The sequence below is a fragment of the Thalassophryne amazonica genome, chromosome 4 (assembly GCF_902500255.1).
Source record: "Thalassophryne amazonica chromosome 4, fThaAma1.1, whole genome shotgun sequence".
Taxonomy (NCBI): domain Eukaryota; kingdom Metazoa; phylum Chordata; class Actinopteri; order Batrachoidiformes; family Batrachoididae; genus Thalassophryne; species Thalassophryne amazonica.
In genome coordinates, this window is record NC_047106.1 from 118,877,327 (window position 1) to 118,949,415 (window position 72,089).

The window sequence follows — 72,089 nt, forward strand, 5'->3', positions numbered from 1 at the left end:
ATCCAAATATTTATCTTTTCAGTAACTGCACACCAGGAAAGGATAAATTTCAAACTGTTATTTAATTTTAGTCTAAAATACTAAAAAAAAATTACATATTGTATCACCTACACTCGCCTACACTTTAAATCATTCTAAAGTCACTTTCAAGCAGAAACGAGGCGATAATCGGTTATTCACTGCTGACGCTCCGAAATGACGCATGTGCAATGAAGACAGGGGGATCGATCAGACAGGTGGACTGATTAGAGAGGGGGACTGGCTGTATTTGTCTTGCATGGATCACACAGGTGCTTGCCTTTGCTCCACCTCTTTAAACCTTTACCCGGATATAGGCCAAGCTATTTTTAGCCACAGCATGCCTGAAGGGATTAAGCAGTAGACCAAAGAAGACGTGAATATTCTGTTAAATGCACAATAAAAAATATTTTAAATATTACATTACGAAGCCCAGTGATCTAAGCTAGCAGTACACCAAATTTGGTGTAGATCAAAACTGTAGATTTCTATCAGCATCACAAATGCACATACAGTTGTATGCAAAGGTTTGGGCACCCCTGATCATTTTCATGATTTCCCTTTATAAATCATTGACTGTCTGGATCAGAAATTGCAGTTAAATATATCATATAGCAGATGAACACACTGATATTTGAGCAGTGAAATGAAGTTTCTAGTATTTACAGAAAGTGTGCAATAATTATTTAAACAAAATTGGCACATTGCACACTTTCTGTAAAGCCTATAAACTTAATTTCACTTCTCAAATATCACTGTGTTTGTCTGCTATATGATATATTAAACTGAAATTGCTGATCCAAACAACCGATGATTTATAAAGGAAAATCATGGAAATCATTAGGGGTACCCAAACTTTTATATACTACCATTCAACCGAATGGGAAAGTGTGTCCAAAACGTTTGAGTGGTACTGTATATAAGATCAGTGCATGTCTTTAGAGAAACATAATACAAACATTTTGAAAATATTGCAAACTTAACCCTTCAATCAAATGTTACAATCTTTAAGGACATATTATAACCTGTCTTACAGTTCCACAATACACACTCTTACTCCCCCCCCCCCCCCCCCCCCAGTTATTTTTAATCCCCAGTTTCTGATTTTGATATATTTTCTTGATTTTAGATGGACCAATAAAGGAAAAGGCATGACACTGCAGCACATCATGACCAAACCCCGGAGACAAAGTTTACGTGGTGCCAGTTCTGTGTTTTGTACCAACACTTCCTCCACTGTTTCTATCACAGAAGAGTTTTTCTTAGATGCTGCAGAATATGGCGACATTCTTCAAGTGCAGCAGTTGCTTGAGGAAGTACCGGATCTTAACATCAACTGTGTGAACTACATCGACCAGAATGCACTGCAGCTGGCTGTGGCCAACGAGCATTTGGAGGTGACTGAGCTCCTACTTAAGAATAGGGAACTTGCTAGAATAGGAGATGCTTTGCTGTTAGCCATCAGTAAAGGTTATATCAGCATAGTGGAGTCCATATTGAGCCATCCTGCCTTTGCAGATGGCCAGCGGCTGACTAACAGCCTGAGTCAGACAGAGACGCATGATGACTTCTTTGCCTGTGATGAAGATGGTACACGTTTCTCTCATGACATCACTCCAATTATTCTTGCTTCCCAGTGCAACCAGTATGAAATAGTGCACATACTCTTAATAAAGGGGGCCCATATAGAACAACCCCATGACTACTTCTGCCAGTGCAGGTCCTGTAGCGAGCAGCGGGGGCCTGATTGTTTTAGCCATTCACAGTCACGCATCAATGCATATAAAGGATTGGCCAGTCCAGCTTACCTCTGCCTGTCCAATGAGGATCCTGTGATGGCAGCTCTGGAGCTGAGCAATGAGCTTGCACTTCTGGCCAACATCGAAAAGGAGTTTAAGGTATTACTTTAAGGTATTATTTTGTTATTATTTTTGTTTTCATGAAATGCATAATGCATATGTCAAAGTAGAGTCTGCGATTTGGTAGAATTGGAGATTCTACTAGTAGAATCTCCAATTCTACCAAATCGCAGACTCTACTTTGACATATACATCTGCAGTAAAATTAATCTATACCAGATAAATATGCTGCATATCTGTGTTGTATTGTTCATATTCTAACCAATAGGTGTAGGTGCGTAGACTAACTATCAGAAAAATGGGCCTTGGTGACATCCCTTGAGTAAATTATTTGAGTCAGTGGAGGAATATCACAGATATCAGATATCATATAATATCAGAGAAAATCAAAAATGTTTGAAATGTGCCAGTCTCCCAGTGGCCAAATCAAAAGGTTTCAGATGCTGAGTCTGACCTTAGATCTGGAGGGATTCAGACACAGTGTCCTTAGAAGTCATACCACATAACATTGTGACAAACAGCGATGCCAGTAACACGTTACTCTAATCTGACATCTTTTTTCAGGAACAAGTAATATAACACATTAATATTACGGCAAGTGGTGTGGAAGAACAAGACAGTCAGAGCTTTTCTGCACTCTGCCACAAGGAGGTGTTGTTTTGCAACCCCATCAACATGGGAAATGGTAGAAAGCATCAACGTAATACACTTTTTACTTATGTGACAACAGAAAACTTAACTAAACTTGACTAACCCAATTGGACTATTAAACACACTAAATCAATAACTCCAACCACACTATTAAACTAACATGAAACGCAATAACAGCGCTTAAAAACTCCCAAACCCCATACTCCCATGATGCACTGCAGCATTGCAGTTCACAAATTTAGTGACCGGCCCAGCGATGGCTACAGTATTTACCAACTAATAATCAGATTAAAGTTACTTCTCGGAGTCACTGTGCGTGACTATTATTTTTGTATTTTTATATAGTATAAAGCAGGGTTGTCCGACCAGCCCAGTCCCATGTTTGCAGATAAATCTTTCTTGCCTGTTAATCTGGTCATGCTTTTTGCATACATACACAATATCCATTCTTCCTGCTCAGATGGCGGACCAGGGGCGAATCCACATGGAAAGGGGGCATGGGGGGGGGGCTGCAGCTCCTACAACATCCCTAGATTAAAAGTCCATTTTTGAAGACATTTTTTCATGCTACTACTACTTATAATAATGATAATAATAATAATTTCAACAACTAAAATGTTTAGAAAGAATTTAATTGTTACATTTATAAACAATGTAGATTATAATTTATACGTTTTATGGTTACAGTGCTGTCAACAGTTAAATATGAGGTCTTTATTTTATGTTTTTTTTATAAAACAAGTATTTATGTATTTCATGATTTACAAAAACTTTTTTTTTTCAGGACATACACTTACACTACTGTTAAAAATGCAGTTCCAATAAAGTGAGTATTTATGTTGACTGGTGGCAGCGCAGGTGTTATTGGCAGCTACTGAAAGTAACTAATAAAGTAACTAATAATCTAACTTAGTTACATTTAAAATTGAGTAATCAGTAAAGTAACTAAGTTACTTTTTCAAGGAGTAATCAGCATTTGGATTACTTTCTCAAAGTAACTGTGGCAACACTGGTGACAAATGTGGACATCGCCATCTCTAAATGTACAGCATCCAATATAAATAATATTCTTTGAGAGGCCATTCAATCTTGTGGCACAAAACATCAACTTCTCTTTGTGTCAAAGCCAGAATCTCTAAGCCATACATCATAATTGGTCTCAGTATTGACTTTCCCTTTCACTCTTGTTACTCTATTACAAATCACTACTTCTGTTATTTCCATCCACCCGCCTGTGCTCTCTTCTTCACCTCTCCAAACCACTCCTTATTTGTAAACGTTGGCCCCAAGAATTCACTGACATGACGTTCAGACACACCATTCACCCTGCTCTCATTATGCCCATGTACTCCACATTGACTGCTTTTCATTCCCTTTCTCTCCAGTACACATCACCGCACCCTGCTTCTTACCTTCACTGCAGACCACAATGTTATTTTTGAATAACATAGTCTATGGAGAATCCTTTCTGATCTCATTCATAAACCTGATCAACAAAAAGTGTCCAAAGGCATGAACATTCAAACCAAATAAACATGGGGTGCTGGGAAAAATTAGTCAAACAATCAAAAATAGAAAGTGTCCTCAGACCGCTTTCTGCTCAGAAAAAGCTATTTTATTAATGAACCAAGTGATATTTTGAGGAACTGAAGAAGAGCTATGGATCAAAATGTCCACAGTTGAGTGGGTTTTGTGCATTGACTATGTGTGTTAACTTCGATCACAGAGAAACTGGGGAGAGCTGATATTTCCGTTGAAGAATTTGGATGGTAGTCCCTCCTTTATTATCCCGTCCAACTTGTATAATGCACAGCAACCACCAGCAGCAAAACAGCCCCAGACGTGATGTACCACCACGATGTTTGAGACTTGGTACAGTGTTCTTAGGTTTGATTGAAAGCCTCATCTTTACTTCTCCAAGCATACTGTTGTCACTATGGCAAATACGCTCAACCTTTGTATCGTCTGGCATACATTCTTACTCAGCCCCTCTCAGTCCATGACAAAGTAAAACTCACTTCACTGTGGAAGTGACACTGGTGTTCCAGCAGTTCCAGTTCAGGCCGGCCTGAGCCTCAGTGGTTCCGGGTTGTTCTTGAAGCATCCTAACAATTTCCTCTCATTGATGGTGACAGTTGGGTGTACTTCCAATCCATACCTTGATAAGGGCCCTTCACACCTATTGCGATTACATACAACTCAGGGTGACTAAACAGCTCGTATGATTGACGAACCACGAAAATCGTGCCGAGGGGCAGGCGTGCCCAGTCCCGGTGTTGATGGTTCGTGCATGCGATGGGTCTTTCGAGTAGGAAAACCGTGTGAGCAGCTTGCACCAATCACACCGCTGATGTGGAGAACAATAAAATATAAAACCAACAAATATCACTGGGTGATAAAATAACACATAAAAGGGGACGCAATGCAGAACCCCCGCGGTTAAATAACCCTGGTTAAAAAAAAGAAATGTCACTCACGGGATTCGAATCACTAAGCTCTAATTAACAGACAGAAACTTGACCACTGCGCATACCATCACTGGCCTGTAATCAATGCGGAAAAATGCCCTGAAATCAACAAAGACATGGAGGAAGTGCGCTGTGTCCAGCCACTGCAGCCCGTAGCAAAGGTGAGAGATGTTTTATATATTTCCATGTGGGGAGAGCAGACAGAGACATGCGCATCACGGAGGAATGTTGTAAGTTCACATCCTTCCAAACTCAGAACGTGTTCTCAAGCTGGGACATCCAGGAGCAGAGATCTTTACAGCCGTGGCTGTGACGCGGACACACCCCCTCTGTTGTTCAGTGCCAGACCCAACATGTCACTCTGTGTTATATGGTCATTCATTTTCGTTATTTGTCATGTAACTGCAGCTGTAGGTATTGTAATTATTTATATAACTGTTCTGGCAGTGGTTTCTGTGTCTGTCATCCAGCTGTCAGTGTGCTGTGATCAGCTGACAGGCCCCTCCCCGTGCTGTGTGCAATCAGACCTGGTTGTCCGGCCCCATGTGATCATATCTGTACATACATATAAGTATTTTATGGTTATAGTGTGCGCCACCCCCCAGTACGCCAGATGTGTTGTGGGAGTGGAGGGCGGGGGCGACACACGCACATGTGTGAGACACATGCACCACATGTACGTGGCTTTTTGCAGCTTCACACCCGTGGGGGCACTTAGACAAATTTCACATCCAGCTTGACAGTGAGTATCTGCAGACTGTTTTCGTGATGACAGTGCGAATGACCACACATTTTATAAGTGCCATGGGAGCGGTATTAGATGTTTGTGCATGTCAGCTGGAATTTGGCCAACACCTGCCGCGAGAGGGTTCAATGGGCTTGCACAGCGCACACTGTCTTTCAGCCGCTGGCATGCACAAATAGTTGTTGCAACAGGTGTACAAGGCATTGGAAACAGCTATGAAATTATATGTTTTACATATGATTCCTGCTTCATGCACACTTTTGCGTGCAATTCAACCAAATTCGCATGATGTGTGAGGGGGTCCTAAAGTGGTGACACATCTGCCAAACTTGTACTTAACGCACAATTGTTAGAACTAATGATTGTGGAATCTGCACTTGCTTAGAAATGGCTCCAAGAGACCGATTGTGCTTTAGTATTGCTTGAGTATTCACATCCTTTTTATGCTGGCAAAGACAAACTACCAGTTGTAGTCAATCAGGATCACTAACAATGACTAAATAGCCCTTGGCCTTGTCACATTAAAAGACACTGTAGAATCTAATTTTCACTAATCAAAAGGTTTCAATGAATGTATGTATATATTTGAGCCTGTACAGCTGTGCTCAACAGTTTACATACCCTGGCAGAACTTTAGATTTTTTGTGGGTGGGGGGGCATTTTTTTGAGAATATGAATGATTACACAAAACTTTTTCACTGACAACAGGAATTACCCAAATGACTCTCATCAAAAGTTTACATACTCCAGTTCTTCCAGTTCATTCTTGATGAATGCTCAAAGAACACCTGTTTGGAACATTCCACGGGTGAACAGGTTAATTAGAAACAGATGAGTGTCATGATTGGGTATAAAAGGAGCATCCCCAAAAGGCTCAGCCGTTCACAAGCAAAGATGGGGCGAGGATCACCGCTTTGTGAACAACTGCATGAAAAAATAGTCCAACATTTTAAGAACAATGTTTCTCAATGTTCAATTGCAAGGAATTTAGGGACTCCATCATCTACAGTCCATAATATAATCAGAAGATTTAGAGAATATGGAGAACTTTCTACACGTAAGCGGCAAGGCCAAAAACCAACAATGAATGCCTGTGACCTTCGATCCCTTAGGCAGCACTGCATTAAAAACCGACATCATTGTATAAAGGATCTTACCGCGTGGGCTCAGGAACAGTTCAGAAAACCATTGTCAGTTAACACAATTTGTCGCTACAACTACAAGTGCAAGTTAAAACTCTACCATGCAAAGCAACAGCCATACATCAACAACATCCAGAAACGCCGTCGCCTTCTCTGGGCCCGAGCTCATTTGAAATGGACAGACACAAAGTGGAAAAGTGTGCTGTGGTCTGATGAGTCCACATTTCAAGTTGTTTTTGGAAATCATGGACGTTGTATCCTCCGGACAAAGAGGACAAAGACCATCCAGATTGTTCCAGCGCAAAGTTCAAAAGCCAGCATCTGTGATGGTATGGGGGTGTCTTAGTGCCCATGGCATGGACAACTTACACATCTATGATGGCACCATCAATGCTGAAAGGTACATGTAGGTTTTGGAGCAACACATGCTGCCATCCGAGCAACATCTTTTTTCAGGGATGTCCTGGTTATTTCAGCAAGACAATGCCAAGCCACATTCTGAATATGTACAGCAGCGTGGCTTCCATTAGTAAAAGAGTGCAGGTACTAGACTGGCCTGCCTGCAGTCCAGACCTGTCACCCATTGAAAATGTGTGGCGCATTATGAAGCACAAAATACGGCAACGGAGCCCCCCGGCTGTTGAACAACTCGAGTCGTACATCAAGCAAGAATGGGAAAGAATTCCATCTACAAAGCTTCAGCAATTAGTGTCCTCAGTTCCCAAATGCTTATTGAGTGTTGTTAGAAGGAGAGGTGATGTAACACAGTGGTAAACATGCCACTCTCATTGGAATTGGGGTTGTATTACCCTTAGCAACATGGTGAGATCAGTAAATGTAGACCTGACCGTTGACCCATTATGTGAAAGAAGGTCTCAACTCCCAAGCATCATGTAATTATTCTTAATGTATTTCATACAGTGAGATCAAGACAAGCCCAACTCCAGGAGTTGGGCCATTGTTGCAGATACACCTCATACACCTGTTGCTACAACTATTTGCGTACACCAGCGGCTGAAAGACAGAATGTCGCTGTGCAAGCCCATCGAACCCTCTCGCGACAGGTGTTGGCCAAATTCCAGGTGACGCACACGAACATCTAACACCACTCACATGGCACTTAAAAAATTTGTGGCCAGTCGTACTATTAACATGACAACAGTCAGCAGACAATCACTGTCGAGGTGGATGTTAAATTTGTTTATGTTCCCCATGAGTGTGGCTTTGCAAACAGAGACAGTGACATGGTGTGTGTGCTGAACTACCAGGAGGTGTGGTCACCAACAGAAGTGGCTGTGGAGATCTGTCATTCTGGACATCCCAGCTGGACAACACATACTGTGTTTGGACAGACATGAACTGACAACTGCCCACTGTGACTCGCGTGTCTGCTTCCTGTCCTTACGTGGACATAAACAGTGATGCCGGTAACGCGTTAATCTAACCACTTTTTTCAGTAACAAGTAATCTAACACGTTAATCTTTCCAAATCAGTAATCAGATTAAAGATACTTCTCCAAGTCACTATGCATTACTATTATTTTTGCATTGTGGGTCGATAGCAGCATTAATCTTAGTCCGTGGGCAGGGGGTCGGGGTTCGACTAAACTGCCCACTTTAAGCGAGCTGTGAGCTTTTCATCCGCACTTTTCTGCAGCAGCTACAACTCGTCCTCACCTCTTAAAGCGTGGTGACAACAGCATACCTGCACTGAGTTTTACAAATACATTTTTCTGCTTTGTTCCTCCTTTATTTAGAATTCTGAGCTGAGCCGCTCCGTATCTGCACGCTAAAAACAGCTGATCCTCCGCGATGCGTCAACAACTAACACTATTTTCCACTCAAATGCACCTAAACTCTCTTTCTGAGTACCACATGATGTGAAAACGCAATAAAACTTTCTTACCTGTAAATCTGGTCATGTTTTTTGCATAAATAAATGTTATCCATTCTTTGTGCTCAAACGCCAAAGCAGGGGCGAGTCCAGATGGATTGGGGGTGTGGGGCAAGGATGTGCCCCCCCCCCCCCCCCCCCCACACACACACACAACACCCCTAGATTAACGGTCCAGTTTTGAAGCCTTTTTTTTTTTACTACAACTACTAATACTACTTATAATAATAATAATAATTTCGACAAGTAAAATATTTAGAGAGAATTTAAATGTTAGAAAAATGTGAGAAAGAATTTAATAGTTACATTTATAAACAATGTAGGTTAGAAATCAGAAGTTTTACTGTTACAGTGCTGTCAATAGTTAAATATGAGGTCAAGAAGGAGGTCTTTATTTTACTTTTTATAAAACAAGTATTTGTTTTCATTGAAGTCAAGAAAGGGTGACTATACAGTGAGTTTTGGCAAAACAAGTATCACTGTCATGTTGAGGTGGCAGAGGGTTGTTGTCGACAGCTGGGGAAAGTAACTAAAAAAGTAACTAGTAATCTAAGTTACTTTTACAATTGAGTAATCAGTAAATTAACTAAGTTACTTTTTCAAGGAGTAATCAGTAATTGGATTATTTTTTTCAAAGTAACTGTGGCAACACTGGACATAAATAAAAACATATATCGCTGTGGCGAGGGGCTGCAGTGAGCGAGCATTGGCAGGCTGCCCCCAGGTTGAAACGGACCGTCAGATCATAACACGCAGCGGGTGATCTGACTGTCACATCACCCATGTGAGCTCTGTTCCACATGATGCGATGTCAGTCCCGTGGCGTGCTGACCACAAGACACGTGTGCCATGCAGGACACGTGCGCAGGGTGGCTGGACACACCCGACCAGCAGATGTGGACATGAGAAGAGCGACGTGCTTACCATTCATGTCATTTCATGACTGTACATCTGTCCATGGATCATCTACAGAGGAACAGAGGGATCATATTTGTATTGTCCGCTTGATAAGAGGGATTCAATGAAATGCAATATTTTTATATGGTGTGTGGTTTTATTTATTTTAAATACGTCCATGTCCATCCTGATATCAGGCATTTTCCTGCACTTTTCACAGGACAGCGATCGTAGCTCAGTGGTAAAGTTTCTGGCTGGCAATCAGAGCTTTTGGAAAATGTGGGTTAGAATCCTGTGGGTGACATGTATTTTTTATTTTTTTATTTTCAAAGCAGCTGCGTGATGTGGTTACACATTGCACTGCTGCTCGCACTGTGTTCTCACATGTACGAAACCGGTGCAACAAGTATTTTTTATTTTTTTTCTTCACAGCAGCTGCACTATGTGTAACCACATCACACAGCTGCTCACACTGTGTTCCCACATGCACAAACTGTCGCAGTGGCATCGTGCAATGCCCTGCCCGTCAGCGCAATGTTTCATGGTTCGCTCATGTGAGCTATCCCGACGGGAGTCGTCCTGAGTTGTACATATTCGCACTATGTGTGAAGGGGCCCTTAGGAATAACATTGAGTTTAGTATTAATATGTCTTCAGAAGTTACAAGTAGTTTCCACCTTTTAAAGCCTAATATCAGGACCATTACTTTTCCACAACAGTCTCTCTACACTGAGCTGCTTGGTGTCAAGGCAGCTAAATTTTGAGATGTTCAGAAACTTTCCTAGAGGCACAGGCTTTCCTTAATAAGTTAGTGATCACTGATATCCGAGGTGTAGACAATGAGTCAGAATTTGTGTCCACATCATTACTTCATTTCATGTCAAATTTGAAATGAAGTTTTCTTCCAGGGAAAATAGGAACTTATCCCCCATGATGAGATGAGATGCAAGTATGCAGATGCAAATTACAGCCAAAAGTGGTCATATATAGTGTTCCTTTCATATTAGATTTGAAATAAAAATAATTCTGAATAAACAAGACATGATTTGTCCTTTTTATGTAAAGTTTGAACTATTTAATTCAACAAAGTCCCAACTCCATTGTCTTTATTTGGTCACCCACCTAAACTGAAGTGTCATTTGCCACCACATTTTGTGATTTATTGCCTTTAGTGGGGTACTATAGGTGTCAAAGGCATGATGCTAAGACCATAACATTACCTTGAAAAAAATAATAAAAACTTGCACCTGTTAAAAAATGTTTCATGGACTTGGTCCCTGATTGAATTCACCGATTAACTTGTTTTCATGACATAATTGATTACCACTAAAAGTTATTACTGATGAGCAATTCTCATTGGAGATGTTGTGGATGTCTATTTTTTCTCTTTTTTCTCTTTTTTTTATCAAGAATGACTACAAGAAATTGTCCATGCAGTGTAAAGACTTTGTAGTGGAACTCCTGGATTTGTGTCGGAACACAGAAGAGGTGGAAGCTATCATTAAGGGTGACACTGAATTATTTAGAAATTCTGAAACCTTCAGCAGACAAAACCTTCTGAGGTTAAAGCTTGCAATAAAATATGAAGTGAAAAAGGTAAGCTGAGAGAACAGAAAACATACATTTTTAAGCAATGTGACTGTTGCCATTGTTCTCATGATGACTTTTCTGGTCCTTTTCTCTCCCTCTCTGTCTCTCTCTCTCACTCACACACACACACACACACATACACGCATTCATGTTTCACTGGAGCAGTTTGTGGCTCATCCAAACTGCCAGCAACAGCTCCTCTCCATCTGGTACGAGAACTTGTCTGGGCTACGGCAGCAAACCGCAGCAGTTAAAATCTTCCTTGTGCTTGGTGTAGCTGCTGGGCTGCCTGTGTTGGCCCTTATGTATTGGATAGCACCGTCAAGTAAGGTAAATTACCAAATAATCCATACATGGTTTTCACTTCCCGTATTATTGTGTATGTCTTACCATGGCAAGGACCAGGTAGCTGAGTAGGATAAGGACTTGGGCAACCAATATCTAGACCTGGGTTCAATACCCAGTTACATTACCTGTCTGTGTCCTTAGTCTGTGTTGTCCCAGTACACCCAGCTGTAAATGGGTACTGGCCTTGGCTTGGAAAGAAACTTGTTTCAGACTGAAGTCCTAGCCAGAAGGAGTCATAGATTCATTTGTTTCGTGTTGTGAAATCTGGTGATAAACACTGGCACCAACAGGCCTTTATGCAGTACCTTGCAAAGGTATTCACCCCTTGGGTCTTTACACATTTTAATTTGTTTATGCCATTTCAAACACAAAAAGTAATTCAGGCCTCTCTATATTAAAATTTCTAAAATTATTCTTATGGCCGAGCCGTGGAAATCCAAATTTGGATCCAAACAATGCAGGAAGCTGAGAAAGAGTAAAAGGAGTAACAATTTATTACAATAATGAATACAGGTATAAATGGAATTATGAAATAAAAGGAGGTCACTGGACTCAGAAGGCACAGGCTGGAACAGGTCTGGAACTGGAACCAGGTGGCTGCCCATGGAGCTGACTGGCAGCAGACAACGTCTGGGAACAAGAAACAGAGAGGTTACTGTTTCTGATAAACTCACAGAAATAGACATAGTCTGGCAGCTACAAGAGCCAGGTACCGCTAGGGACAACAGAGTTTCTGGCGAATGTGAAGTGGATGAACCAGGGTATATATACAGGTGGCGATGATTGTGCATACGTGTGGACATCAGCTCCATGGGGCGGTGCCTGCAAGAAACAGAAAGGTAGGGGGAGCAACACACCAAGGCAGCACAACAGTTGTCCTTCTTAAACACAAACTGAAAGCAAATCTCTGCATCTCGATATAAATTACCGTATTTTCCGGACTATAAGTCGCACCGGAGTATAAGCCACACCAGCCACTTTATCCATTGTAAAGAAAAATAAACCATAAATAAGTTGCACCGGAGTATAAGTCGCATGGACATACAGGTATGTTAACAAAGTTCAGATGATAATATTGTGACGGCTACCGTTTTCGGATGCATATTTCACCAGTCGCAACTTGTAATCTGCAGAGTATGATTTTCTTTTTGGTGGCATTTTTTTCGGGCCTTCTCCGTTGTCTTGTTAAGTTATCAGTAATGCTGAAATTTTTTATTTTTCTATGGTAGTCAGAAGTCGCAGGAACAGTCACACAAGCCTTGAGTGCCCTCTCGTGAGCTGCATTTTACCTACGGATATGTTTGTATTTTGTGGACCACATTGCGAGCCGAATCATAACCCGCACCATCACTGAACGGTTCTTTTCTAACATATTACCCGTTGTGGACCATAGTACACACCAGGTGTCAGGTGCCGATGTTCATGCAGCACCTACCTGCGCAGCTCATGACCTCCCCGTGGTGTTGATGCCAGCTCCTTCTAAGTGCAAACCCAAATCCTCCGCCGTCGCTCACCCAATGCTCCCATGCAGCTCTCAGCGTCAACTTAAACACTCTGCTCACGGGTTGAAGCTGTTTTGTTAGCCCTCCCGGAATAACAGCAAGCACCGTTTTTGTCTGCTTCACACGCTGTTTCACAATCATTGTCTGGGTGAGGTGAGGAATACATGTCCAGTGTTCTGCTTTCTGATTGGTTATCGTGACCAGCGTGACCTATAGGTCGGCCGCCATACTACAGTGCCCATGATGCATTGCATTTCCATTTCCGGTGGCCATTTTAAAACATAGAGCGACTCTGTCACGTAAAATTGTTTTATTGCGGTAAATTAATTGAGAATCTACCGTTGTATTTTTCATTTATAAGTTGCTCTGGAGTATAGTTCACGCCCCCGGCCAAAACATGTAAAAAAGTGTGACTTATAGTCTGAAAAATACGGTAAATAAAAATATCAAAGCCAAGCGGATGGGTTGCATAAGTAATGGCAACCTTTGGTATAACACATGTAAATCAGTTTTATTGCCACACTCAAAAAACTGATGCATTGTGAGTTCAGCAGTGCATCACCAGCCTGTTGCAGGGCATAATAATATTAAGTCCCTTTGACATCTTCCTTGTTTCAGTTGGGGCCACCACAGCAGATTCAAGGTGGATCTGCATGTTGAGGTTTAAGACCAGATGTCCTTCGCAACTCCACATTACATGAAGAAAGAGCAGGAGTGGCCTGGAACTGGGAACCTTTCGTACTGGACACAAGCAAACTTCACCACTTGTCCACCACCCCAATAATAATAATAATAAATGTATTTTTAACAACTCAAACAACTACTTCTTCTTTGTCTTTCGGCTGTTCCCGTTAGGGGTCGCCACAGCAGATCAATCGTTTCCATCTCACCCTGTCCTCTGTATCTTCCTCCTCTTCTTCGTCGTCTTCGCCCAAGATAAATTAATAAATAACACAAAAGAGGCAGCTCAGTGACTTAGTGATTAGCACTGCTACCCCGCACTTAGAAGGTTCCCAGGTTCACGTCCGACCTGGTTCATTCTACATGGCAAATGTGTGTTCTCCTCATGTTTCATAGGTTCCGTCCAGGTGCTCCGGCTTCCTCCCATGTCCAGAGACATGCAGGCTATCTGGATTGGTGACTCTAAATTGACAGTCGCTGTGAAAGAGTTTGTCTGTCTGTATTTGTCAGTCCTGCAATAGACTGGTGGCCTGTCCAGGGTACAGCACATCTTGCATAATGACCGCTGGGATATGCTCCAACCTCAATGTGACCTTCCACTGGAATAAGCAGGTGCAGATAATAGATGGATGGAAAACATTGAGGCAAAGATTGTATTGAAGGAGGTGTTTTTTTAAAACATGGTGGAGTTGGTAAACTGTTAAACATATGCATTGGATTGATTTTAATGTGTTTGCAATGTGCTCTGTGCAAGTGCAGTATCTAGGAAAGTACAAGGCATGATTGATAAGTTTTGAGCCTTATCCAGAAAAAGCAGGGTGTGGTTCTCCATCTTTTGCATTCTTAGTGGCCAACATTTCACAGTTTTAACTCACTGGGTGCAATGTTGAGAAACGCTGGTTTCTCAGAATGCAAACGATGGAGAATCATGTCCTACTTTTTCTGGGTCAGGCTCAATACTTTTCAGTTGCCTCTAGTATCATACTGGTACTTAGTATCTGTAGGTACTCAATATTAAATGACTGATGATTGGGTTCAGGAGCAGAAAAAACTTGATTGGGACATTGATTACAACTGAGTCCTGCAATGTTTCATTCTCTGGCTTGCCACAATGCTGCTGTTAGACTGCTGTACAGGAGAAGAAATTCTGAATATGGAGTCATGACGTCTCTGGACAGAGTATTTGGCAACGTCAATATCAATATCTTGCAGGCGAACAAAGGTCCAGGTCTGTACGGTCCTGGTGCTGCCTGTCTTGCGGTATCGTTGTGAGACTTGAACCACAACCAGTGACTGAAGGAGATGACTAGATGTCTTTGGTACACAACTAGGTCTCTTAGGAGGAGTCTTTAGTACTTTGTATCGTACAAGCAGTTACTAAGAGAGACTAGGATGAGGAGTGTTACTTGCATTGTGAGGGAGCGTCAATTTTGACATTTTGGCCATGCGGCTTGTTTCTCTTTCCATGATCCAGCACACAGGTGCCTGAGTGTTGTGGAACCCATTGGCTGGAGAAGGCCAAGTGGATACCAACATTTCAAATGGCTGCGGCAGACAGATGATTATTTTAGACATCTGGGAAATTGTCTGGTTGTCTGCCTGGGTGGTTGCCACAACCCAAAAAGGTTCTGTGGTGATGTTGATGTAGTGAAGCGCCACACCAGCACATGCTCCCAGACTTGACTAGACTTCTTCCTAGTGCAGCTTTAAATAATGTTGAATTTTTTTTCATGTGCCACTCTCATCTATTACAGATGGGGAAACTTATGCGTGGCCCATTTCTGAAGTTTGTGGCCCATGCAGCGTCTTTCATGCTGTTTCTTTCCCTGTTGGTCCTTAACGCCGCCGACCGGTTCACAGGAACATCACTGCTGCCCAATATGACCATCCACGATCATCCCTCACAGCTGTTCAGAATGAAGACAACCCCCTTCACCTGCATGGAGATTGTCATCATATCCTGGGTCATAGGTAATGAGCGCACACCCACTGTCCCTCCCACTCTTTTTATAATGAGAAAACCTGCTCCCACTCAGTAAGGTGACAGAATGTTTGGAATTTTGTCTCTGCTCACCACCATAATGAAGTTCAAATGAAGCTAAAATAATGGTTTGGTTTTTGGTAAGGGGCAGTAAATTACATAAAGAGCCGGGGGAAATTACAAACGTGTGTGACGCATGTGACACAGTGCAACACCCTGTAACAAAAGAGTGCCACCCAGTGAACGCAGCCAAGTCAAATAGTGCCCTAAATGTGATATTTTTGTTAAATGCCTTGAATTAAAGCTAACCGTCTGCACTACATGTACACCTGTTTCAATTCAACTATATTGTGGTGCTCATTTAGAGTCAAAATCACAAAAATTATGGTTTCACACACTGCTGTTGTCATATCATTGTGCCATGTGTGTTTACAACATTCCAAACTTAGAATGCTCCCACAAGTGGAGTAATAAATCACACCTCTAATTATTCTCTAAACATAAATCAAATCAAATCAAATCAATTTTATTTATATAGCGCCAAATCACAACAAACAGTCGCCCCAAGGTGCTTTATATTGTAAGGCAAAAGCCATACAATAATTATAGAAAAACCCCAACGGTCAAAACAACCCAATATGAGCAAGCACTTGGCGACAGTGGGAAGGAAAACTCCCTTTTAACAGGAAGAAACCTCCAGCAGAACCAGGCTCAGGGAGGGGCAGTCTTCTGCTGGGACTGGTTGGGGCTGAGGGGAGAGAACCAGGAAAAAGACATGCTGTGGAAGACAGCAGAGATCAATCACTAATGATTAAATGCAGAATGGTGCATACAGAGCAAAAAGAGGTGAATAAAAAGAAACACTGGGTGCATCATGGGAAACCCCCAGGCAGTCTAAGTCTATAGCAGCATAACTAAGGGATGGTTCAGGGTCACCTGATCCAGCCCTAACTATAAGCTTTTTCAAAAAGGAAAGTTTTAAGCTTAATCTTAAAAGTAGAGAGGGTGTCTGTCTCCCTAATCCGAATTGGGAGCTGGTTCCACAGGAGAGGAGCCTGAAAGCTGAAGGCTCTGCCTCCCATTCTACTCTTACAAACCCTAGGAACTACAAGTAAGCCTGCAGTCTGAGAGCGAAGTGCTCTATTGGGGTGATATGGTACTATGAGGTTCCTAAGATAAGATGGGACCTGATTATTCAAAACCTTATAAGTAAGAAGAAGAATTTTAAATTCTATTCTGGAATTAACAGGGAGCCAATGAAGAGAAGCCAATATGGGTGAAATATGCTCTCTCCTTCTAGTCCCTGTCAGTACTCTAGCTGCAGCATTTTGAATTAACTGAAGGCTTTTCAGGGAACTTTTAGGAAAACCTGATAATAATGAATTACAATAGTCCAGCCTAGAAGAAATAAATGCATGAATTAGCGTTTCAGCATCACTCTGAGACAAGACCTTTCTAATTTTAGAGATATTGCGCAAATGCAAAAAATCTGTCCTACATATTTGCTTAATATGCGCATTGAAGGACATATCCTGATCAAAAATGACTCCAAGATTTCTCACAGTATTACTAGAGGTCAGGGTAATGCCATCCAGAGAAAGGATCTGGTTAGACACCATGTTTCTAAGATTTGTGGGGCCAAGTACAATAACTTCAGTTTTATCTGAATTTAAAAGCAGGAAATTAGAGGTCATTCATGTCTTTATGTTTGAAAGACATTCCTGCAGTTTAACTAATTGGTGTGTGTCCTCTGGCTTCATGGATAGATAAAGATGGGTATCATCTGCGTAACAATGAAAATTTAAGCAATACTTTCTAATAATACTGCCTAAGGGAAGCATGTATAAAGTGAATAAAATCAGTCCTAGCACAGAACCTTGTGGAACTCCATAATTAACCTTAGTCCGTGAAGAAGACTCCCCATTTACATGAACAAATTGTAATCTATTAGATAAATATGATTCAAACCACTGCAGCGCAGTGCCTTTACTACCTATGGCATGCTCTCATCTTTGTAATAAAATTTTATGGTCAACAGTATCAAAAGCTGCACTGAGGTCTGACAGGACAAGCACAGAGATGAGTCCACTTAGTCCAGGAAAAATAAGGTTTGACCTCAAACAAATTGCAAAATAATTTATTTTTTCACCAATACTTCAGAAGGACCATAGAAACAACATACTAAAAATCCTCTAAAATCCAAGTGGTGGAAGAGTGTCAAATTTAAGATTTTAAAAAATTGCCACCAAATTACAATATAAGCCAAATATCACTTTTTAAAACTATGAATGGTAGTTATTTTGGTGTGTATAATTATGTTTTCATGTATGGGGTATCCATTAATAATAACTAAAATCCATCCAGGGTGGCAGCCATCTTTTATTTTTAAAATGGCCACTCATAAAGCTAAAAGTGGCTATTATTTTGTAAACGTGTGTAGAATCATGTGCGGGATACATACAGAAATGATCTTGGTGTCTAGGTCATAGGTTTTCTGGTATGATGTGTTAACTTGTGACCATAATTATATTTGCATGTCTGTTGTATAAAGCTTGTATGTATGCTTGCGCTCTGCCATCTGAAAATGTACAGTATATCCTTGATGGAGGTGCTCTGCTGCACAGACTTGCCTGGCAGCATGACAATACTTATAACAAAATGTGTCAACAGTACTGCAGGTATGTGGCCCGGCACTATGGAAAACCTATGATTGTGTTTGATGGCTATCAAGATGGTCCAAGCACAAAGGACACAGCACACAGAAGACGAGCAGGAGCCAATTCTGGAGCAACTGTGCATATCTCAGGTTCCATGGTCTTCAATGGGAAGAAAGACATCTTCCTCAGCAACAAGGTTAACAAGCACCGCTTCATTTCCCTGCTCTGGGATCATTTTGAGCAAAGTGCATGCTGCACAGACCAGGCCAGGGGAGATGCAGATTTGCTGATCGCCAAAACAGCAATAGCAGAAGCAGAAAGTAAGCTAACACCATTATGTCTTGTTGGGGATGACACAGACTTGTTGGTGTTGCTCTGCTACCACATCAAAGTCACAACAACTAACCTGTACTTCAGACCAGAACCCAAACACGGAGGAAAACATCCACCACGATGTTGGAATATTGCAGTCCTCAAGAGAGCTGTGGGCCCACAGATTTGCAAGAGCATCCTATTTGCACATGCCTTCCTTGGTTGTGACACGACATCTGCTGTCTATGGCCTGGGAAAAGGATCATCAGTGAAGCAGATTTCAGACAATGCACTTCTCAAAGCTCAGGCTGAAGTCTTCAACAATCCAGAGAGCACAAGAGAGGAGGTCATAACTGCTGGAGAGACTGCTCTAGTCTGCTTGTACAAGGGTACTACAGGAGAGTCGCTGGACAAACTTCGATTCAAGAACTTTCACGAAAAGGTTGTTGTTAGCAAAGCATTTGTAGACCCCCAGGTGCTTCCACCTACATCAGCAGCTGCCCAGTTTCATAGCCTGAGGACATTTTGCCAAGTACAAGAGTGGTTGGGCAATAGAATGAAACTAGAAGAGTGGGGTTGGGAAGTGAGGAATGGACAATGCATGTCTGTTCTCTCAGACAGAGAAGTTGCCCCATCTGAGCTACTTGAAATGGTGAGGTGCAATTGTTCAACAGACTGTTCTACAAGGTGTGCCTGCAGGAAACAGGATATGGAATGTTCACCAGCATGTGGCCAGTGCCATGGTGTGTGCAGGAACACAAGCCAAGCATTTGACAGTGATTCTGACACTTCTGATGAGTGATCTATGGGAAAACATTGTATATTACTGTACAGCAGCATGTGGCCAGTGCTATGATAATAATAATATGTTACCGATTCTGCAGTTATAGAATAACCACAGTTTAACCAGTTAAACATTAGCTTAGTAAAAAATCCTAGTTCTAAACCTTGAGTGTTTCAACTTCTCATCGTATTTTTTGTTTGTATAATTTGTTAATTTTGTACTCATATATATGTACAAGTGTATATAAACAGTATATTTCTCATTGCCATTGTTTGTTAAATTATTTTAAAATACAGTTAAGGCTGAAATAAAATATGGCTTTTTCTGTGCCATTCATCCATCTTATTTTATTAGATCATTATATATATATATATATATATATATATATATATATATATATATATATATATATATATATATATATATATATATATATATATATATATATATATATATATATATATATATATATATATAGTTCATTGTCCCTCTAAATTTCGGTTTTGATGGCAAAGTCATTCCTGTATGCTGATGCATATTAACCTAAAGCTTACTTTGGCGGCCATCTTGAAAAATCACAGATTTGAAGCCTTTCCACCACTTAGATTTTAGAGGATTTTTAATGTCTTTTCTGAGGCCTTTCTGCACGTAGTGGTGATAGAGAAAATTCTTTTGCAATTTGTTTGAGGTTGACCCCTTTTTTTTTGCTATGTTTCATGGACTAACTGTCTGAGGCCATAAGAAGATCATTTGTAACCTTCACTTATGCTGTTTCTGTACTATGATGAATTCTGAAACCTGACTGAAACTCTTCAAATAGACCATTCCTCTGCAGATGATCAGTTAGCTGTTTTACAACTACCCTTTCCAGAATTTTTGAGAGAAAAGGAAGGTTGGAGATTGGCCTATAATTAGCTAAGATAGCTGGGTCAATTGATGGCTTTTTAAGTAATGGTTTAATTACTGCCACCTTAAAAGCCTGTGGTACATAGCCAACTAATAAAGATAGATTGATCATTTTTAAGATCGAAGCATTAATTAACAGTAGCGCTTCCTTGAGCAGCCTGGTAGGAATGGGGTCTAATAGACATGTTGATGGTTTGGAGGAAGTGACTAATGAAAGTAACTCAGACAGAACAATCGGAGAGAAAGAGTCTAACCAAATACCAGCATTACTGAAAGCAGTCAAACATAAAGATATGTCTTTGGGATGGTTAAGAATAATTTTTTCTCTAATAGTTAAAATTTTATTTGCAAAGAAAGTCATGAAGTCATTACTAGTTAAAGTTAAAGGAATACTCAGCTCAATAGAGCTCTGGCTTTTTGTCAGCCTGGCTACAGTGCTGAAAAGAAACCTGGCGTTGTTCTTATTTTCTTCAATTAGTGATGAATAGTAAGATGTCCTAGCTTTACGGAGGGCCTTTTTATAGAGCAACAGACTCTTTTTCCAGGCTAAATGAAGATCTAAATTAGTGAGACGCCATTTCCTCTCCAGCTTACGGGTTATCTGCTTTAAGCTGCGAGTTTGTGGGTTATACCACGGAGTCAGGCACTTCTGATTTAAGGCTCTCTTTTTCAGAGGAGCTACAGCATCCAACGTTGTGCTCAATGAGGATGTAAAGCTATTGATGAGATAATCTATCTCACTCACAGAGTTTAGGTAGCTACTCTGCCCTGTGTTGGTATATGGCATTGAAGAACATAAAGAAGGAATCATATCCTTAAACCTAGTTACAGCACTTTCAGAAAGACTTCTACTGTAATGAAACTTATTCCCCACTGCTGGGTAGTCCATTAAAGTAAATGTAAATGCTATTAAGAAATGATCAGACAAAAAGGGGTTTTCAGGGAATACTTTTAAGTCTTCAATTTCTATGCCATATGTCAGAACAAGATCTAAAGTGTGGTTAAGGTGGTGGGTGGGCTCATTTACATTTTGAGCGAAGCCAACTGAGTCTAATAATAGATTAAATGCAGTGTTGAGGCTGTCATTCTCAGCATCTATGTGGATGTTAAAATCACCCACTATAATTATCTTATCTGAGCTAAGCACTAAGTCAGACAAATGGTCTGAAAAATCACAAGAACTCACAGTAACGACCAGGTGGACGATAGATAATACAATAAAACTGGATTTTGAGACGTCCAATTTGATGGACAAGACTAAGAGTCAACTTTCAAATGGAATTAAAGGCTGCTATCCGGGTCTTTGATTAATTAATAAGCTGGAGTGGAAGATTGCTGCTACTCCTCCTCCTCGAACTCCGTGCTTCGAGCATTTTGACAGTTAGTGTGACTCGGGGGTGTTGACCTCATTTAAAACAACATATTCATCCTGCTGTAACCAGGTTTCTGTAAGGCAGAATAAATCATATGTTGATCAATTATTATATCATTTACTAACAGGGACTTAGAAGAGAGAGACCTAATGTTTTAATAGACCACATTTAACTGTTTTAGTCTGTGTTGCCAGTTGAAGGTGCTATATTATTTTTTCTTTTTGATTTTTATGCTTAAATAGATTTTTGCTGGTTATTGCGGGGATGGGGTATTGGGGGATGGCAGGGGGAGAGAAGCTGCAGAGAGGTGTGTAAGACTACAACTCTGCTTCATTCTTATGCAAACGTAAGAGTCCAAGTGACACTGTCACATTAGTGTATGCACGAAGTCTGTCTGACATGACTGTGTAGTCAAGCTAAATTGATCAAATTTACTTCTGACACTGCTGACCTTAACTGATATCTTTTTAAATTCCTTACAGGGAAAATCTGCAAGGAATGCAAAGATATTTGGTCACAGGATTTATGCGATTACATCTCAGAACCCTGGAACCTTCTCGACTTCAGCATTTTGGCCATTTTCATGACCTCTTTCATTGCCAGATTAATGGCTTTCTGGCACACTTATTCTGCACAGTGTTATGTTGACAAGCAGCACACTGACCTGTCAAACATCACGCTGCCTTTCGAGATACAGTATTTCCAGTTGGGTAAGTGTCGATGTTCAGAATGATTTTGTAGGGTCAACTGCCTGTTGCACTGACTGAAAATGTGTGTGAACTCTGCTCTATGCATGAACTCATTCTATCAACACATATTCTTGTGTGGTCCAAACTCTCCATGGTGATTGTGAAGGTCCAACCATCTGATTGGCACATTGCTTTTGCTGAGCCCTGGTGCAGGTGTGGGTTTGAGCAAGATCAAGAAATGATCCAATATTGGGGATGATTTGCATCAGGACTTTACATTTTGTTAATGGTTCTGGACACTGACAGAATTTCACGTCTTTTGGAAACACTGTTTCACAGATGATAACCAGATGGTGGTGTTCACAGTTACATCATAGTAAAACGGTGTTATGGTTGACCTAGGAACTGACAGATAACAGAGCACAGTTTTTACAGTTTATTTAGGTGAGATGTAGGCAGGCTTGGTTGGAATGGTAGTAGAGGACAGGAACAGCTGGGCTGGGCAGGCAGAGGAGTCGAATATGAGTGAATCAAACAGATGGCTGAAGACTGAAGCAAGGCAGATGGCAGCTAGGATTCCGGTGGATCAGGTGTGGAAGATCAAATTGGAAACTGATAGATCTGGCAGGGTCTGGATGTCTGAGTTGTGGTTAAATCCTGCAGTGGCTTGATTGGAGATAGGTTGCAGGTGAGCAGACTCAGCAGCTGCAGAAGATCAGATGGGCAGGCCGGAAGAGAGAACCAAGAGTTGACGCCCAGCAACACAGAGACAGAGACAAACATGACACACCACGGAGGGAAAATGACAAGACACACAAGGAAAGGGGAAAAGTCCTATACTAGTCCATAGACTAGTCATGACTAGTCCATAGACCAAGCAGGTTTTCAGTACCACTTAAAGGGCATATTGCACTCCAATCAACACTATTGTTTAAAAAATTATATACCAGATTATGAATCATTACTTCTAACGCTTTAAACTTGTGTGGGCACTGATGTAGCTGATAAAAATAAAATTAGCCATACAGCGTCTGGAAAATGCACAGAGATTCAGAGCTATTTTGGCCATAAAAGTAACGTAACCTCAGGTGCTGACTGTTAGCTGTCTGAAGGTTATTCCACCTGTGTCCAGTTACACTACCTTCAGTACTGTAGAGGCAAAAAGGATTTTTAGTCAAATTGTCTGAGGCTGTTTGTGGAAATAAAGTCAAGAAATTAACAGATTAAATAACAGGCTTTTAATTTGAAGCCTCAAAGAGACACGCAAAGTTAAAAATCAGAACAGCAGGATTTTGAATGAGTGTGTGCACAGCATTTCTGAGGGAGCTGTTTTGTACATTCAGAGAAAGGCGGGGTTGCTGCAAACAGTCATGTACGTATTTGCCAGTTATGAAAAACTCTCACTGAATAGTGAATGTTGTGACAGTTTTCTGCTGTACAGGAGATGGGAGGGAATGTTAGGCAGAAACAATGTGGTTATTAATGCAGCTGCTTAGCTCATTAGGTTACATGGGGCCTTCAGTACAGAGTTAAATGCAATGGTTTTAGGCAGGCTATGTGTGTAAGACATTAAATAAATAATTTTGACACTACAACTTCCACCCTTTTGATTAAATTTGATCACACAAATGAGTCAAAATTATAAAACAGAAATAACATCACAAAAGAAAACACTGATAAAACCATCAACATCATTACATCATCACCCGGTTTCAAATAATGCATCATAATGTCACCTTCCTAAAATAATGGCCTAAGTCATATTCTCCAAAACATGACTTAGGCCATTATTTTAGTAAGGTGATGATAAATTTCAAAAATACAAAACATCATCAATACAAAATAAGGAGTCATGATTGATGGGATAGGGTTGATCAAGTCCTTTTAGGTTGTTGGAAAAAAGAATCAGAAACAGGGCTAGAGTTGCGTGTTTGCATGTGGACCTTTCTGCGACCTTGATGGCGTTGTGTGTTGTCAGCTGAACTTGGAAAGGGCCAATCCATCGATGATCACAAGCTTTCTTCACACGAGACCTGCATAAAGAAAAACCTGTGAAAGCTTGATGCACATAAGATTATGACAAAAAAAACACACAGTGTCTTCCCCCGTCAATACTCTCTGTGTGATCCCTCCCTGTGTGAGGAAGTTGTCAAAACAGGATCTCAAAGGGTGATAGGTTGTTTCTCTGTCATGTGCAAAATCTCATTTGCATCAGAACTAGAGGCAAGCATTTTATGCAGTTTAGGATTGTTTCAGCAGTGCATTTTGCCAATTTATTTTTCAGTGTCCCATTATCAGAGGATAAATGTTGTGGCACTCCCCAGGATGCACGCCTGCAGTGATCAGTGGAGTAGTTTTGCTTTAATTTTGTGTGCACAGATTAAGCACCTTTTGCAAAAATCAGCTATATAGGCACAAAGGCTTTTGTAAACCAGAAATTAAATTTGTTGATGCACCTTTGGCAGCAATTACAGCCTCAAGTCTTCTTGAATATGATGTCACAAGTTTTGTCCACCTATCTTTGGGCAGTTTTGTCCATTCCTCTTTGTAGCACCTCTCAAGCTCCATCAGGTTAGATGGGGAGAATCAGTCCATAGCCATTTTCAGATCTCTACAGAAGTGTTCAATCAGATTCAGGTCTGGGCTCTGGCTAGGCCACTCAAAGACATTCACAGAGTTGCCCTGAAGCCACTCCTTTGATATCTTGGCTCTGTACTGAGGGTTACTGTCCTGCTGAAAGATGAACCGTCACCCGAGTCTCAGGTCAAGAGTGCCCTGGAGCAGGTTTTTATCCAGGATGTCTCTGCGCATTGCTGCATTCATCTTTCCCTCAATCCTAACTAGTCTCCCACTTGCTGTTGAAAAACATCCCCACAGCATGATGCTGCCACCACCATGCTTCACTGTTGGGATAGTGCCTGGTTTCCTACATGCATGACTCCTCCACCCATCTTCTACATATACCCACTTTCTCCAATTAAAGGGACTGCAGCCTGTCCCGGCAATCATAGGGCATGAGTCTGGGTACACCCCAGAGATGACGTCAGTCTGTCACAGGGCCACATATAGACGAACAAATGCATTCACACCTGCTGTCAATTTAAAATTTCCAGTTGACCTCATCTGCATGTCTTTGGATGTGGCAGGAAGCCGGAGCACAGACACAGGTGCAGACATTGGCTACTTGATGGAGGTTGAAGGTTGCCCTACCAGAGTGAGAAAAAAATTATACATCTATAATTAATTTATGGTCATATGGTCATTGTGACTAAATGCACCCATATGGTTGCAGTTAAAAACAAGAGCAATCAGATATTTCTGATGTCCTCCAATCCGGATCTGAATCACCTCTAAAATTCAGTGCAGTCTTCCATGCCCTAATATCTATCTGTGGTGCAGATGTGGTGAGAAACTGTGAAGTAGTTTTGACGTAATCCTTCAAAGCCTATATAAAGTGAAATCTTGATCCAGAATCCAGATTTGTAACTGGATCACCTCCAAGATTTGATGAACTCTTCCATAGCCCAATATGTATCTTTGTTAAAAAAATTTCAAAATCTGTGCAGCAGTTTTGACGTAATCCTTCAAAGCGTATATAAAGAGAAATCTTGGTCCAGAATTCAGATTCGGAACTGGATCACTTCCACAATTTGATGGATTCTTCCATAGCCAAATGTGTATCTTTGTTCAAAATTTTGTCAAAATCCATGGAGTAATTTTGACATAATCCTGCTAATATAGTAATCCTTCAGAGCCTATATAAAGTGAAACTTGATCCAGAATCCGGATCCGGATCACCTCTAAAATTTAGTGGCTTCTTCCATGGCCTTATATCTATCCATGTGCGCAATTTGGTGGGGGATAGGAGGGATATTTGCCCAGATTTGAAACCAAAAATAGTTGCCTCTAGGGACTAGTGTCTACACATAAGTATCAATGGACCATATGCTAATTTACTAAATTCTGAGAGTTAGAAAAGGAAATCAGAAAAGCTATCTGGGACCTCAGAAAGCCCATCTGCAATTATTGCTTGATCTCGAAAATCAATCTGTGCAAGCAAAGTTATTTTCAGTATGAGTGTTGTCATTAGTGCCACTTCGAAAAATAAATTCATGATAAGTAATTTATCCTAAACTTATGATCTGTTGTTTTTTCAAACTTATGCAAAAACAAATCTTGAGAAAAAATACAGTATGCGATAGTTAATAATTATTAAGAGCCTGTTCTTTCATATTTATGAATACATTTTACCACATTGCAGTTGTTTTTTTTTTAATGAAAACTCAGCCTATCATTCTTTTTGAGTTCTACACATGTGGTGATACCTTATTTATACCAGGATGTTAATAAAATCAATGCTGGCTATTCTCAGAATAAAGTACTTATATCCACAGTTTCAAATTATATAAGTCAAATGGTGTCCACTTTATGGTCTTCTCAAAACATTAAAATTACTGTTCTGGATGCTCAGAATACATCTGAGCTTATCTAGAAACCGTTGCAGGCCTCACACTTTGTCCCCCCCAATTGCTAGTTCTAAATTGCGCCCTTGTATCTATCTGTGGTGAAAATTTCATCAAGCTCTGCGTAGTAGTTTTGACGTAATCCTGCTAACAGAAATACAAGCAACAAACTGTAAATGTATGAATGCACTGCCATGCCAAAACTTCGATAATGAAAAAAGGAAAATCGTTTGCACATGATTCGACTGTGTCCATATAAGATAGTAAAGTTGTTATCTGGACAGTCTGTTCATGTGCAACCGATGTACATATTGAAGTCATAGAAATCCAGCAGATTTTTGTTTTTCAGTGTGTCCTCTCTATATATTGCCTTAACATCTTCACAGTGAGTGAGCTGAGTGCATGTCAGTGTATACTTGTATTTCTGTGGCTCTCATCAAAACATTTGTACTTCAAGCCAACGTTCAGAAGATGGTGCTGTAGCTCCGAAAATTATTCCAGGATGAGCTTTAGATATTTTGGCTGCACATTATTTTTCAACTCGTTTTTGCCTTTAATGGTCACCAGTGACACACTGTAATGTTTTTTCTTATATCCTTCACTGTGTTACCTCCTTGCAGTTGTTCCTTATACAGGTGGTGTTCTCAGTTTGTAGTACTGAAACTGTTCTCACATTCAGCGTCTTGTCATTTTCAGCTCGAATCGACTGGATGCCCTCAGACCCGCAGCTTATTTCGGAGGGCCTTTATGCCGTGGCAGTTGTGCTGAGTTTCTCTCGGATTGCGTACATTCTGCCTGCCAATGAAAGCTTTGGGCCCCTTCAGATCTCCCTGGGGAGAACAGTAAAAGATATCTTCAAGTTTATGGTGATCTTCATCACAGTTTTTGTGGCTTTCATGGTGGGGATGTTCAATCTGTACTCGTACTACCTTGGAGCCAAACACAACGATGCCTTCACTACGTGAGTGTTGACTATGTTCACTCAATAACGGAGTCCACTTAAAAAAATATTTGAACTGGTCTAGTTTGATGTTCAGTATGTTATTCTCCTTTCCTTCAGGGTTGAAGAAAGTTTTAAAACATTATTTTGGGCTATCTTTGGCTTGTCAGAGGTGAAATCTGTGGTCATTAATATTGATCATAAATTCATTGAGAATACCGGCTACGTTCTATATGGAGTATACAACATCATCATGGTGATCGTTTTGCTGAATATGCTCATCGCCATGTTCAACAGCTCCTTTCAAGAAATCGAGGTACATATCTCAATGACTAAACATCTAAGATTCTAAGATTTGAACTGTTTTACAGTAACTATATATATATTTTGTTAGCTGAATCCAATATCACTGAATACATGTAATAGGTGTATATTTAAAACAATAACAGTGACATATTGGAGCTGTATCACAAGTAGAATAAAAATACAGCAACCAGAGGGTGACCATCTTGTTTGTGTGTATAGTCCTAGTACGGCAAATGCAACAGCTTGCCATTTTTACTTGTTTGTGATCAAACTGAGCATAGGATTATGTATAGGAATTGTAAACAATGAAAAATGTAATTTCAGTCTCAGGAAGTTGGGGTTATTCACATTCAGGAGGAGCAAAGAAGGTTCTGCCCTGATCGTGGAACTGTCAACCTGCTCTTTACCCTTGCAGAGACATTAGAGGGAGCTTGGGGGTATGCCCAACCAGTCTACATGTGTTTTGTGGATTTGGAAAAGGCGTATGACTGGGTACCCTGTAGTGTCCTTTAGGAGGTGCTGCCACAGTATGTATACTGGGACAGCTGCACTGTCTATTCCAGTCTCTATACAACCAAAGGATTTTGTCCACAATATCATCATTGAACAGATCTACTGGTGGCACTAACTGGGTTCTTGAACACTGGTATGCAGATCAAGTTACATTCATGGCTAAATTAATGTCTGTCGGAGCTACACATTCTCACTCCCAATTTGTCACATTTCAGCTCTTAGCCACTACACCTTTCCCATTACTATGTCACAAATTAGGTCCCCATTGTGTCATTTAGTGACAGCTACGTCATTTCCTCATTGCCATCTGACAGCACAGTGCTTCAGTTCCACATTATCAGTGAACATTGCTCTGTGTTTTGGTTATGGTCATGGTTAACACGTTCGACACCTCCAGGGTTGTTCCTGATTTTCATGGACAGAATTTCAAGGTGCAGTCAGGGATTGGAGAGTGTCCAGTTTGGTGACCTCAGAATTACATCTCTGCTTTTTGCAGATGATGTAGTTCTGTTGATTTCATCAGCCAGTGACTTCCAAAGTGGACTGGGCAGGTGTGAAGCCACTGGGTAAAGGATCAAAATCTAAGATCATGATCTTCTGTCAGAAAAAGGAGGATTGACCCCTTTGGGACAGAAGTTAGTTATTACCCCAAGACAGGGAGTTCAGGTTTCTTGGGGTCTTATTCACAAGTGGGAGTAAAATGGACTGTAAGATCATCAGACTGATTGGGGCTCTGTCTAAGGTCCTGCAGAGATTGTACTGGACTGTCATGATGAAGAAAGGAAAAAAATTATAGAAACAAGATTGTAGAAACAAGCCACAGAAATGAGATTCCTCCATTGGATCCCTGGGCTTGCACTGAGGGACAAGGTGATGGGAGGAGCCCTCCTTCTTCTTTGCTTTTGAAAGCTTTGCTCTGCAGTGGTTTGGACATCTGGTGAGGATGCTCCTGGTCGTCTCATTAGTGCAGTCTTCCAGGCATGTCCAACTGAGAGGTGGCTCCAGGGAAGATCCAGGACAGCTGGCTTCGGAACTCCTCATGATCCACCAGGAAAGGTTAGAGGACTTGGCCAAGGATAGGACAGGTTTGGATGAGCTCCTTAGTCTGCTGCGACCGTGACCCAGATATGTGTCCAAAAATGAATGAATGTAAGGCAGTTCTATTCTGGTGATGCTTGCTCCAACACATCAGGAAAACCTGCTACGTTTCTGCCCATATACTTGTACAAGTAGAAGGATTGTTACATTCCAAATGATGTGAAATATTCCAGTTTTCCAGCTCAAAATTCACACTTCAAAGCATCCCATCTACCTGACACCAAAATGAAACAACAAAAAGTCTGAGCATTATTATTGTTGGTAGTCACCATTTGTGTATCAAAGTCACCTTGGCTACTGTACCTAGTACACTGAGTGTGTGTGTGTATATATATATATATATATATATATATATATATACATATATCAGTGCTTTTTATTCAGTTTACTGCAGGAAAATATCTGAATTTGGCTATTAGCAGATTATTTACTTTGTCATGCTCAGTGATGTCACAGCAATGGCTGTCGATGAACTTCAGAGTTTCCTAGTTAGGGCTCCAACTTCAACTTTCATTCTAAAGTACGGTGCATCCAGAAAGTACGAGGTCTCTTAGATAATAAACCGACCCTTTTATTTTTTTTTTAACTATATGGATTTGAATGACATGCGATTACACCAATCATGCTTGAACCCTCGTGCGCATGCGGTGACATCATTTCCCTGTGGGCAGGCCTTGAGTGAGATGTGGTCCCGCCCTCTCGGCTGAATTCCTTTGTTTCACACGCTGCTCGAGACGGCGCGCGTTGCTTTATCAAACTTTTTTCTGGACCTGTGAGGAATATCCGAGTGGACACTATTCGAGAAATTAAGCTGGTTTTCGGTGAAAAGTTTAACGGCTGATGAGAGATTATGGGGTGTTTCTGTCGGTGTAAGGACTTCCCACGGAGCGGGACGTCCTGCAGCGCTTCCAGGCGCCGTCGTCGGCCTGTTTCGACCTGAAAACATCCTAATTTAAGGCTTAATTCACCCAGGACGTCGTGAGAGAACAGAGAAGATTCAGAAGAGGCCGGCATGAGGACTTTATGCAGACATTCCACTGTTTAAGGACATTTTTTCATGAAAGACGTGCGCGCAAATTCGCCGAGTCGTTTCCATGACGACTCGGCAAATCTGTGTGCGCTGCGACAGGAAAAACACCTCCGTGTTGAAAACCATTTGTAAAATTCAGGCGGCTTTTGATGGCTTTCAACAAGTGAGTAACTGAGAAATTGTTTAACAGCTTGGGCATGTTCCAACTTGCCCGTTAAGGTTTCCAACGGAGGTGTTTTTCCTGTCGCGACCCCCGCGGTCGGGTCCAGCCCGACATGCGACTCTGCCCGCATGTTCTTTCATTACAAAATGTCTGTTAACAATGGAATGTCCGAATAAACGCCTCATGCTGACTTCTTGTGAAAGTTCTGTGTTCTCTGATGACTTAGTGGGTCAACAGAGCCTGAAATGTGGAAGTTTTCAACTTGAAACAGCGAGACGCTGCCGCCTCAAAGCACAGATCGCTGTCAGGTGCCGTGGACCGTCCTTACGGTGACACTACCAGACCAAAATCTCTCATCAGCCGTTAAAATGTTTACCGAAAACCAGCTGAATTTATCGAATGGTGTCCACTCAGTTGTGCCTTACAGTTTTGAAAAAATTTTGATCAAACAAAGCAGCAGTCTCTGAGCCATTCCTAAACAATGAAAAAAACGACGAGAGGGTGGGCGACTCCTCACTCAAAGACTGCCCACAGGCAAATGACGTAACCGACAGGCGTGAAAAAACTCTCGCATGCCCACGAGGGTTCAAGCATGTCTGATGTAATCACACGTGCTTCAAATCCATATGGTTTTTGAAAAAAATAATAAGGTTGGATATTTTTCTAATAGACCTCGTATTCACAGCACTTCAGTTTTTCCACATTTTGTCAATGTTACGGCCTTATTCCAAAATAGATGACATTCATTTTTTCCCTCAAAATTCTACACACAATACCCCATAATAACAATGTGGAAAAAGTTGGGGTTTTTTTTTAGATTTTTGCCAATTTATTAAAAAAAACCCAAAACACTAAGAAATCACAAGTACATAAGTATTCACAGCTGCTGTGCTGACTTGGTGTGTGCTCTGCTCTGCTCCCCCTCCCTTTCTATTTTTTTCAAGCCAATATCACCATTGCCTCTACTGGTGGTTGGCTCTCACTGCGGTATTGTATCACTTCCTGTTCCGAAGCACAGCGGTGTTTTTCTGTATCCGTTAGCTGTTTAATCTGCGCAGTTAGATTGATCTAGTTATCTAGATAACGATTTGTTTCCCAGTGTAATCTTCACGTGCCTTAACTAAAGCACTCCTTCTGCTGAATCACCTCTAAATTATTTACACATTATTCACTTTGTGTGTTTTTAGGAATCCGCTAGCTTAGCGCAGCTACTAGCTCTTAGCCGATTTAGCATGGCGGCTTCTCCTGTCTCTCCCGCACTTTTCTGCTCTGGGTGTGAAATGTTTAGTTATTCCTCAGCCTCCTTTAGCAGTAACGGTACTTGTAATAAGTGTAGCTTATTCATAGCTTTGGAGGCCAGGCTGGGCGAATTGGAGACTCGTCTCCGCACCGTGGAAAATTCTACAGCTAGCCAGGCCCCTGTAGTCGGTGCGGACCAACATAGCTTAGCCACCGTTAGTTCCCTCCTGGCAGATCCCGAGCAGCCGGGAAAGCAGGCCGACTGGGTGACTGTGAGGAGGAAGCGTAGTCCTAAACAGAAGCCCCGTGTACACCGCCAACCCGTTCACATTTCTAACCGTTTTTCCCCACTCGACGACACACCCGCCGAGGATCAAACTCTGGTTATTGGCGACTCTGTTTTGAGAAATGTGAAGTTAGCGACACCAGCAACCATAGTCAGTTGTCTTCCGGGGGCCAGAGCAGGCGACATTGAAGGAAATTTGAAACTGCTGGCTAAGGCTAAGCGTAAATTTGGTAAGATTGTAATTCACGTCAGCAGTAATGACACCCGGTTACGCCAATCGGAGGTCACTAAAATTAACATTGAATCGGTGTGTAACTTTGCAAAAACAATGTCGGACTCTGTAGTTTTCTCTGGGCCCCTCCCCAATCGGACCGGGAGTGACATGTTTAGCCGCATGTTCTCCTTGAATTGCTGGCTGTCTGAGTGGTGTCCAAAAAATGAGGTGGGCTTCATAGATAATTGGCAAAGCTTCTGGGGAAAACCTGGTCTTGTTAGGAGAGACGGCATCCATCCCACTTTGGATGGAGCAGCTCTCATTTCTACAAATCTGGCCAATTTTCTTAAATCCTCCAAACCGTGACTATCCAGGGTTGGGACCAGGAAGCAGAGTTGTAGTCTTACACACCTCTCTGCAGCTTCTCTCCCCCTGCCATCCCCTCATTACCCCATCCCCATAGAGACGGTGTCTGCTCCCAGACCACCAATAACCAGCAAAAATCTATTTAAGCATAAAAATTCAAAAAGAAAAAATAATATGGCACCTTCAACTGCACCACAGACTAAAACAGTTAAATGTGGTCTATTAAACATTAGGTCTCTCTCTTCTAAGTCCCTGTTGGTAAATGATATAATAATTGATCAACATATTGATTTATTCTGCCTTACAGAAACCTGGTTACAGCAGGATGAATATGTTAGTTTAAATGAGTCAACACCCCCGAGTCACACTAACTGTCAGAATGCTCGTAGCATGGGTCGAGGCGGAGGATTAGCAGCAATCTTCCATTCCAGCTTATTAATTAATCAAAAACCCAGACAGAGCTTTAATTCATTTGAAAGCTTGACTCTTAGTCTTGTCCATCCAAATTGGAAGTCCCAAAAACCAGTTTTATTTGTTATTATCTATCGTCCACCTGGTCGTTACTGTGAGTTTCTCTGTGAATTTTCAGACCTTTTGTCTGACTTAGTGCTTAGCTCAGATAAGATAATTATAGTGGGCTATTTTAACATCCACACAGATGCTGAGAATGACAGCCTCAACACTGCATTTAATCTATTATTAGACTCTATTGGCTTTGCTCAAAATGTAAATGAGTCCACCCACCACTTTAATCATATCTTAGATCTTGTTCTGACTTATGGTATGGAAATAGAAGACTTAACAGTATTCCCTGAAAACTCCCTTCTGTCTGATCATTTCTTAATAACATTTACATTTACTCTGATGGACTACCCAGCAGTGGGGAATAAGTTTCATTACACTAGAAGTCTTTCAGAAAGCGCTGTAACTAGGTTTAAGGATATGATTCCTTCTTTATGTTCTCTAATGCCATATACCAACACAGTGCAGAGTAGCTACCTAAACTCTATAAGTGAGATAGAGTATCTCGTCAATAGTTTTACATCCTCATTGAAGACAACTTTGGATGCTGTAGCTCCTCTGAAAAAGAGAGCTTTAAATCAGAAGTGCCTGACTCCGTGGTATAACTCACAAACTCATAGCTTAAAGCAGATAACCCGTAAGTTGGAGAGGAAATGGCGTCTCACTAATTTAGAAGATCTTCACTTGGCCTGGAAAAAGAGTCTGTTGCTCTATAAAAAAGCCCTCCGTAAAGCTAGGACATCTTTCTACTCATCACTAATTGAAGAAAATAAGAAGAACCCCAGGTTTCTTTTCAGCACTGTAGCCAGGCTGACAAAGAGTCAGAGCTCTATTGAGCTGAGTATTCCATTAACTTTAACTAGTAATGACTTCATGACTTTCTTTGCTAACAAAATTTTAACTATTAGAGAAAAAATTACTCATAACCATCCCAAAGACGTATCTTTATCTTTGGCTGCTTTCAGTGATGCCGGTATTTGGTTAGACTCTTTCTCTCCGATTGTTCTGTCTGAGTTATTTTCATTAGTTACTTCATCCAAACCATCAACATGTCTATTAGACCCCATTCCTACCAGGCTGCTCAAGGAAGCCCTACCATTATTTAATGCTTCGATCTTAAATATGATCAATCTATCTTTGTTAGTTGGCTATGTACCACAGGCTTTTAAGGTGGCAGTAATTAAACCATTACTTAAAAAGCCATCACTTGACCCAGCTATCTTAGCTAATTATAGGCCAATCTCCAACCTTCCTTTTCTCTCAAAAATTCTTGAAAGGGTAGTTGTAAAACAGCTAACTGATCATCTGCAGAGGAATGGTCTATTTGAAGAGTTTCAGTCAGGTTTTAGAATTCATCATAGTACAGAAACAGCATTAGTGAAGGTTACAAATGATCTTCTTATGGCCTCGGACAGTGGACTCATCTCTGTGCTTGTTCTGTTAGACCTCAGTGCTGCTTTTGATACTGTTGACCATAAAATTTTATTACAGAGATTAGAGCATGACATAGGTATTAAAGGCACTGCGCTGCGGTGGTTTGAATCATATTTGTCTAATAGATTACAATTTGTTCATGTAAATGGGGAATCTTCTTCACAGACTAAAGTTAATTATGGAGTTCCACAAGGTTCTGTGCTAGGACCAATTTTATTCACTTTATACATGCTTCCCTTAGGCAGTATTATTAGACGGCATTGCTTAAATTTTCATTGTTACGCAGATGATACCCAGCTTTATCTATCCATGAAGCCAGAGGACACACACCAATTAGCTAAACTGCAGGATTGTCTTACAGACATAAAGACATGGATGACCTCTAATTTCCTGCTTTTAAACTCAGATAAAACTGAAGTTATTGTACTTGGCCCCACAAATCTTAGAAACATGGTGTCTAACCAGATCCTTACTCTGGATGGCATTACCCTGACCTCTAGTAATACTGTGAGAAATCTTGGAGTCATTTTTGATCAGGATATGTCATTCAAAGCGCATATTAAACAAATATGTAGGACTGCTTTTTTGCATTTACGCAATATCTCTAAAATTAGAAAGGTCTTGTCTCAGAGTGATGCTGAAAAACTAATTCATGCGTTTATTTCCTCTAGGCTGGACTATTGTAATTCATTATTATCAGGTTGTCCTAAAAGTTCCCTAAAAAGCCTTCAGTTAATTCAAAATGCTGCAGCTAGAGTACTAACGGGGACTAGAAGGAGAGAGCATATCTCACCCATATTGGCCTCTCTTCATTGGCTTCCTGTTAATTCTAGAATAGAATTTAAAATTCTTCTTCTTACTTATAAGGTTTTGAATAATCAGGTCCCATCTTATCTTAGGGACCTCGTAGTACCGTATCACCCCAATAGAGCGCTTCGCTCTCAGACTGCAGGCTTACTTGTAGTTCCTAGGGTTTGTAAGAGTAGAATGGGAGGCAGAGCCTTCAGCTTTCAGGCTCCTCTCCTGTGGAACCAGCTCCCAATTCAGATCAGGGAGACAGACACCCTCTCTACTTTTAAGATTAGGCTTAAAACTTTCCTTTTTGCTAAAGCTTATAGTTAGGGCTGGATCAGGTGACCCTGAACCATCCCTTAGTTATGCTGCTATAGACGTAGACTGCTGGGGGGTTCCCATGATCCACTGTTTCTTTCTCTTTTTGCTCTGTATGCACCACTCTGCATTTAATCATTAGTGATCGATCTCTGCTCCCCTCCACAGCATGTCTTTTTCCTGGTTCTCTCCCTCAGCCCCAACCAGTCCCAGCAGAAGACTGCCCCTCCCTGAGCCTGGTTCTGCTGGAGGTTTCTTCCTGTTAAAAGGGAGTTTTTCCTTCCCACTGTAGCCAAGTGCTTGCTCACAGGGGGTCGTTTTGACCGTTGGGGTTTTACATAATTATTGTATGGCCTTGCCTTACAATATAAAGCGCCTTGGGGCAACTGTTTGTTGTGATTTGGTGCTATATAAAAAAAAAAAAATGATTGATTGAATTGATCGCACCATGAAGCTGATTACCATACCTGCCTCTAATTACTTGCATGTATTTATATGCTCTGGTTCAGCCTTTCCACCTTTGCCATTAACTCAGTATTCACTATGTGGTGCCTGGCCTCTCTACACTTTTACTAGGGCTCTGTGTATGTTCAGCTTCCTGACCCGACTGTGTTCTTTGTCTCCTCGTGTTCCTGTTCCCATTCAGCTCCGTGGGCATCCACCTGGTTCTGGTCTCTCACCATTGCACCTGTTCTGGTCCAGTTTATGTCTCCTGGCTCTGGGGTCTCCTGCACATTCCCAACTCTTTAATATCATTCAAACCAATAAATTGTCACTTTGCTCTTCATCCCAGCTCCCTGCTTTGTGGGTCCTATTTCGGCTCTATCGGCTCAACTGTAACAGACAGCCTTTGTCATGAAGCTCAACATTGGCAACAGTGGCAACAGGTGCATCCTGTTGCCACTGATCATCCTTGAGATGTTTCTACAGCTTCACTGGAGTCCACCTGGTGAAAATTTAGATGATTGGACATAGTTTGGAAAGGCACACACATGTCTACAGATGAAGTCCCAAAGTTGACAGTGCATGTCAAGAGCACAAACCAAGCATCAAGTCAAATTAATTGTCTGTAGACCTCTGAGTCAGGATTGTCTCGAGGCACAAATCCAGGAAAGGGTACAGAATCATTTCTGCTGCTGTGAAGGTCCCAGTGAGCACAGTGACCTCCATCATCTGTAAATGGAAGACATTTTGATCCACCAGGACTCTTCCTAGAGCTGGCCACCCATCTAAACTGAGCGATTAGGGGAGAAGGGTCTTAGTCAGGGAGTTGACCAAGAACCTGATGGTCTATCAGAGCTCCAGCATTCCTCTATGGAGGGAGAACCTTCCAAAAGGACATTAATCTCACGCCTGTATGGTAAAGTGGCCAGACAGAAGCACTCCTGAGTAAAAGGCACATGGCAGCCCACCTGGAGTTTGCCAAAAGGCACCTGAAGGTCTCTGAGACCATGAGAAACAAAATTTTCTGGTCTGATGAGACAAAGATTGAACTCTTTGGCATGAATGCCAGGTGTCATGTTTGGAGGAAACCAGGCACATCCCTACAGTGAAGCATGGTGGTGGCAGCATCATGCTGTGGGGATGTTTTTCAGCGGCAGGAACTGGGACACTCATCAGGATTGAGGGAAAGATGAATGCAGCAATGTACAGAGACATCCTGGATGAAAACCTGGTCAAGAGAACTCTTGGCCTCAGACTGAGGTGACAGTTCATCGTTCAGTAGGACAATGACTTTAAGCACACAACCAAGATATCAAATGAGTGGCATCAAGACAACTCTGTGAATGTCCTTGAGTGGCCCAGTCAGAGTCCAGACCTGAATTCGATTGAACATCTCTGGAGAGACCTGAAAATGGCTGTGCACTGACGCTCCCATCCAACTTGATGGAGGCTGAGAGATGCTGCAAAGAGGAATGGACAAAACTGCCCAAAGATAGGTGCACCAAGCTTGTGGCATCATATTCAAGAAGACTTGAGGCTGTAATTGCTGCCAAAGGTGCATCAACAAAGTATTGAGCAAAGGATGTGAATACTTACGCACCCGTGATTTCTTAGTTTTTAGTTTTAATAAATTTGCAAAAATTAAAAGAAAACTTCTTTCATGTTGTCAGTCATGGGGTATTGAGAGTAGAATTTTGAGGGAAAAATGAATTTACTCAATTTTGGAACAAGGCAGCAACAACAAAATGTGGAAAAAGTGAAGTGCTGTGAATGCTTTCTGGATGCACTGTACGTTTTCAGGATTTCAAAAATTTTTAAGTTTGTCTGGAACACAATGTAAAGCGTATACAAAATGGTCATGTATGGCATGTATGAGTACCTTATCAAAAAGCCGCATAAGTGTCTGCAACACACTTAATCTGTATGTGTACCATATTTATCAGAACCATAATTGTGTAATGTTTAATCTATTATCAGGCCATCATTCAGTATGTGTATAATAAAAAAAAAATAGTTCAAGGAGCATGTCTCCATACACGTAAAAACAACTAATACAGGATAAGAACTTTGTTGAGTACTTAAGTTTTTACACAATGTAGGGCAAACTACATTGTGTAAAGACCTAATTAGTTTAAGGCAACAGAATTCCACATACAATTTTTTTTTTTGTGAACTCAACTAATTAGGATACAATTGTGCTACTAAAGTTCAAATACTTCCCTAAGGGCCCTGTCGCACTGGTGTTTAGGAGGATTTGCGGATGGAATGCGCACAAAAATGGCCCACATCAGCCAAACAACCGCAATAACCGTGTAACATTCCTGTATGAGTCGGCCGCCATCTGAACACGTCTGTGATCATCCGCAGAGGCACGCATGTCCGCAGCCAGGATTTTTGAGCGGCTCAAAAATCCTGCTGCGGATGAGATCCGCATCACTGCCTGAACACATACTTAAGACATATGCAAGACATACACAACCAACGCGCCGCATATCCCGTCATCCGCTGATATCCACAACCGACGGGTTGGCGCGGCTTGGCGGCGGACCGGGACAGTGTGCAGAACAGATATGACGCGTGCCCAGCATGGCCACATCACGATCACAAATGGTATGTTGCGCATGCAGACTAGAGCATGACACAGGAGCGGATTTTCACTCCCGTCCCATCCCGCTACCAGAAAAAAAATCGCATCCTGTCCCTATCCTGGACTGGAGTAAAAAAAATCCCATCCCATCCCACTCCTGTAAAGATGACTCCCAATCCCATCCCACTCCCACTCAAAATCAGTCCCACTCCCATCCCACTCCTGTATGTCTCGTGCCATGATGATCAATCAGGGACTGAATATGTAGTGACGTGGAGATGTCTGGAGTTTGACTGAAGATGTGAACATGTCCTGTATCTGGTAGCAGCCTGTGAGCAGGACTTATGTCTCTTTTGTCCTTTATTTCACAATTATGACAGAGTTTTTGGAGCGAGCAGCAGCAGGAACGGTGTTTCTTTTTCTTTTTATGTTACGTGCATGCGCAAGCGAATCGTTCATGGAGATTATTTTACTTATTAACTACACAGATGTATAATAAAACAAATGGTGACTGGTTTCTAAACACAATTATGACAGAGTTTTTTGGTGGAAGAGCGAGCTGCAGCAAGCAGCGGAGTTTCTTTTTTTTTTAATTGTTTATATGTGCGCACGTGAACGGGACAGTTGGTCCTCAAACTGGGTCCTGCAGAGGTGGAAGGACCACTGAAAGCAGCCGTCATCCAGACGCAGCTCCTGCAGCAAATAATGATACTCTCTGTATTGGGAGCTTTCCACAACAACTCGCTCCGTGTGATCAAGGTCCGTCATGTTAACTTGACTGACAACCGGAGCCGGCAAGCGGAATAGAAGCTCCTCCTATTTGATGACGCACCAGCGTGAATTTTCACAGCAAAAGCAGAGCGACACACCGGGCGAAGGAGGTGCGTCCGTCGCCACGTGACCCCAGCGAATTTGTAGCGTCTGATCGCGCCGGTGTGAACACGCCATTAAATAGATGAAAATCATCATCTATTTTTGGCATTCCCGCTCCTGCCCACTCCCGTTCATTTTTATTCCCATCCCATTCCAATCACGGGATTGATAAAATTTTGACTCCCATCTTGCGGGAATCCCACAGGAATCAGGCGACCCATGGGAATTCCCGAAAAAATGTCATCCTCTAATGCAGACAGAGTGGGCATGGATGAAGTGAGTGCATCACGGCCGCTGTGCCCCTCATGGGGGTGCCTCCGCGGTTGCCTTCGCTTCTGTTCCCTGTTATATCCGCTTTTCTTCCTCATGTATTCGCTGATCCACCCCGGGACATTTGTCATTTCCGCCCACCTCTGTTGCAGACGCTCAGCTTTTGTCTCCTCATTTCATGCGCAAATCCTCCTAAACACCAGTGGGACAGGGCCCTAAAGTTTAACACCTAATGTGTGCTTTCACTTTACACAGGGTGATGCTGATGTTGAGTGGAAGTTTGCCCGAGCTAAGCTTTGGTTCTCATACTTTGAGCAAGGTGGCACACTTCCTGTGCCCTTCAACCTCTTACCCAGCCCCAAATCTGTCTACCCCTTCTTTGTCTGGTTGAAGAAATTTGCCTGGGATCGGCCTCAAGGAAAAAGAAAACGGGAAGAAAATTCAATTGACGAGGTGGAGGTTGATAAGGTGAGACAGCAGCTGTAGCCACATCTCATATTTAAACCATATGTTATATTTTACTTACCTTTGCTAAGGAGGTAATTTTGTCACCTTTTCCTGTTGAGTCATTGGTTATGGTCCTATAACCTTGTGAGAAAATGAAGCATAAAATAATACTTGGCCATGAATTTAACACACCCCTTCTCCCAACACACACACACACACACACACACACACACACACACACACACACACACACACACACACACACACACACACACACACACACACACACACACACACACACACACACACACGTGTATGTTACATAGGAGGTCTATTAGAAAAGTATCCGACCTTATTATTTTTTCAAAAACCATATGGATTTGAATCACATGTGATTGCGTCAGACAAGCTTGAACCCTCGTGCGCATGCGTGAGTTTTTCCACGCCTGTCGGTTACGTCATTCACCTGTGAGCAGGCTTTGAGTGAGGAGTGGTCCACCCCCTCGGCGGATTTTCATTGTCAGGAAATGTCGGAATGATTTGGGCTTTTTTTCCATCAGAATTTTTTCAGAAACTGTTAGAGACAGACAGCTGGAAACCATTTGAAAAATTACCTGGCTTTCGGTGAAAATTTTACGGGCTTCACAGAGAATAAGGACTGTTACTACAGCTTTAAGGACGGCTTTAAGGACGCTCAGCGCGTCGCGCTCCGTGCCGCCATCGAGAGCCACAAACCACCGGATCATTTCTAAACGGATGGCTCTGTGGATCCGGACCGTCGTGTGCACTTTCTCTGGTTATCACAAGAGCTGGATATCAACCATTTTCCAGCAGATTTCACTTTTAACAAGAGATTCTGTCATGGAAAGCCGAGCGGAGGCTTCGCGCGTCACGACCAATTTGCTGATGGAGCGAGACAAAGGAACACCTCCGTTTTGGTCTCACAGGACGGCTTTGAGATGGCGTTCAGACAGCTGTCGGTGGTTTTTCCATCGAGTGATTATCCGAGAAATTGTGGATGTGCCTGGACATGCCAGAACATGTCCCGTGAGGCTTCATCATGGCATTGCTTTGCGCCATGCAGCACCGCTGCGACGTGTAGAATTCCTCCGCATGTCTGTCTCAATGTGCCGAAAAAGTGCTGATGTCCACGTCTTTTCACAATTCCTGTGCTAGTCAGACGATGTCCCGGATAAAACACAGCGTCCAGTTTGGAAATGAACGGCACATTCCACTGTTACAGGAGTTTTTGTCATGGAAAGAGGAGCGGAGGCTTCGCGCATCGCGGCGGTGCCGCATGGCGCACAGCAACACCATGATGAAACCTCACGGGACATGTTCTGGCATGTCCAGGCACATCCACAATTTCTCGGATAATCACTTGATGGAAAAACCACCGACAGCTGTCTGAACGCCATCTCAAAGCCGTCCTGTGAGACCAAAACGGAGGTGTTCCTTTGTCTCGCTCCATCAGCAAATCGGTCGTGACGCGCGAAGCCTCCTCTCGGCTTTCCATGACAAAATCTCTTGTTAAAAGTGAAATCTGCCGGAAAATGGTTGATGTCCAGCTCTTGTGATAACCAGAGAAAGTGCACACGACGGTCCGGATCCACAGAGCCATCCGTTTAGAAATGATCCGGTGGTTTGTGGCTCTCGATGGCGGCACGGAGCGCGGCGCGCTGAGCTTCCTTAAAGCCGTCCTTAAAGCTGTAGTAACAGTCCTTATTCTCTGTGAAGCCCGTAAAATTTTCACCGAAAGCCAGATACATTTTTCGAATGGTTTCCAGGTGCCAGTCTCTAACAGTTTGTGAAAAAAATCCGGTGGAAAAAAAGCCCAAATCATTCCGCCATTTCCTGACAATGAAAATCCGCCGAGGGGGTGGACCACTCCTCACTCAAAGCCTGCTCACAGGCGAATGACGCAACCGACAGGTGTGGAAAAACTCACGCATGCGCACGAGGGTTCAAGCTTGTCTGACGCAATCACACGTGATTCAAATACATATGGTTTTTGAAAAAAATAATAAGGTCGGATACTTTTCTAATAGACCTCGTACAGTCAAATGGTTCAACTGTTTGGTCTGATTTATGTGGTTGAAAGGCCTATTGCATCTTGGTGGAAGTACCCACTGCACTCAGCATCCCTCTGTTTTACACCTGTGAAAATGTGAGTGGGAGGTGTATAGAGGGGGAAGAAAAAGCCTTTGAAAACATCTAAGGTCCAGATGGATTTTAAACATCTCCACACAGGAAAACATGGCCTGTGTGGACCAAATGTTGAGTGATAGTTGCTTGATTGATGCATACTACGACTACTATTGATGGCATTTCCCATCAGAGTTGAGAACATTCTGTTAAAAGATCTTGGAATAGCAAAGGTGTCCACTTAGTGATTGCCACGCTCTCCAGCTGGTTCAGTCAGTTAATCTGGAACTTGAAGCTTTTTGAAGCACCTCCCACTGATTTCACCCAGCATTTTGTAAATTTTTAATTTAAGGGTTCTTGCAAGGGGGTGGGACTGCTGAAAAAAAAAGAAAGATATTTGGGGACAACCTGACAAAGAACCAGCCCATAATAACTCACGAGTCTGGCATATTTTAAGTCATATAGGTTATGAATAATTAAGGGCATGGCCACTTTGAGTGATTGGCTGAATCCAATCTCCAGGACCTTCCTAGCGATGGCTGCTAGTGTAGCAGTTTTACTCGTGTAGTTAATTGTTTTTTTTACTTTTGTATCTACTCTGTCCATCCACACGGGACACAAACTCTTGATCTCCGGAATGGGTGGCAGGTACTGTAACCTAAATGGCCAAAACCCGTGGACTCTGGCGTCTGTGGCCAGAGCGTCTTTTGGCATTGGGGAGTGAGGCTCCCATGTGCACAGTGACTCCTGCTGGCCTCCATCGCACTATCTATATGCAGTTGACCATGTCTGTCCTTTCTGAGCATATTATTCCAAAGATTTTATTGCAAATTAGCAGATGTCAGTAGTTTGGTGAGATTACGTTCACCGATAGGTCCCTGACAAAACAGAACTGTACTTTTGTTAACCCTTGGGGATGGTTGTGAAACAAAATGAAAGTGTTTTAACACTTTAAACACTTTTTGGTTTGCGTTTGTCTTTGGTGGGGGGGGGGGCTGTTTTGAAATTCTAGAAAAGGCACAGAAATTGACACACTGAAGACACATTGACACACTGACCTCATTCTCTGATGAGGTCTGAGGTATTCCCCCCTGTGATAGTGTTCTGAACCAGCCTCTGAATGCCATTAGCACTGAAAAAGCATTGGAGCAGACCATCAATAAGGAAACAAAGGAGCAGAATTCTCATTTGTCCCATAGTCATTGTGCCAAGAAATACCATCATCAAGACAAAGCCATGAAGAAATGCAAAAGAATAGACTAGCTTGAGAAAAAAGAAATGTGCAGAAGATTCTTGAAAATCGTAAGCCAAAATCCTTTTGATCTCAATACCAAAGTTTATCAACATTATAGTTAGTGGTCAGGTAAGGAGTGATGAAGTTAAAAAGTTACTAACGGGGTTCTTGAACACTGGTATGCAGGCGCAAAGCTACATTTATGGCTAAATTAAAGACTGTTGGAGCTACACATTCTCACTCCTAATTTGTCACATTTTTACGCATGGCCGCTACCCCTTTCCGTCACTATGTAACAGATTCCCCCATTGTGTCACTTAATGACAGATACATCATTTCGTCATGCGCATAGAACTGTCCTCTGTGTTTAGGTTATGGTCTTGGTCATGGTTAAGGTTAGGGTACCACACATTGACGTTTGGTCAAAATGAGCCATTTGCATCAAAATGTAACAACTTGGGTGTGAGACTGGGCTGGTTGGAGACTTGATGGAAGAATGCTGAGATTCCAGTTGAAGTTGCAACTTCTGCTGATATAAGGAAAGGCATCCATGTGGATCAGAGATGATAGTCAGTTCTGAATTGTTATTCAGAAGTCTCAAGGCAACACAAACTTGACCTGCACTGAGTTCTGAAGCATGAATGTGCTGCTATGCCACCGGCTCATTTCCATGGTCAGATGAGAAGCTGTAAAAGCGGAATTCACTCATCTTCAACTGCTTATTCCAATAAAGGGTGACAGGGGGCTGGAGCCTATCCCAGCAGTCATCGGGCTTGAGATGGGGTTCACCCTGGACAGGACGCCAGTCTATCGCAGGGCCACATATAGACAAACAAACACATTCAATTACGGACAATTTAAAGTTTCCAATTCACCTAACCTGCATGTCTTTTGGATGTGGGAGGAAGCTGGAGCACCCAGAGGGAACCCACCCAAACATGGGTAGAACATGTAAACTCCACACAGAAAGGCCACAGATGGGAATTGATCCCATGACCTTTTTGCTGTGATGCAACAGTGCTAACCACTAAGCCACCGTCCTGCCTGTAAAAGCAGAACTTGACAAGAAAATTGAAAAAACCATTCCAAACCATGCCAGAGATGTTGGATGTTCCACAAGGTGATGTCTCAGCAGCATACATAATAGAGATGGCGTGACCCATCCTCACCATCAGAATGAGTTCAGGTTTAATAGATTTAGTAATCTGGCCAGTTTTATCACACGTTAATTGTTAGCCATCTTCTCAAAACCATTTGATGTTACTGAACTTGCCATTGTATTTGACAGATATGATTCTTCTCATTCTATCAAAGGTCATTGAGGAAAGATGTAGGCTCTGCTTTCACTGCGAATCACTCGGTGCCCAACTATACAAGGTTTTTTGTTCTTAAATTGAGGTAATAAAGCTGCACTGGCAGTGTTTCTGAGTACTTGCGTGGTTGAAATTTTACCCCAATCCCTGGATGATAATCAATCTCTCATAGAGGCATGTGTTTTTTTGAATAGTCAGCTTGTACTTGTAAGTGTAACAAAGGATGGTTTTGCTGAATAAGCCCAGCTGACACGTGCATATTGCATCATTTCACTGAGAATGTTGCATCGTCGTCAAAAGACAAATACAAATGACACGGATGCACTCTTCCTTATGATATACTACTGCATTAAGGGAATGCTCGCTTCACAGGTTTTCATGCACACAGGCACTTGTGAGAGGTTTATTGCAGGACATGAGGTGGCTGAGAAACTTGGATCTGAGGTCTGAAGCGTTACCAACAGCTCATGTTTTGGCAAGCTTTGACAGCACATCATCTCTTCAACAGCTTGGAAACTTTACAAAGTCTGTAAAATTGGACTTTTCCCCATTTATTGGGAACTTCATTTGAGCTTGGAGATGACTACTCTGATGCTCAACCCTTCCTCCTTTTGTACAAGGGAAATGTGAGCTTTCTGCAAGTTCTTCACAAGACTGACAAACCCCGTAGTAAATGAGCCAAGTACCACACTGTAGCCTGGGTAAAAATTCATCATACTCTGGAATCCCATTGGTAGTGGGCAAATTGATCAAAACTGACTGTTGCAGTCAGTTCATTCTGAAGAACAGGCACCTCCAGTCAAAGTGAGGGATGCCACACTCTTGTACTGCACTAACTCTAGCTGCAGTGACCCAAGGACATGTCAGTGTCTGACATCAGGCTTGACCTGTGCAGCTATGTGTTCACTTGCAGACTGCAACAACTAATGTGTCTGAATATGTTAATGTTGTTCACAAGGAAAGCAGTGTCATCACTTATGTTAATTTGTTAACCACATTTACTCATACACTGATAGCCCAAACCATTGAGTGATAGTGTGTGTGTGTATATATTTTCAAAAGGTAAAACTAAGTCCCTTCGGATGCTTCCTTATTTGGGCTCGGAGTTGCCACAGCAAATCTGAGGCAGATCTGCACCATGAATTAGCACAGGTTTTACATTGGATGCCCTTCTTGATGCAAGTCCACATTACATGGAGAAATGCGGCAGGGATGGGGTTGGAAACAGAAACCTTCCACACTGAAACCAAGTACACTAGTTACTTGGCCACCACTCCTGCCAACTTATGGTCAAAATGTATCTGACCTTATTTTATCCCACAGAAGCAAATGAAGTGTGCAAGTTGTTATTTGTTGGGGAGGTGTAGAGAAAATTCCCATCTGCAGTGCACATCAGATGCTAGCACTCAGCCTTAGAGTGAACACATGTAACCTGTCAGATTCTCATTTGCTATAACATGTTAGAACGACTTGAGCAAAGGTTGTGCATCAGATTTTGCCAACAGCTTGGTGATACCCAAGCGGAAACCACTTGCAAGAGTCAGCAGGGTTTTGATGATGATGCCATGAGAATGGTTGGTTCCAAGGTTGTTACAGACGGGGATAGTAGTGGGGACACTACCGAAAAAATGCTCCCATATGGCGTGCATCTCAAATAGCCTCTGGCAACCAAGACTAGCTCCTGGCCTGCTCGTATGGCTTAGCTTCTAAGCCTGGCGGAACTGCTTCTACTGACAGGAAAAGGGGTGCAGTCGGGTCTCTGGTGCCTCAAAACCAGTTGCTTCGGGTAAATGGAACTTGTCAGCCTAGGAAGGCAGTTCATCTAGGAGAAGGAAACTCTGATTTTAGACCTTTGTTGCCTTGTGGCTATATCTAGTCTTGAACAAGGGTTTCAGGAGAAAACCTCGAGGAACAATCCGGAGTCGGCATCCCTAAGGTGGTCTGTTGCTGAACTTCAGTACTTTCTCAGCAACTCCTGTGACGCTGCCACTGGCAAACTGCATTGGCTTCTGCCTTTCCTTTGAGCCGCCATCAACTGGCAATGAGAGAATCCTCAACCACTGGCTTTCAACATCTTCAGGCCCAGACACCATCGTCTGTGGTTATGCTCCAACCCTCGACTCCAACCCAGAGGAGAAAGACCAGTTCTACAAGTCCCTAAATAAAGTGATATCTGGGATTCCCAGCACAGAAGGCCTCTACCTACTCAGAGACTTCAACGCCAGAGTAGGTGCTGATCACAAGGCCTGGCCCACCTGCCTAAGCATCTATGGAAGGGGCAAGATCAAAGACAATGGCCAATGACTGATGGAGCTATGCTGCTATCTTGGCCTATTCGTGAGCAACACCTTCTTCAAATGCAAGGATATTCACCAGGTGTCTTGGAGACACCCGCAGTCCTTCCACTGGCACCAGTTGGATCTAGTCATCACCAGGTGTGCAGACCTTGCCACTGCAGCTACCATCGTGCAGACTACGATATGGCTCACTCCTTCGTGGTCAGCAAGGTGCACGTAGCTCCAAGGAATCTGCAGTACTCCAAGAAGAAGGCTCGCCCATGCATGCTAGCGGCTCAGAGAAAACACAGCAGTTTATCAGCCAGTTGCAAGAAGCCCTCACTGAAGATACACTGGAAGGTAAGGAGGGTGTCATTGATGCCAAGTGGTCCCACCTACGAGATGCTGTGTACAACTCGGCCATCAATGCCTATGGGTAAAAGGAGCATAAAAACACAGACTGGTGTAAAGCCCACTGAGAGGAAATGGAGCCTGTGACTGAGGCCAAGAGGAGAGCCCTCCTGGCCTACAAGGCAGTGCCCAGTCCCAGCACATTTGAAGCCTTCAAAGCTGCCAAGAGAAAAGCCCAGCAAACCGCCCGCCACTGCACCAACTCATACTGGCTGAACCTCTGCAACAGTATACAGACATCTGCTGACACTGGGGATGCAAGAGGCATGTAGGAGGGCATCAAGAAGGCAATAGGCCCATCCACCTCCAAGTCTGCCCCACTCAAGTCAAAGACAGGTGATGTCATCACAAACCAGGGGAAGCAGCTGCAGTGCTGGGTTGAGTAGTATCTTGAGCTGTACGCAACCCAGAACATTGTCACAGTCACAGCCCTCGAGGACATCCTAGATCTGCTGGTCATGGAAGAGCAAGACACGCCACCAACCATGGAAGAGCTTGGAAAAGCCATTGACTGCCTTGCTAGTGTGAAGGCCCCAGGGAGTGACCGCATCCCATCAGAAGTCTTAAAGAGTGGGAAACCTGTGCTGCTAAAACACCTGCACAATCTTCTGCCTCTGCTGGGAACAGGGACACATTCCCCAGGGCACACATTCCTGTATAAGAACTTCTTGCTTCTTGTGGAAGCAACTGCAACAATTATCGAGGCATCGCCTTTCTCTGCACTGTTGGGAAGGCCTTCGCCTGTGTTGCCTTAGCGCATCTACAGACCTTGGCCTCATGTGTTTACCCAGAGTCCTAGTGTAGTTTTCGAGTTGGGAGGTCTACCATGGACATGATCTTTTTCAATACACCAGCTGCAGAAGTGTCAACAGCAGCAAATGCCACTCAACATCGCCTTCATTCACCTGACCAAGGCTTTCAACTTGGGCAGTTAAGCATACTCTTCAGGCTCCTGCAGAAGATCGGCTGCCCCCCAAAACTCTTTGCAGTGGTCTCTTCGCTCTATGAGAACATGTGCAGTACTTTGCTTCAATGGCGCAACATCAGAGGCCTGCCCAGTTAGCAGTGGGTGAAACAGGGCTGTGTCTTTGCGCCAACGCTCTTTGGAATCTTCTTCTCCATGCTCCTCTTGTACACCTTGAATGCTTGCAGTGAGAGAGTGTTCACACCAGGGCTGATGGCAAGCTCTTCAGCCTTGCCTTACTTCGCGCCAAGACCATGGTTGTGGAGATACTCATCTGTGAGATGCTCTTTGCCCACGATGCAGCCTTGATATCACACTCCAAAGATGGTCTGCAGCAGCTTCTTAATCATCTCTGTCATGCCTGCAAGGAGTTTGAACTAACCATCAGTCTGAAGACGGCCAATGTCATGGATCAGGGCACAGTTGCTCCCCCTAACATTGACATTGATGGGTACAGCCTGGAAGATGTGGAGCACTTCACATACCTTGGGTCCACCAACTCTATCTCACTCTCCATTGATGCAGAGATGAACAGCAGGATTGCAAAGGCAGCAGCAGTTATGACAAGTCTAAGCCACAGAGCCTGTAACAACTCCATCCTCACTGAGAGGACAAAACTGCACGTCTACCTACTGCATGTCCAGCACACTCCTCTATGGTAGTGAGGCATGGACCGCCTACGCCAGACATGAGAAAAAGCTCAACAGCTACCATCTGAGGTGCCTTAGACAAATTCTGCACATCGGATGGCAGGACAAGGTGCCCAACATAGAGGTCATGGAATGTGCCAACATGAGCAGCATGTTCACCATTCTTGACGAAAAGCACCTTCGTTGGCTAAATTATAATTTTCATCCTGTATTATTTTTCATTTATTCGAATGGTAAATCCATCCACCTTATCTGTAATCTAAATGTCACTTTACTGAAGAAAGGGAATTTGGAGCAGCATTTCAGACAATTCACAAGAAATATGATGCTAACTTCTAATGCTAACCCGGGTAAATCCCCTCTGCTTGCTTGAAAAGTCCAGGAATTGAAAAGTCCGCGAGCAGCACAATGATTCATGGTCCGTAAATATGAAGAGTGATGAATGTGGTGAACAAGATTGCAGTGTTCTGTTTGGGCCAGGAGTCTGAGGATGCATTTATTCTGTTCAGAACTGGAGATGCACATCTGCTGCACACAGACATTAGGTGGCTCAGCAGAGGTAAATTTCTGGAATGGTCTTCTGCCTGAAATTAACGAATTTCTGAAACGTTCAAATCATGCTGAATATGCACAGCTTTTAGATTTGAAAGCAAGTTTAAAAGCAAATTACATGTGCTATCAAGCAGGTTGCAACAGTGTGACCTGCAGAACTTTCCACACATGGACACAGACTGAGCCAGAGAGTGCATGTTATGATGATCATGTGTAGAGCATCTTGTCAGAATTTGACAGGTGCTTCACTGACTTTCCATCCAAAGAGCCTGTTGTCAGTTTTCTCTATTTTCCAATTGGAGAAAATATAGATGTGGACTGTATATCGTCCAAAGTGGCATCACTCTTCAACCTGGATCCTCACACTGAAAAATGACATTGAGCTCAAATCCAGAGCAAAACCTGAAATGAATATCCAAATCTGGAATCTAATGTAGACAGAGAGTGCCTGAGTGCCTGCTTACGGCTGCACTCAGCTCCTGCTGTCCAGACTATGAGAGACCAGCTTCCTCCTCTCTGTGGCAAAAGCTCCACTAAGGTCGGCAACAACTTTTTCAACTCATGTCCAGTCCTAGGCCTACTTGTGCTTATTCTTTTTCACCATGCACCTTTACTTCAATGATGCTTATTATTGTTAAAACCTGCCAGAAAATTGTGTTATTGTATTGGTGCACAATATATTGCGGCTACGCTGTGGCGTTCCATATGGCTTGGTAGATCTCGATACACTGTCAACTTTAAAAGTAGATCTCAGTTCAAAAAAGGTTGGGCACCCCTGGGTTAGACCTTACTTGTGTGAAGCACCTTGAGACAGCTTTGTTGTGATTTGCTGCTATATAAATGAAATAAAATGAAATTGAATTTCAAAAGTGTATAAAAACAAACAAACAACAACAATAAAAAAGCAAAAAACAAACAAACAAACTGGATGCTACACCATCGTCTTCCGCAGACGGTCATATGCGGGGAATAATCAGTATGACCAAGTGATTGACGGATTACGTACTTTGGTCATAGATGACTGTCATGTCACCATCAAAGATCTTACAGATGAGCTAGGAATAAGCACAGGTTAGGTACATTCCATTTTGATGGAGTATTTGGACATGCGGAGTGTCGAAGTTGCAGAATCAACTGTGTCTGGAAGTTTCGCAGGACAAGAATGAGCAAAGGGTGAACCCGAGTTCTTGAACGCCATCATCACTGGTGATGAGACATGAGTTTATTCACCCTATTGACATTTCAAATCCCGCAAAACGTCGGAGAGGTCGCTGCGCTGCGAGATCTCAGTAACATTGAGAACTGCATTGAGACGCTCTGATCGGGCTTCACTTTAACCGCTGCACATGGACAACAGCATTAACATCGCAACATAAAACTATTTTTATATTGTGCCTAAAACTCTCATGAATATATTCTCTGGGTTTTTAGACGTTGTTATTGCGTTTGTTTTATGTAAACATGCGAGAATCACAGGCTGTCTCTCCGTTATTTTCAATGGGAGCTGCTGTGAGCTACGCTCGCTTCCTGATCATGTCGTTCTGGGGGAAAGTGAAGTTTGCTCTTTAACGTCTTGATTATTGTTCTTTACAACACTGTTTGTCCTCTTTGTTCCAGACTAATATATATAATATGTCTGAAATTCTGTTTGCCTTTATTAAATTCCACACAGATTAAACGTAGGAGACACGGATTATTTGTTATAATTATTTTAGCGGGGTATCATGCATGCAGTTTCTTATTAGTGTGACGAAAAGCATAAAAAATTACATTTTTGTAGTATAATATTCATTTCCAATTGTCATCATGTGGATTCTCTATATATTGTTTGAATGCAGGGACTCTCTGGCGCACAAGGGATTATGGGATACATCAATAGGGCGAATGGGTACCACCCCAAATGCAAATTTCAGTAATCACAATGGAAACATCCAACATCACTGAGACCAAAGATAACATGTCAGGTGTGCAGCAATGTCAAAGTCATGTTGGCCACTTTCTTTGACTCCCGTGGATGGTGTATGATGAGGATGCACCAGAAGTCCAAAAATATTAATAAAGAGTATTATTGGGAGAGACCTTCCAGAAATGCTTCTAACAATGGCAGAACCACTGACGTCATTATGATGCCATCAAGCGTGGGAAAATTTTCAATCCAATTGTTTTGCCTGAAGAAAGGACAGAGCTAAAATTTGAGTACACCCAATGCAAAAGAGAATTGTTTGAGCTTTCAGAAAATCAACTTGAATTTGTTTCTACCTCATTCCGTAGGTGTCAACCTGACTCCAGAAAGGGCAAAGAGGGTGTAGGTTTCTTTGTAGCCATCAACTCTGCCAGGTGATTTCATTGATGAACTCATCCTGTCTCCTCATCCCGTTTGCTGTTAATCAGTAAAATCACCTGGCGGAGTTGGTGGTTAAATACCCTGTTTGCCGTTTCTGGATTCAAGTTGACACCTATGTCATTCCTTCTTGGAGTAAATTGCTATTAAAATTAGGTGCTTATTCTGTGGCCAGGAATCTTCAATAAGCCCAACAAGCTCCATAATTTTGGTCAAGGGTCTCATTTAAGATTTAAAAATTTTAATGATTTAACGCTGGTTAAGTGTTGTATTATTATTATTACGTGGTCTTTTTTCCTGTTGAATCCTATAATTCTGAATGAATGAGTTTTATTTGCGCAAAACTAAAAAAAAAAAAAGTACGTTCAAGTTCAGTTCAGTTTTTCTGAAAAGCAAAACTTAGAGGGTGAACAACAATTAAAATGTAATTAAGATTTAATTAACATTCTATGCCAAAAACTGAAAGGGGGTTTGCTTTACAATCCTTGCAGTTTTGTGACATTGTATATATATTTGAAGTGGTTGGCAGATTTGAATATTATTCAGAACATGCAAAGTATATGTTAAATACATCCATAAAATGTTTTTACTATTTTTTTAATACACTGAACAAAAATATAAACACAACACTTTTGTTTTTGCTCCCATTTTTCATGAGCTGAACTCAAAGATCTAAAACATTTTCTATTTACACAAAATACCTATTTCTCTCAAATATTGTTCACAAATATAGTTGATATTGTTCTTTAATGTTGGCTATATTTTATTAACCTATGAAATGATTCAGTCTTTTTTTCTGGTTTTCAACTTTAGTTGAGGCAACAAGAAGATCTGAAAGCTGAAGGATCATCTTGTCCAGCTCATTACCAAGTAAAACAACTTCATCTGTCAACAGACATATAATATTAAGTTGTTAATATCTAACCTGCTAGTTGTTAAAATGCTATTGTACTTCAGTCAGGTCCATACAGAGCTGGAGAATGATGCAGTTTTTTTGCAAACCTGTCCTGTACATCACCAGAGTGGAGTTGAATTGAAACTAGAAGTGCTCGTGGTGCAAACTGGTAGCTTTAATTCAAGGGGTTTATCAAAAATATTGTAGTAACCATTTAGGAATTACCACCATTTGTAAGTGTAGTCCCTCCAGAACCAACTAAATCTAAGGATTATTATGAACACAAATCATCACTTTTACAGCCGGTTCCTTCAGTGTTGTCCTGGTTCCTTGGTGGCTTCCCTCACTAGTCTCCTTCTTGCACTTCATTCAGTTATAGATAACTGCCTGCTCCAGACAAATTTACTACACAGCAGAGGTGGGATGAAGTCACTGTCAAGTCATTCTCAAGTCATCAATCTGCAAGTCCCAAATCAGCTTGCAAACAATTGGTGGTCAGTATGACTTGAGACTTGACTTGGGACTTGCTGATTCATGACTTGAGAGTGATTTGATGGTGACTTTGTCCCACCTCTAATATACAGTAGAATAAAGTCCATAATCAGTGACTTCATGTCAAATCTTCATGCATCAATCCCTTGACTTGTTTAAATAAAAGAGACTGTAAAAGTGATTAATTGTATTTCCCATAATCCATATATTTTGTGCATCCATTTACGTATGGCCCCTGAAAATGGAGGGACTATGTATAGAAATGGCGATCATTCCTTAGGGCCCCTTCACACATAGCACAAAAGTCGCAGAAACCAGAAGACAATCCATGAAACAAGAACGAAATGGGGAACCACAAAACATTCCACCTGCTGTCTGGAAGAACGCACGATTGCACAGGTGTGCATGATACACCGGCGATAGTTTGTGCATGCTTGTGCATGTGCATGAATACAGTGCAAGCAGTTGGACTGTGTTGAACCACATCGCACCGCTGCTGTGGAGGGAAAAAAAAAACCACACCATAAACGCCGCAATTTATTGAATCCCTCTTATCAAGTGGACAACACGCGTACAAACCATCTGTTCCTCTGTTGATAACCCATGGTCACAGACACACAGTCATGAAATGACATGAATGAAGCAGTGCTCTCTCATTATGTCTTATTATGTCCAGCTGTCCAGCAGTTTATATAAATAATTACTACAATCATCGGACACTGATAGAGAATAATTAGTGAAAATCACTGGGTTGATATAAAAAATAAATAAAAGGGGATGCAATCCAGAACCCTGCGGTTAAATAACCTTGGTTAAATAAAAAATAAATGTTGGGCTGGGCCCCCACGCGTGTCCGGTCCGACACGGGTGTCCTGTCAGACAGACGTGACGTTCAGATCACCTGCTGCGTGTCCACATGAACTGATGGTCTGTTTCAGCTGGGACAGCCTGTCAATGTGCGCGCTGTGTGTGCTCTCTCTCCAGCCTGTCGCAAAAGCGATATAGCATGTTTTTATGTATTTCCACGTGAGGACAGCAAGCACACACACGCGCGTTATGGTGAACAGTTGAAAGGTCCTGTCCATCAAGACAGGGAACGTGTTCTGCAGCTGTGACGTCCAGGACAAGAGATGCCAACAGCTGCTGCTGTTGGCAGCCAGACATGCCCCCTGTCCGTTCAGCACACAGACCAAAGTGTCACTCTGTGATCAGATGAGAGGCACCTCACCTGCGGGGGAGAGTGGGGGGCGCAAACCCCACACACGTCACGTGTGGGGGGAGTGGGGGGAGGAGTGAAACACATGCACACGTGTTGTGGGGGGGAGGTGACACTGGCATGTCACATGTGTTCTTGGCAGCACGCAGTCGTGGGGGCACTTAGACACGTTTCACAGCCAGGCCAAAAGTGGTCCTGCTCACTCCTGCTCACTATTTTTGTGCTGACAGAGCATGAATGGCCACACATTTCCTAAGTGCTCTGCGAGCAGCATTAGATGTTTGTTTGTATCACCTGAAATTTGGTCGACACCTGGCACAAGAGGGCTTAAATGGGCTCTCACAGGGCACTCTCTATCTCTTGGCCACTTGTGTGCGCGAATGGTTGTAGCAACAGGTGTACGAGGCTTTAAAGGCAACTCAGATTTTTCACGAATGGCATGCAATTCCTCCTTTGTGTGCTAATTGGCTTCAATCGTGTTATGTGTGAAGGGACCCTTAATAATTCATGCAATGCTTTTGTTAGACTCCTTCAGTTAATGCCGGAAGTCTACACTAAGAGTACATCTTAATTGTTTGGTGCAGAGACAAAATAATGAAATATGTGTATGTGTCCAAATACTTATGGATCTGACTGTTTTAGACAAATAAACACATGCACAGTAATACAATAACATGCTTTTGGAGGGTGGTATACATTTTCTGAGTCCCTCCGTCCATGCCCATTTGCCAAAAATGACTGATATTCGCTCTCGTCTAACTTGGGCGAATATCGGTCATTTTTGGCAAATGGGCATGGACGAAGGGACTCAGAAAATGCACACCGCACGACAACTGCATGTTATTTGCATTATTATCACTTACTGAGATACACAACACATGGAATCACATTAATAATGTTTAATTTCAAAACGCACGACAACCAGCAAACGCATACATAAAAAGTTGGCTCACTTTAACTTTTGTCCTGTTGACTGGTACCACGCTGCTCTCCAAATTCGCCAGTGCGTCCTCATCAAGCTGGTTGCTTTGGCTGCTGTTCATTGTTGGACTATCCATATTGGGAGCAACACATACTTCTCACCTTTTCATCTTTTCGTCTGCAGACAGTTCTTGGGCTGCACACGCTATGATATCATCAGTTTATGCACAGCGGGCGGGTACTGGGATACCTGCCTGTTACTGCGGGCAGGTATAGCCAGGTAGCATAATTGTAAATCTATGCTACCGGCTCAGCAACGCCTCAGTAAGTGATAATAATTATACAATAACATGCTTTTGGAGGGCGGTATGCATTTTCAGAGGCCCGACATTCATGGCCAGTCGCCCAAAATGACAGAGGGCGAATATCGGTCATTTTGGGCGACTGGCCATGAATGGAGGGACTCAGAAAATGCATACCGCATGACAACAGCATGTTATTTGCATTATTATCACTTTACTGAGATATACAAGGTTGGCTCACTTTAACTTTTGTCGTGTCGGCTGACGCGCACTGCTCTCCAAATTCGGCAGGGGCGTCCTCATCAAGCTGGCTGCTGTTCATTGTCGTACTATCCATGAGAAAATCATCCAGAATATCCATATTGGGACCAACACACACTTCTCGCCTTTTTATCTTTTCCTCTGCGGACAGTTTTTTTTTTTCCTCTGCGGACAGTTCTTGGCTACGCACTATGACGTCATTTGTTTATGCACAGCGGGCGGGTATAGCCAGGTAGCGTCAATGTAAATCTACGATACCGGCCTAGCAATGCCTCGGTAAAGTGATAATAATGCCCAATACCTTATTCCTGGAGGACAAATGCTGGTTGACAGGTTTTTCATAACAGATATGAACTTTGTTTTAAATGTAATGTTTCTTGTTTTTTTCCCCCAACAAATAGAAGATAATGAACCGTCTCATCAAGAGATACATCTTAAAAGCACAGAGAGATAATGACCATCATGACGTTAATGAAGGTGAGTTAAGTCATATTTCATGTACATGCCATTTTTTCTGCCTGCAACAGTGAATCAAACAGTTTGGCCTTTAACCTCACAGGTGAACTGAGCATGATCAAACAGGACATCTCCATGCTCCGCCGCCAAGTCCTGCAGAGAGGAAACCCTGATGTGGAGACTCTGTCGGAGCTTGTCAGGAAGCTAGGACAAGTCAGCAGCAGAAAGTGAGAACAGAAAAACCCCAAATATGACAGGTACTCCCAAGTAAACTCAACAATCACTCAGGATAAAAGCTGAGCGGCAGTCTAGATGAAAAGTGACACTATAACAGGTTTGATATTCTGTATTGCAACATAAGACAGATGATGAGCAATTGTGAATTTTGTTGGGGGGGAAAAAGATTTGGTGTCACACTTCTCTGTCTCTTAATAATAATCATCAGAGATATCTGATGTCCGCCAATCTGGATCCAAATCACTTCCAAAATCAAGTGGAGTCGCCTATGCCCCAATATCTATCTGTGGTGCAAATTTAGTCAAAATCTGTACAGTAGTTTTGATGTAATCCTGCTAACAGTAATCCTCCAAAGGTTATATAAGTGAATCCAGAATCCAGATCCGGATCACCTCCAAAATTTGAGGGAGTCTTCCTTGGCCTCATATCTATCTGTGGTGACAATTGTGTCAAAATCCGTGCAGTAGATTTGAAGTAACCCTGCTAACAAACAGAGACAAATAAATAAATAAACAAACAAACACCAATGATTTTATAACATCCTTGGTGGACATAATTAAAGCACTCTCAAGGTCACATTCCCACAAGTGTAAAAAAAGGTTAACTGTGTTGGCAATTCTTATATTAATCATTGTACAGTTTGTATCATTGTCTTGGTGCCATGTGATACTCTTATTATTTGGGATAGGTACAATTACAAATTCATCTATCTTTATTTAGTTTCATATGATGTTGATTGTCTATTACTTATATTATTATTAGACGATACTCAAGATGATGTTTAGTTTTGATTATTATTGTTTGTTTTTAGAGCAGAATTTAATGGATTTTGTATTATTTCCTGTATGACTGTATGATTTGTTTGTGAATTTTATGGTCTGTTTTTATGAGCTCCCGACTGAAGCAGAGTGTTTTTAGCATAAAGACTAAACTTATCTTGTTGAACAATATCTTCTTTGTTTGTTTACTTCTTTGAGTGAAAATGGATTTGAAACATTTATTTCTGTACTTTTCACACATTGTTCTAACTTGTTTTTGAAACTGAGGATTTGTAAATGAATGATTGCTGTGAAAATTAAAAAAATTTATTTCACAATAAACCACAAGAAAATGAATAAATAAATAAATAATCCATCAGGACTCCAGTTGACATTTTTATACAGGAGATTAACTTTTGTGACTAATCACTTCATCATAATGTTGAAGGAACATCTCTAAAAATCTGTGTTAATTATCTTTGTCCCAATATGTTCAGAGGCTTTATGGGTTTTTAAACCGTCACATTGGCAAAAGCTGTTCTGTACTCTGGTTGTGCTGAAACAGGACGCACACAAGAGAACAACATGACCTGACAGGTAGACAAATGGCTCTCTCTTCCATTTGCAGTGAAAACTGCTCTAAAAATTTGGACTGTGCCACGTCAATTACAACAAATAATGAAAGGAACCTCGATCACTGTGTGATTTTGCATTATGAAGACCATTAACTGCATGTGCAAAGACGGAAAAAAAAAAAAAAACTGTCATAAAATGGAGTAAAACAAGAACTGAGGCTGTTGTTCAGCATTAACCTTCAAAGATTCTTGAAAGCAGGACATGTCACCATGAGAAGAACATAAAGGGTGTTATCCTACGATGATTATCAGCCCATGAGAATATCCTCTGATCATATCACACACACAGACGCAGGAGATAAAACCAAGGGTCTGTGCATTGCATCATAACACGCACAATCTCTGAACGCCACTGATTAACTTGTGCAGTGAAGCCCAAAATGTTCTGGAACAGATCAGAGTGCTGTCGTGACACAGTGCATGAAAGAAATATACAGAGACATTCAAGGAAACTACTCATGAAATGAAACATTGCTTGTATGCAGAGTGACAAAATGTGCACTACAAACAAGCTCGTAACAGGGTGTCAAAAAACATATTGAGCCCTTGCGAAGTGTCAATGATAAAGTGAAAACATGTCTCCAAAGCCATCAAAATCAATTTAAATAATATTAGGTATTCAAACCTGAACATCACTGTTGCAGGAGTCACATCATTTCAGAATAAGTAATTTTTTTTTTTTTTTTTTACCGCCTTACCTCATATTAAAACATTGTGAGTAATCAAAGCCTTTGAGTGACCTTGGCTTCATTCATGAGAAATATTTTTTCCAGTATACTCTCAAAACAGGGACAAATTGTTTTTCGTAAGCTGCGTTTAATAACACATTAGTGGTTCAACATGTCTTAATATATATATATATATATATATATATATATATATATATATATATATATATTTTTTTTTTTTTTTTTTTTTTTTTTTTTTTTTTTTAAAGTAAGACCCTCAATAGATGGTTACTTTCAGGAGGTGGGTATGGGCCAGTTGTCGGCCTAACTGGTTGCTACCCAGGATGGTTCTGTAATCTGAATTCCAGCCAGACTCATGACTCCACCACTTCCCAAATCAAGCCTACACACACGTCACACACAGCATGTGGGAGCCTGCCAGTGGACGTGTTGGCTCTGAATGACTCAAACTAAATTAATGTTTTGAGTGGCTCAGTCCAAGCTGTGAGTTCAAACTGACTGATCTTAAATGGACAATTTAATTTAAGCAAGTGAAGTCATCTGGAGTGTTTAGATGTAGTTTGGTGCTACAAGTAGTACTAAGGGGGTAATTACATATTCACATTGCATGTAAAGGAGTATTAGTTTTGCGACTGTTTTGTTTTAGTCTTCTGATGAAAGTTTTATTATTATTATTATTATTTGAGTCTATTCATGGCTATTACTTTTGTAATTTTAGTCAAAAAGAGACAGAAAGAGAGATAAGTCCTTTATTAGCATTGAGATCCACTGGTGCCCATGCTGATAGTTGGATACTGCAGCAGTGAATAAGAGCAATTTGAAATTTCTGACGTCCACCAAATGTTGAAGAGTGTTGACTCAAAATAAATAAAAGATATTTGATTCACATCATGACCCAGACTTTACCTGGATCCGGATTCCACAACACAATATAATAATTGCATACGGATCCAGAATGATCCGACTGATCAAGATGTTGCAATCTGATATTTAATTCACAAGTTGAAAGAAAATAGCTGTGCGCTGAAGACGCTGAAGCTTTCCGCAGCTTCTGCTCAGGTAAAGCTGGCCTCCCCCTCTAATTCCCATATTAGAGAGAACTGTCTTTTCCTGGCGTTCCAGATGATGCCAGGATGGCTCCCAGTGGATTTGGATCCTGCCTCTGACTACCTGCATAGCTACGTCATTTTGGGGACTCCTCAGCTCTCGGCATAAGAGTGCGTCTCCACTACACGCCAGTTAAGTTCCCCTTGTCTCAGTGAGATCCCGTTCTCACTCGTGCCTGTTTGTGACTGTGCTATGATAAAGAACTGTGCCAAGAACTCTCCCTAAGAACTGCATGAACTCTGATATCAAACCATTGAGAACTCAGCTGTATCAAGTCCTGCTTAATTGGAACACAGCACTTGACCACTAACCTTTGGGTGCAGCTTATAAACTTTGAACAATTACTGAACAGTGAACCTTATTTCTTAAGAAGAGAACTTATTTACTGACCCCTGAAGGGTGTTGCTTGGCTACGTCCAACAGGGGTCCAATGTGGAGCGTCAAACTTTACTGCTGTTGAACAGGATCTCAAACAGACAGAGAGAGAGCAGAATCAATCAGCTGGATTTAACAGCACACAAAACTAAATCTCAGCAGTCAAAAAGGACTATAGAGAATACTGATGTGGTCACTAGCAGCTAGGCCCTTAGCTTCACACACAGACTCAGAATTTAAATATAGTGAGGCTGAGACCGGCTCCATTGTTAATGGCACAGTTAAGAAGGAGAGGTACAAATGTTCAGTACAACACTAATATGTTAGTCATATAAAGGGGTTTGAATGACTCCTGAGAATAGGACTTCAGATCTCAGATCTCAACAGCCAAATTGTGTACAGTAAGAGAAGCTCTAGACCTGCTGACTTCTTTTTAACCTTAGGAACTTTGGAATTAAGTTTCACTTATAGCTAATTTTTTAATTCTAATATTTAAATATTAAACAACCAATAGACTTGTTATATTAAGTAACAGAAATCATGTGAGCTACTGAAGACACCCAGTAACATTTTAATTATTTTTACTGCACCATCTTTGTGAAAATCAAAATTAAACCTGCATGTGAAAATAGTTTTTTTTAGGCATAAAATGAACCCAGCATGTTGACCCAACAAAAATGATTGGAATTCAAAGGGTTGCCCAAGTTTACACTAAGAACATCAGTAAGGAACACAAAGGTCAGAATCGAAATAGTTTCATTTTATTTTTCATTAAATGAGATCATGCGTATCGCTCTGGCAATGGTGACCTCTGACATGTAGCCATGTTGTTCCTGGGCCTCCAGAATATTGTTTGATCCTAATCTGAAAACAGAAAATAAACCAGTCATACCTTGTGCAGGTTTTTTTTCAGCCCTGAAATAACCTGTCAATATAATTCTTACCAAATACTACACATTTTTTGTCAACTAATGACAGCATGTGTCACAACAAGTTCCATCCATCCATTTTCTATACCTACTTACACCAATTAAGGGTATCAGGGGTTGCTGGAGTCTATCCCAACAGTCATAAAGTGTGAGGCAGGGTACACCCTGGACAGGACACCAGTCTGTCACATATAAACACATTCACATCTACAGTTAATTTAATTTTTTAACCCACCTAATGTGCATGTCTTTGGATGGGGAGGAAAGCAGAGCACCTGGAGGAACCCATGCAAACTCCACATAGAAGGCTACAACCGGGTAGTGATCCCATGACCTTCCTGCTGTGAAGCAACAATGCTAACCACTAAGCCGCTGTGCCGCCCATGTCAAGTTCCACTGAAATAAACTTTTGCCTTTATATTATTTTGGCCAAAGCTAATCTGTTAACTCTAAATAACAGAATTAGAGTTTAAATGTCTGGTGAACTCAATGTGAAGTAGTAATAATTACAATAACATTCTGGGCATGGATGGAGGACTCAGAAAAATGCATACTGCATGACAAATGCATGTTATTTGCATTATTATTTCTTACTGAATACACAACACGGAACACGTACATAAAAAGTTGGTTCACTTTAAGTTTTGTTGTGTCGGCTGGCGCGCGCTGCTCTCCAAAATTGCCAGTGTGTCCTCATCAAGCTGGCTGCTTTGGCTGCTGTTCATTGTCATACCATCCATGAGAAAATCATCTGTGGACAGTTCTTGGGCTGCTTGCGGGCTATGACATCATCAGTTTACGGACAGCGGAAAGGTGTCCAGATACCCGCCCGCTGTGGGCAGCTGCAGGCGGGTATAGCCAGGTAGTGTAAATGTAAATCTACGCTACCGGCCCAGCAATGCCTCAGTAAGTGATAATAATATTCAATATATTTCAAACTATACAGGCAAACACACAAATGCCATTCTACATTCAAGTTTGTTATCAAAGTATTATTTTACATTATTGTAAGCAAAGGCTTCTTGCTATTAATCTGAGATCACTATAATGTTTTATAGTGACATAACCAGTAGCTAACACATAACCTAGATATATTAGATTCGTTATTTCATTGGTGGCTTGTAAAGCCCCCCAGAAGCGGAAGATGTTTTGCCATGCATATGCTCCTCAGAGGCATTTACTGAAAAAAAAAAAGTTTGAAGGAGCTAAATTACATGGTGAGTACTTTTTCCAGGCATGTGAGAATGCAAATAAAGAAAATACTTAAAGTGGTAGGCAAGGGCTCAATTTAGAAGTAGAAATTGGGGGGGACAAAGTGCGAGGCCCGCAGGGCCGAAGCCCATAGGCCGGGGTCTGGGGGCCAACGGTTTCTAGATAAGCTCAGATGCATTCTGAGCATCCAGAACAGTAATTTTAATGTTTTGAGAAGACCATAAAGTGGACACCATTTGACTTGTGCAATTTGAAACTGTGGATATAAGCAGAGGCGATTTTAGACTTCCAGTTTTTAGGGGGTGCTTAGCACATTTTTAAAATCTAGATGTCCAGAAATACATTTTCCCATGATTTCAGAGTGAAAACATTGCTTGTAAAAGCTGCATTCATTGTCAGAATGATTAAAAAAATGCATATTAGCAATGGATAACGGCCCCATACATAAATTCCTGCAATTCTGGTGCAGTTTATATAACAAATAATTTAATCTCCTAATGTGGTGAGGGCAAAGTGTAATTGCAATTTAGGAGCAGGTTTGAAATATTCAGAGGCTGAGTAAAGTATATTATCCTTGTTTTATATTACTATTATGAGCCTATACAACCCCTGGCAAAAATCATGGAATCACCGGCCTCAGAGGATGTTCATTCAGTTGTTTAATGTTGTAGAAAAAAAGCAGATCACAGACATGACACAAAACTAAAGTCATTTCAAATGGCAACTTTCTTAAGAAACACTATAAGAAATCAAGAAAAAAGATTGTGACAGTCAGTACGATTACTTTTTAGACCAAGCAGAGGAAAAAATATGGAATCACTCAATTCTGAGGAAAAAATTATGGAATCACTCAATTCTGAGGAAAAAATTATGGAATCACCCTGTAAATTTTCATCCCCAAAACTAACATTGACCCTATGTGTCTTTTTGCAAGGAATGTTTTTGCAGTTTTTGCTCTATGGCAAGATGCATTATCTTCTTGAAAAATGATTTCATCATCCCCAACATCCTTTCAATTGTCCAAAATATCAACATAAAGTTGTGCATTTATTGATGATGTAATGACAGCCATCTCCCCAGTGCCTTACCTGACATGCAGCCCCATATCATCAATGACTGTGGAAATTTACATGTTCTCTTCAGGCAGTCATCTTGCCACAGTCCATGATTGCTTTTCCTTAGCCCATTGTAACCTTGTTTTTTTCTGTTTAGGTGTTAATGATGCCTTTCGTTTAGCTTTTCTGAATGTAAATCCATTTCCTTTAGGCAGTTTCTTACAGTTCGGTCACAGACGTTGACTCCAGTTTCCTCCCATTCGTTCCTCATTTGTTTTGTTGTACATTTTTCAATTTGAGACATATTGCTTTAAGTTTTCTGTCTTGATGCTTTGATGTCTTCCTTGGTCTACCAGTATGTTGCCTTTAACAACCTTCCCATGTTGTTTGTATTTGGTCCAGAGTTTAGACACAGCTGACTGTGAACAACCAACATCTTTTGCAACATTGCGTAATGATTTACTCTCTTTTAAGAGTTTGATAATCCTCTCCTTTGTTTCAATTGACATCTCTCGTGTTGGAGCTATGATTCATGTCAGTCCACTTGGTGCAACAGCTCTCCAAGGTGTGTTCACTCCTTTTTAGATGCAGACTAACGAGCAGATCTGATATGATGCAGGTGTTAGTTTTGGCGATGAAAATTTACAGGGTGATTCCATAATTTTTTCTCAGAATTGAGTGATTCCATATTTTTTCTCTGCTTGGTCTAAAAAAGTAAACCGTTATGACTGCCACAATCTTTTTTCTGATTTCTATAGTGTTTCCTTTAAAGCCAGAAAGTTGCCATTTGAAATGACTTTAGTTTTGTGTCATGTCTGTGATCTGCTATTTTTCTACAAAAATTAAACAACTGAATGAACATCCTCCGAGGCCGGTTATTCCATAATTTATTTTCCAGGGGTTGTAGTTATGAAGATTTTTTATTTCATCTAACAGATATTATGTCATAATACTTAGTACGAACACTCCCCTGGTAATCACTTTTCAATTACATTTAGACAGTTTTAAGGCATTACTTAGATTGTGTTTTAGTTTGGCTATTCATTTTATTTATTCTACAAACTGGTTAATGTCTCGGTTTTTCTGGCAGCACGCACATCCACGTTGTAAGTCATAACAATACAGTAGTTGCAATTGTTATGATCAGTAGGAGGGTTTAGTGCCGCGTGGCAGGAGGACCTGGTTTAGCACAAGCGATCCGCAGCAATCACTATGAGGTCTGGATGGAAGGAACCCAGATTTTATACTGCACTCAATGTGGTTCAGCAGATAAGAAATATTTATGAAGTATGAATTATTTTATTGAATTAACAGCTACAGCATCAGAAGGACAGACAAGATCTAATTAGTCCTTAAACAGTAAGAAAACATTAAAACATGTTTGACTTAAAGTCAGCATTCATACCCAGAAACACCACAGTAACACAAGTAAGACACCTCCACAGTCTGATACACATATTCAATTCCCTTTGCTTTCACTTTCCATCCTTTGCTATTCTCAATGTCCATATCTCTATCACATAAGGTCTATAGAGGGCACAAAACCTCACTGAAGCTTTTTGCTTTGAAAAAAATGCTCTGATATCCATCACTGCACTGCAGGCTTGGTTTGCCACTTACCGCCAACAAATAAAAAATACAAATGAGTTTATGATTCATTGCCTTTTTAGCAGGAATTTAAATTATTCACTTATTATCATGCTGTGCATTTAACGTTGTGGTAAAGTTTACTGTCTTAATTCTGAAATGCTTAGTTAAGGACCTTAACTAAGCATTTCAGGTCAGATCTGTGTACATGGTATTTGATGTAGGAGAGGGATTTGTTCATGGAAGCTACACAGATTGAAGGGCAGCACCATTTAGTAGCTGACAAGAGGATTTAGTTGAAAAAAAAAGGACAACACTGATCAATTCTTACATTTGACCACGCACAGCGCACACTAATTTGTAGAGCAATATACTGTGTTTAGTGATAGGTAGCCAGGTGAGTAAAATAAGCACTTTTCAGAAAGTTGCACAAAAATCACTTGACAGCGCGGGCTGGGCTAGGTTACCAACCAGCACTCACAGGACAGCGCCTCTGCTAAAATTAGCGCCACCCGCAGCAGCACCATGACACAAACACGTCAGAGCAGACGCAGCCGCGGACGGAGAGAGAGAGATGAATGTAGGCACGCTTCGTGGATTGAATCATTTGACCAAGAAGTAGATGATCAAATTACTGTGTTCTTGTAATACATATTTTGGCATAATGCTTGAAATAGGTTGTTTAAAAAAAATAGTAGTATAGAAGCATATGTAACAGAGGCCAGCAGGTGGCGCTGTGCAGATGTAGTTAGTAAACCGCACTCCCAACAGCTCAAAAGGATTCTCTGGTCATAAGGCCAGAGTCCTGGGTTTTAGCCTTCTGGTTAGAGAGTCCAACTTCCATGCCGGAGCTCGTGAGTTCACGGCCTGAGGGGAGCGAATGGGCGGTGCCATAACAACACAACGCAGAGTGCAGCCGCTACACACACACACAGCTTTTTTGGGAGGAAGCTGGAGCACCCAGAGGGAACCCACCCAAACATGGGTAGAACATGTAAACTCCACACAGAAAGGCCACAGATGGGAATTGATCCCATGACCTTTTTGCTGTGATGCAACAGTGCTAACCACTAAGCCACCGTCCTGCCTGTAAAAGCAGAACTTGACAAGAAAATTGAAAAAAACCATTCCAAACCATGCCAGAGATGTTGGATGTTCCACAAGGTGATGTCTCAGCAGCATACATAATAGAGATGGCGTGACCCACTCACCATCAGAATGAGTTCAGGTTTAATAGATTTAGTAATCTGGCCAGTTTTATCACACGTTAATTGTTAGCCATCTTCTCAAAACCATTTGATGTTACTGAACTTGCCATTGTATTTGACAGATATGATTCTTCTCATTCTATCAAAGGTCATTGAGGAAAGATGTAGGCTCTGCTTTCACTGCGAATCACTCGGTGCCCAACTATACAAGGTTTTTTGTTCTTAAATTGAGGTAAAAAGCTGCACTGGCAGTGTTTCTGAGTACTTGCGTGGTTGAAATTTTACCCCAATCCCTGGATGATAATCAATCTCTCATAGAGGCATGTGTTTTTTTGAATAGTCAGCTTGTACTTGTAAGTGTAACAAAGGATGGTTTTGCTGAATAAGCCCAGCTGACACGTGCATATTGCATCATTTCACTGAGAATGTTGCATCGTCGTCAAAAGACAAATACAAATGACACGGATGCACTCTTCCTTATGATATACTACTGCATTAAGGGAATGCTCGCTTCACAGGTTTTCATGCACACAGGCACTTGTGAGAGGTTTATTGCAGGACATGAGGTGGCTGAGAAACTTGGATCTGAGGTCTGAAGCGTTACCAACAGCTCATGTTTTGGCAAGCTTTGACAGCACATCATCTCTTCAACAGCTTGGAAACTTTACAAAGTCTGTAAAATTGGACTTTTCCCCATTATTGGGAACTTCATTTGAGCTTGGAGATGACTACTCTGATGCTCAACCCTTCCTCCTTTTGTACAAGGGAAATGTGAGCTTTCTGCAAGTTCTTCACAAGACTGACAAACCCCGTAGTAAATGAGCCAAGTACCACACTGTAGCCTGGGTAAAAATTCATCATACTCTGGAATCCCATTGGTAGTGGGCAAATTGATCAAAACTGACTGTTGCAGTCAGTTCATTCTGAAGAACAGGCACCTCCAGTCAAAGTGAGGGATGCCACACTCTTGTACTGCACTAACTCTAGCTGCAGTGACCCAAGGACATGTCAGTGTCTGACATCAGGCTTGACCTGTGCAGCTATGTGTTCACTTGCAGACTGCAACAACTAATGTGTCTGAATATGTTAATGTTGTTCACAAGGAAAGCAGTGTCATCACTTATGTTAATTTGTTAACCACATTTACTCATACACTGATAGCCCAAACCATTGAGTGATAGTGTGTGTGTGTATATATTTTCAAAAGGTAAAACTAAGTCCCTTCGGATGCTTCCTTATTTGGGCTCGGAGTTGCCACAGCAAATCTGAGGCAGATCTGCACCATGAATTAGCACAGGTTTTACATTGGATGCCCTTCTTGATGCAAGTCCACATTACATGGAGAAATGCGGCAGGGATGGGGTTGGAAACAGAAACCTTCCACACTGAAACCAAGTACACTAGTTACTTGGCCACCACTCCTGCCAACTTATGGTCAAAATGTATCTGACCTTATTTTATCCCACAGAAGCAAATGAAGTGTGCAAGTTGTTATTTGTTGGGGAGGTGTAGAGAAAATTCCCATCTGCAGTGCACATCAGATGCTAGCACTCAGCCTTAGAGTGAACACATGTAACCTGTCAGATTCTCATTTGCTATAACATGTTAGAACGACTTGAGCAAAGGTTGTGCATCAGATTTTGCCAACAGCTTGGTGATACCCAAGCGGAAACCACTTGCAAGAGTCAGCAGGGTTTTGATGATGATGCCATGAGAATGGTTGGTTCCAAGGTTGTTACAGACGGGGATAGTAGGGGGACACTACCGAAAAAATGCTCCCATATGGCGTGCATCTCAAATAGCCTCTGGCAACCAAGACTAGCTCCTGGCCTGCTCGTATGGCTTAGCTTCTAAGCCTGGCGGAACTGCTTCTACTGACAGGAAAAGGGGTGCAGTCGGGTCTCTGGTGCCTCAAAACCAGTTGCTTCGGGTAAATGGAACTTGTCAGCCTAGGAAGGCAGTTCATCTAGGAGAAGGAAACTCTGATTTTAGACCTTTGTTGCCTTGTGGCTATATCTAGTCTTGAACAAGGGTTTCAGGAGAAAACCTCGAGGAACAATCCGGAGTCGGCATCCCTAAGGTGGTCTGTTGCTGAACTTCAGTACTTTCTCAGCAACTCCTGTGACGCTGCCACTGGCAAACTGCATTGGCTTCTGCCTTTCCTTTGAGCCGCCATCAACTGGCAATGAGAGAATCCTCAACCACTGGCTTTCAACATCTTCAGGCCCAGACACCATCGTCTGTGGTTATGCTCCAACCCTCGACTCCAACCCAGAGGAGAAAGACCAGTTCTACAAGTCCCTAAATAAAGTGATATCTGGGATTCCCAGCACAGAAGGCCTCTACCTACTCAGAGACTTCAACGCCAGAGTAGGTGCTGATCACAAGGCCTGGCCCACCTGCCTAAGCATCTATGGAAGGGGCAAGATCAAAGACAATGGCCAATGACTGATGGAGCTATGCTGCTATCTTGGCCTATTCGTGAGCAACACCTTCTTCAAATGCAAGGATATTCACCAGGTGTCTTGGAGACACCCGCAGTCCTTCCACTGGCACCAGTTGGATCTAGTCATCACCAGTGTGCAGACCTTGCCACTGCAGCTACCATCGTGCAGACTACGATATGGCTCACTCCTTCGTGGTCAGCAAGGTGCACGTAGCTCCAAGGAATCTGCAGTACTCCAAGAAGAAGGCTCGCCCATGCATGCTAGCGGCTCAGAGAAAACACAGCAGTTTATCAGCCAGTTGCAAGAAGCCCTCACTGAAGATACACTGGAAGGTAAGGAGGGTGTCATTGATGCCAAGTGGTCCCACCTACGAGATGCTGTGTACAACTCGGCCATCAATGCCTATGGGTAAAAGGAGCATAAAAACACAGACTGGTGTAAAGCCCACTGAGAGGAAATGGAGCCTGTGACTGAGGCCAAGAGGAGAGCCCTCCTGGCCTACAAGGCAGTGCCCAGTCCCAGCACATTTGAAGCCTTCAAAGCTGCCAAGAGAAAAGCCCAGCAAACCGCCCGCCACTGCACCAACTCATACTGGCTGAACCTCTGCAACAGTATACAGACATCTGCTGACACTGGGGATGCAAGAGGCATGTAGGAGGGCATCAAGAAGGCAATAGGCCCATCCACCTCCAAGTCTGCCCCACTCAAGTCAAAGACAGGTGATGTCATCACAAACCAGGGGAAGCAGCTGCAGTGCTGGGTTGAGTAGTATCTTGAGCTGTACGCAACCCAGAACATTGTCACAGTCACAGCCCTCGAGGACATCCTAGATCTGCTGGTCATGGAAGAGCAAGACACGCCACCAACCATGGAAGAGCTTGGAAAAGCCATTGACTGCCTTGCTAGTGTGAAGGCCCCAGGGAGTGACCGCATCCCATCAGAAGTCTTAAAGAGTGGGAAACCTGTGCTGCTAAAACACCTGCACAATCTTCTGCCTCTGCTGGGAACAGGGACACATTCCCCAGGGCACACATTCCTGTATAAGAACTTCTTGCTTCTTGTGGAAGCAACTGCAACAATTATCGAGGCATCGCCTTTCTCTGCACTGTTGGGAAGGCCTTCGCCTGTGTTGCCTTAGCGCATCTACAGACCTTGGCCTCATGTGTTTACCCAGAGTCCTAGTGTAGTTTTCGAGTTGGGAGGTCTACCATGGACATGATCTTTTTCAATACACCAGCTGCAGAAGTGTCAACAGCAGCAAATGCCACTCAACATCGCCTTCATTCACCTGACCAAGGCTTTCAACTTGGGCAGTTAAGCATACTCTTCAGGCTCCTGCAGAAGATCGGCTGCCCCCCAAAACTCTTTGCAGTGGTCTCTTCGCTCTATGAGAACATGTGCAGTACTTTGCTTCAATGGCGCAACATCAGAGGCCTGCCCAGTTAGCAGTGGGTGAAACAGGGCTGTGGTCTTTGCGCCAACGCTCTTTGGAATCTTCTTCTCCATGCTCCTCTTGTACACCTTGAATGCTTGCAGTGAGAGAGTGTTCACACCAGGGCTGATGGCAAGCTCTTCAGCCTTGCCTTACTTCGCGCCAAGACCATGGTTGTGGAGATACTCATCTGTGAGATGCTCTTTGCCACGATGCAGCCTTGAATATCACACTCCAAAGATGGTCTGCAGCAGCTTCTTAAATCATCTCTGTCATGCCTGCAAGGAGTTTGAACTAACCATCAGTCTGAAGACGGCCAATGTCATGGATCAGGGCACAGTTGCTCCCCCTAACATTGACATTGATGGGTACAGCCTGGAAGATGTGGAGCACTTCACATACCTTGGGTCCACCAACTCTATCTCACTCTCCATTGATGCAGAGATGAACAGCAGGATTGCAAAGGCAGCAGCAGTTATGACAAGTCTAAGCCACAGAGTGCCTGTAACAACTCCATCCTCACTGAGAGGACAAAACTGCACGTCTACCTACTGCATGTCCAGCACACTCCTCTATGGTAGGGAGGCATGGACCGCCTACGCCAGACATGAGAAAAAGCTCAACAGCTACCATCTGAGGTGCCTTAGACAACTTCTGCACATCGGATGGCAGGACAAGGTGCCCAACATAGAGGTCATGGAATGTGCAAAATGAGCCAGCATGTTCCCATTCTGACGAAAAGCACCTTCGTTGGCTAAATTATAATTTTCATCCTGTATTATTTTTCATTTATTCGAATGGTAAATCCATCCACCTTATCTGTAATCTAAATGTCACTTTACTGAAGAAAGGGAATTTGGAGCAGCATTTCAGACAATTCACAGAATATGATGCTAACTTCTAATGCTAACCCGGTAAATCCCCTCTGCTTGCTTGAAAGTCCAGGAATTGAAAAGTCCGCGAGCAGCACAATGATTCATGGTCCGTAAATATGAAGAGTGATGAATGTGGTGAACAAGATTGCAGTGTTCTGTTTGGGCCAGGAGTCTGAGGATGCATTTATTCTGTTCAGAACTGGAGATGCACATCTGCTGCACACAGACATTAGGTGGCTCAGCAGAGGTAAATTTCTGGAATGGTCTTCTGCCTGAAATTAAACGAATTTCTGAAACGTTTCAAATCATGCTG

At 42.1% G+C, this 72,089-nt stretch overlaps 1 protein-coding gene and 1 long non-coding RNA gene across 2 annotated transcripts; one reads left to right on the forward strand and one right to left on the reverse strand.

The window, feature by feature from the left end:
• The first annotated feature begins 1,140 nt into the window (after window positions 1-1,140).
• On the forward strand, window positions 1,141-57,471 carry trpc6b (transient receptor potential cation channel, subfamily C, member 6b). Its single transcript, XM_034168478.1, has 11 exons — window positions 1,141-1,916; window positions 11,084-11,269; window positions 11,429-11,593; window positions 15,549-15,765; window positions 22,290-22,517; window positions 27,656-27,920; window positions 28,020-28,215; window positions 40,610-40,822; window positions 53,501-53,557; window positions 57,176-57,251; window positions 57,334-57,471. The coding sequence occupies exons 1-11, from the start codon at window positions 1,170-1,172 to the stop codon at window positions 57,459-57,461; spliced, it is 2,478 nt and encodes an 825-aa protein (XP_034024369.1). The 5' UTR covers window positions 1,141-1,169; the 3' UTR covers window positions 57,462-57,471.
• Window positions 2,943-25,375, reverse strand: LOC117508670. Its single transcript, XR_004560162.1, has 3 exons — window positions 25,364-25,375; window positions 7,307-7,311; window positions 2,943-3,037 (listed from the first exon to the last, which is right to left on the reverse strand). It is a non-coding gene; the product is annotated as an uncharacterized LOC117508670 (long non-coding RNA).
• Window positions 57,472-72,089: the final 14,618 nt, after the last annotated feature.

What these genes read in the sequence shown, in the direction of transcription:
- trpc6b (XM_034168478.1), top strand. Translation starts at nt 1,170, where the DNA reads ATGACACTGCAGCACATCATGACCAAACCCCGGAGACAAAGTTTACGT. An exon ending in TAAAATATGAAGTGAAAAAG is followed by an intron (nt 11,270 to 11,428) that starts GTAAGCTGAGAG and finishes TCACTGGAGCAG; the next exon opens with TTTGTGGCTCATCCAAACTG. An exon ending in CCATCATGACGTTAATGAAG is followed by an intron (nt 57,252 to 57,333) that starts GTGAGTTAAGTC and finishes TTAACCTCACAG; the next exon opens with GTGAACTGAGCATGATCAAA.